At 42.7% G+C, this 60,948-nt stretch overlaps 3 protein-coding genes across 4 annotated transcripts; 1 reads left to right on the plus strand and 2 right to left on the minus strand.

Annotated features, from left to right (window-relative positions):
* Positions 1-43,612: 43,612 nt before the first annotated feature.
* cmpk (cytidylate kinase) lies at positions 43,613-47,808 on the minus strand. Of its 2 annotated transcripts, XM_080838069.1 has the most exons (6): positions 47,604-47,808; positions 46,911-47,057; positions 46,362-46,514; positions 45,890-45,966; positions 45,037-45,133; positions 43,613-44,804 (listed from the first exon to the last, which is right to left on the minus strand). In XM_080838069.1, exons 1-6 carry the CDS (start codon positions 47,745-47,747, stop codon positions 44,763-44,765), a joined length of 660 nt encoding a protein of 219 aa, XP_080694195.1. In that variant the 5' UTR covers positions 47,748-47,808; the 3' UTR covers positions 43,613-44,762. The 2 variants fall into 2 exon arrangements, with proteins under 2 accessions (XP_080694195.1, XP_080694196.1); XM_080838070.1 differs by lacking the exon at positions 45,037-45,133.
* Positions 47,809-48,972: 1,164 nt separating this feature from the next.
* Positions 48,973-50,281, plus strand: fam78ba (family with sequence similarity 78 member Ba; the record flags this gene model as incomplete). Its single annotated transcript, XM_080837741.1, has 2 exons — positions 48,973-49,307; positions 49,759-50,281. 2 exons carry the CDS (start codon positions 48,973-48,975, stop codon positions 50,279-50,281), a joined length of 858 nt encoding a protein of 285 aa, XP_080693867.1.
* A 4,238-nt stretch (positions 50,282-54,519) lies between these two features.
* slc35a3b (solute carrier family 35 member A3b) lies at positions 54,520-58,262 on the minus strand (the record flags this gene model as incomplete). Its single annotated transcript, XM_080836487.1, has 7 exons — positions 54,520-54,616; positions 54,789-54,922; positions 55,010-55,128; positions 55,699-55,873; positions 56,599-56,721; positions 57,295-57,449; positions 58,052-58,262. 7 exons carry the CDS (start codon positions 58,260-58,262, stop codon positions 54,520-54,522), a joined length of 1,014 nt encoding a protein of 337 aa, XP_080692613.1.
* Between the last annotated feature and the right edge of the window lie 2,686 nt (positions 58,263-60,948).

The raw sequence follows: 60,948 nt of genomic DNA on the forward strand, positions 1-60,948 counted from the left end.
ACAGAGGTCCAGGAGAGTCAAAGTGCTGTTCAGGAGGCAACAGAAGACAGGGAAGACACTGGCGTTGTCTCCAGTGCACAACAGGAGAAGACAGAGAGGGGAGAAGAGACAAACGGCAGGGTAAGTAGATGGCTCCTAAACTGCCACTCTTGTAACCTCTCTGTCGTTCTCAGACCCGGATGGCGCTGTGGAGACCCAGATGTCCTGTCCTGCCGTGAATCCTTTTTGGCCTCATCTATCCTGCTGTGGACATCAGGTTGCGGGCGAGTGATATGTGGCATTCCCCTGGGGGCTTGGCTGCCACAACACAAAATGGCCGCCATGCTTCAACCTGATGCACAGAGACTGAATCCTCGAATGGATAAAGAGAGGAAGAGCGTTCACGACCGGAAGGGGGAAGGGTAGACCCGAAAGCCAGACCAAAATGGACAGACCAACGGAGACCCGACGCGGAAAAGTTTGAGACTGGCTAAGAGGGAAGAAGACCCTGTGGTCAGGGAGACACGGACATTTAATGTTAAAATTGTGGTATTTTGAAAGAACCTGTGTTTTCCTGAATGTGTTTTTGACTGACACTTGTATTTAGGTTTAAAGAATATAATTAAAACCTTTTTAGCTCTGGGAAGGGCCTGAAGTTAAGGGGGAGGGTGTGTGGTAGCCCAAGCTGCTCTTAGGCTCCCACTTAGGTTAAAATGGGTGACTAGGACTATACAGGGCAGGCTCTAGGACCCTGGGGAGGTGTTCTGGGGACTAGGCAGGTCGCGCTTTCCCTAATTGGAAGCTCACCTGTAGATCGTTTGACTAGTGGCTGATTAGTGCCAATCTAGTCAAACAAAAGACTTTAAAGAGTCAGTAAGAGCCGACGAGAGAGAGGTAGAGAGTGAGCGAGACAGAGGGGAAGGCGCTGGTTGCACTGGGTGCAAGGCGTAGGGCTTCCCCTATTTTCTGTTAGTTTTGACTACCTTTTGTTGTAACGTTTGAGTGCCCAAGTTCATCATTTAAAGAGTTAATAAAAGAATAATGGTTTGGAATTCCCTGGTCGTGTCGTGCTGAGAGCTTGGCTGCGACCACACACACACACACACACACACATACGCTTTACAGAGCCCAGGACCTGAACCCCCTTAAATCGAACACACACACAAACACACACACACACCCTCACACACTTACGGGGCAAAGGTCACGCTATAAGAGCAAGAACATTTTGTTTGAAGATAGATCAATTTGATAAACAGATAAGGAGATACATTTAGGTAAGCAATAAACAGTAGGTATTTTTTTATTATTATTATTTATTTGCATTCACTTATATGGTCTGTTCTTGTTATGTTTTTTGTTTGGGTTTTTGCCCCCCTCAGTTGTGTCCTCGTAAGCTGCGATTAAAGGATGAAATAGAAAAAAGAAAAAAGAAAAAAGTAATAATAATAAAAAAAATATATAATAATAGTAATAATAATAATTATATTAAGTTGCAGAAATCTGTATAGTACTGGGTTTTCTGTGTTCAGTACAACGTTGAATGCAGGTTGTAGGATGAATCTGCCAGCCTTCCAGTGTAACCGTCTGCAGTGACACTGAATACACCTTTTTGTGTTCAACCAATATATTTTAGCAAGCAACCAAGCTCAACCATTATATTTTGGCTCCACTGACGTTTAGACATATGAGGGTATCTTTATTGTTCTGTTTTTGTTTGTTTGTTTGCTTGTTTATTGTGAAAGGGTCTAGTGTGTTACATTTAGCTTGGAGAAGTCTTAAAATAGGCTCCAAGTGACATTTTCTCTTATGGGGTGTAATTATTCCTCCAAAGGTCGTGTTAATCAATGAGTGCACCTGAATTGTGCGGTATTTGTTGAGGGAGACTTGGGCTTGTTTTGATTTTGTATTGGTTGCGGATGCAATAAATCTTGTCTGTGCTTCAAATGTAAATATATTTATTGTCTCTCTGTATTATGAAACTTGCATATTTACTAAGCACAAACATTTCAGGTGTCATGGTCATAATAGTTCCAGAGTTTCATTATACTGACTTACTGAGCTAAGTGAATTGTTGAAATTGTTATCTTGGTAAAAGGAAACATCTCTGCAACAATATTGGAATGAATGCGGTTACATAGCCAGCTTTACTTAAAGTTTATTGTAAGATATAGCTTGTTAGACTTAATGCACTTAGAGTTAGACTGTAGGTCTAGTATCTAACGTAAGCAACACTTTTACTGTATAGATAGAGAGCACGTGTATCACATTGGTTTATAGTCTGTCAAATTAGTTCTAGTTATTGGTGTTCGTTGGCATAAAAAGTTAGTCTTCTCTTATAAGCCTAGGTAGTACATCTGATTAGAGCTAGCAACCATGAATTGCAGATTAAGGGGTCCCCTATCTCAGTGTTCATTTTGGCAGCTATTTTTAGATTCAGTCTTAAGACAAAAATGCATATTAGTTTTAGTCACATTTAGTCATAGTTATCCTTCTTAGTTTCAGTCTAGTTTTCGAAAACTCATTACAATTTAGTCTAGTTTTAGGCACATTTAAAATTCCATATTATAGCCACATTAAACTCCTTCCCTTCCCTTCTCAGGCCCAGGGACCTCCTGTGTTGTGTCAACTGCATAGTAGTCTAGCTTGCAGTACTTAAATTGTGGATGCAATTAGTCTCCAAGATACAGATCTCATGCCTACAGCTGAATTCGAATTTGTTTGTAATAAATAATCGAATGTGATGATGAAGTACGGTACGCAGCGTCTTAACTGAAGCTCAACTCAACTATTACAGCAGCTAGCTTGCCGCTAACACTAACTGAAAACACATTGGAACACATAGTGGCTAGGTAGCTAGCTGCTAATAAGTAACATATATAAGTAACACATCAGCAGTAATGAATCAAGTGTACTGATATTAAATGTACTACTAAATGTACTACTAACATGCCATTCTTAAATTAAAGCCAGTGACATGATGGTTAACGATTAACGAGTTAACGATGGATACCGACAGTTAGCATACCTAGCTAGGTAGCATTACCATTGGATTTCAATGGCAGTTATGCTAGCTCTGGCTATCCAGACAAAGGAGCCTTGTTTCTGGACACGTATCACTTGACGAGCGGGGGCAATACAGTCATCTAGAAAGTTTAAAATGATACTAAACGAAGGGGAATCTACTGTATGGAGATATTTCTGCTCAGTAGACAATGCAGATTCTAATTAGGCTGGTGGATATGTCCAATGTAAGAAGTGTGAAGTTTTAATGAAATATGATTGATGCAACTCTCGTTCTCCACAACAACATGGATAAACCTGGATTATTGGATGTAGTTTCAGAATGATAGTTGGCGTGCAAAAAGATCTTCAATGGTAAGACTTGTCTGTGCCTCTGTTGGTGTCTCATAAAACGTGAGTTTTATTAAAGCATAGCGTGTGTATTGTGTGTAGCTATTTCATTCCAAGATGGCAGGGGAGTAAAATGCTCCGCTGCCAAAATAGATAACATGTTTTTAACTTCGTGGTTAATTCCCTTTCCTTTACGTCTGTGGAAGAGGAGGTTGAAACTCTCTGCCCAGCGAGTCATTTATTACAGTGCATGAAATGCCCTGTATTGTTATTCCTAGGCTTCTTCTTCTTATTACAGTGCATGAAATGCCCTGTATTGTTATTCCTAGGCTTCTTCTTCTTCTTATTACAGTGCATGAAATGCCCTGTATTGTTATTCCTAGGCTTCTTCTTCTTCTTCTTATTCTTGTTACCTTTTTCTGCGATTAATTCAGCCCGAACCGCTTAACGTAGAAACTTCATTCAAACTTTGTCGCATTGGTCTTGTAAAGGACACTTATGCTATGTATTTTTCACTTTTCTAAACTTTATACTTTTTAAGATATTAAATAAAAACGAATCGAAATTTTCCCATTGACTTACATTGGGCCATTATGACATCATAATAGGGTCTTTAAACTGGCTTGCACCTGTGCTTCACTGACAGCTGCGCCAAATCAAAGGAACCTCTTCTCTGTCCCTCTCAATTTAACTGTAACTAGGAACATTAAGACACCTTCCATTCTCTACTTTTTTTCTCTCCATCTCTCCATCTTTCTCTCTATCCCTCTCAGTCTACTTTCTCTCACACTCAATCTCTCTTCTTCACTCCATTTTTATCTCCTTTTTTCAATATTTTCACTCTCTTTTTCTCTTTCACTCTTCTTTCCTTCTTCCACTCATCTTTCCTTCTTCCACTCTTCTTTCCTTCTTTCACTTTTCTTTCCTTTCTTCACTCTCCTTTCTTCTTTCCTTCTTTCACTCTTCTTTCCTCACTCTTCTTTCCTTCTTTCACTCTTCTTTCCTTCTTCCTCTCTTCTCTCCTTTCTTCACTCTTCTTTCCTTCTTCCACTCTTCTTTCCTTTCTTCTTTCCTTCTTTCACTCTTCTTTCTTTTCTTCTTCCTTTCCTAACTTTTGCATTTCATGCACTGGTATTTCCTTCAGGAAATGCATTTTCTAGTTTATTTTGCTGCCACCTCCGTGTTACAGAAATATAGTTCACGAAATAATGTACAAAACGATTTACGAATTCGGGCAAGCACACTAAAAATAAAAAAAACAGTAGGTAATATGACCACTTCATCAGTATCAATATTAGCATGATACTATAAAATACAAGAAGGAGAGGGAGAGAGAGAGGCTACCTGTCAAGGTGTATGGGAATTATTTAAGAGTTATGTTCAGTTATGGGTGGCTGACATGGTGCATCGATATTTTAGTTAGGAAAGCAATGGTAACAGGGTACACAGCAGTGCCTAACAGGGTAATGACAGCCGCATCATACGTTGCATGCTGTACCTTGGATCCGTACAGGCCCTCCTACACTACAAAATGCACTGTGTCTGTAGCCCAGTTTATTGATACTGGGAATTTGATATGTGAGCTAGGTTTAGTTATATTGGTTGGCTTGGTGCATTGGGAATTTTAGTTATACAAGTGTAGCAAGTGTGGCAGGGTACAATAGCAGCATAGAGGACCTAGGGCCAGGGTCATATAACGACTCTCAGTGCTATGACAGTGTCTTCCATTTCCTGTTGTTTTTCTACCTTTACCGCATTGCCTCAAAAGGTTGCCGTTGGTCAGCCCAGTGGCTGGCCCTATCGGATTCCCGTGGCATGAGTCCATCGATGAGGTGATCAGTAGCAGAGATGTGGAGGGAGAGGTGTCCTCTGGATGAATCAGGGGGTTCAACAGTAGAGAAAATAAGGGCCCTGCAAACTCATAATGCTGTTGCCTGCCTCTAGGCCAGTGAGGATCCCACATTAGACAGAAGAGACACATGACATGGGTCATGAGATCAGTTTATATTCAGTTCATGATACACTACACTCACCAAACAAGCTTGGGTCAATTTGGAGGTGTTCCTGTTAAATTCCTTCCTAATATCGATACGACGTGCAAGGACAAACAGGTTACCTTTAATACAGATCATAGCAGGCAGCTTTTGAGGAAGGATACTGTGACATTTACGAGGGCTTCTATGGTGAAACTTCTTTAACATCCTCTTTTCTTACATGGGCTATCCTCAATAAATGTGTACAAAGAATACCCAGGATTTGGAGCATTTCAATCAATCTTTAAAATCAGTTTAAAATCAAATAGGTGGTAAAGCACTGGTATGTGAGTGACAGCGCAGTGTGTTTTCTTACAAAACCCAAAGGTTTTCAGTTGACTTTGCTTGTTATTTATTTTGGAATGTGGTCATTCAAGCACATGGGTATTAAGATTTTTACATCCTGTTGCTCAAGCGTGCCATTCGAAAACTTGATGAACTAGTACGAATCTCTGTGTTCAACTGTGTCAACACTCAAGTACAAAAAGGAAAATACATTCAATTGAGTTCTACTCCCTTTAATCATCATTATTACTAAAGAAGGGATAATTGTGTTGGGTCTGTGGTTCCTGATGGCAATCATTAAGCCTGACCTGTTCCTGAATGCAAACTACACATAGGTTTGGGTGTGTGAAAATTACACCCAACTAGACTGACAAAAGAAGGTCTTTCATCAGGCTGAATAACTATACTGTATATGACTCAGCTGTTCCTGGCTTGCATTGATTTGGTTTGGTTTCATCGTTGATGATTTGAACATCTGATCTGATGTTTATAGGTTTGGAGGCTGGACACAATTTTGGCTCTGAAAAAAATCCAGATATGGACATTTGGGATTTTTGGGACTCATTCAGTAGCTTACTAGGGCCCATGTGGTCTTGCAAAAAGAAAAACTCTGGATATCTGCCACTCACTGCCATTTTTGAATCTTCAGGCATATCAATTGCCAACCAGAAAAAAAGGTAAGTGAAATAATTAAACACCTGAAGCGGGTGAACTTGGGCTGAACTCAACACCAGTAAAAAAAAAAATGTATACAATGCCTACTCCATGATAGCCATGCTAAAAAAAACAAGGACAAGGTCAACAGAAGTTTACATTAAAACGAAGAATCCAAAGAGACTTGCTTCCCTTCCCCTGCCATTAGATGGAAGCAGTGAATTGTCATCTATTCTTGTGATCCCACGCCTTTCTACCGCAGCCTCTCTGGACCCTCGCTGGATGAGCCACATGCCACACGTAACTATGAACGTGCTCACTAGTTCATCAATAATTTGCAAATTACTGTGTTTCTCTTGTTATCTTTTATCTGTTATTATTTGTTTAGATGTATGTGGGGTAAGTGTCTGATGACCATTATTCTGTTATAAGTTTGATAATGATTACATTAGTACATGTGTGGGTGTGTGTTTGTTCACACTTCACACTTTCAAAACCACATTTATGGTTGTTTCCTGTTTGTCTATTGACAAGCTCACCATACCATACCGCGGGACCCATGTTGATTTTGGTTAGCGCTTTGTTGGGGAACCAAGATGGAGCTAGAAATCCAGACTGTTAATTGGTCAGACAAAGTTATGTGCCCACCACATTCTTGTATCTGTTCTGGCCACAGTTAAAGGATGTCTAGGCTAAACATATAGCCTACAGCTAATAAGTTTAACAGTAGCAATACCTGAGAAATGTTAAGCAGCTATGTGCATAACTAAGACTTTCTTACTTAATGTATTAGGAGGCAACCCTTTGCTCCGTTTAAAAATACTGTTAATCCTGTCTGACTCCACTTAAGTGTGGGCCTTTTACAGTTGGTCAGTGTAAAAGGTTTTATTTTGTTGTAACTTAGAAGGAGTTTGCATTTACGTTCTGGCTGCTACAGTTATTTCCTACACTGTCGTCTGTGTTTTAAGAATTTTATCGATTTCAAGATCTTAAAAATAGGCTTTGGTGGTTTTGAACTGTGCTGGCATTGTTCTCTCCAAACATGCAGTAGAAATAGCATGTTTTCAAAGCTAGCAAGTCTCCAAAGAAAGGCCTACACACACACACACACACACACACACACACACACTCAGAGAGAGAACAGAAGGTCAGCCCAGCACATGGTGCACTGCGCTTCTTTTATTTTCTTTTCACGCACACATGTGTGGTGATATTTGTCCTCCATCTTTTTAACCTGCTGTACATATGCATGTCATGCTGTGCTCTGATTAATGGCATGTCATTGCTACATAGTGGACTATCCATATGGGTTTAGCAATTAGCTATTTTCTTACAAAGAAAGATCCCTAATTGCTTGTTTCTCTATATTCTTCTCCTTCACAAACACAATAGGATTTCGCTCTGCCACGCCAATCACACCAAAGAGATGAAGGCTGAAAATGACTATGACTATTTCTTCTTCTGCATGGCCTGCTTTCAAGGCCCTAACCTCTACCAGGAGTGAAATTTGATTAGTCAAGTCTGTCACTGAGACAGACTTTAATTCACATGGATGCTACTTTTCCAAATGAGCAATATTTAGCTGCACAGGTATTATAACTTGTTGCTGTGGAATTTCTCATCTTGGGTTAATGTCAACTTCCATCAGGAGACAAAGAAACGAGTGTGCATAGCTGATGTGTTTTTCCAGGCCTGGCTGCAAGAAGGATGCCTCCCTCAGAAGCAGCACTAAGCAGGACACAAGCAGTTTTAGTGGCCATATTTGCTGATTAGTCAAAAAACTTCTTCAGGAGATACTATGGCCATAAATAACTAGGATTCAAATAGTCTGGTGGGCAGGTTTTATGATGACAAGACACTTTCCCCACAGAAATCTAAAATAACATAGGGCAGGAACGATCAATTAGAGAATATATATGTGTCATAAATGCTGTAGTTGCAAAAGATAGGATTTTTATAATTTAACTGAATTTTATCAACTTAATTAAAGGTTAACTGCTTGCGTTTTGACTAAACCAGTTTTGGCCAGTCTGTTTCCATGGTAGTACAGCATAACATCCACTCTTTCGGTGATGTATTGTGCATGTTCTGTCTCATGTCTGCCTAGATATGATTAACAGATCAGACAGGTCTGTATTCTGTTCATACACAGGAAAAGATGATTGTAGTCTGCTAGTCATCATCACAATCACAGTCCTCTAGCTGTCTGTTCAGTGTTTGTGATCAATTCCAGCCAATCAACATGTTGCTTCAGGAGCACTGAAGGGAAGGTGTCATTTGATTGGCTGTTGAGCTATCAACAACCTTTCGCCAGCTTAACAGACTGTATGTTCTGGGATGAGAACCCTGGTCATCTTGAGACACCCAAAGGAAACAATGTGCTACAATACCACACCATGTAACACCGCATAAACTGCGAGATACACCACAACCATCACTGAGAGACTTTCCAACAACAATCCGAGAGATTAATACTGTACCAAAAGTTACAAAACCCACTTCTACCTCACCAGCCGTGACACAACATCCTTCCTGAGCACTTCATAGATTTTGTCAATAGGGCACCTTGTCTGATCAGTACTTGAATTGGGCTCATGATCCCTCCAGCAGGCTCAACAATCAGACAGCTCCTTCGGAATACTTCAATATCTTCTGTTCAGTAACTTCATCATTCGCATTCTTGAAGGGAATAGTTAACTTAAAAAAGTAAACTATTCGTTCGCCCTCAAAGTATCACCATGTCTGGTTACCACAATGCACTGTGTGACGTGAAGTTGTCTACCAATTTCAGATCAGCAATTTCCAATCCTGTGTACACTATTTGCCAACACTGTTCTTGTGTGACTGGCCTCTACTTATCTGCCCCTCACACACAAAGGAAACCATGTTATTGGTGTCATTATTAAAGAGTTAACATTGCCCCATTGCCCCAAAGAACATTACAATAATTCTAGAACCTGGTTACGTCTTCAAGTGTAGCGACCCTGCGTAAAACTGATTTTACAACTTGAATTTACAACACCTCTTATTGTGGCGATACTGGCACGTAACTTACACTTTCTGTCTTTGCCAACCCACTGACTAAGGTTCTGTGTTGGTGGCTCCAACAATACATTTAATTTGGTTAGCTTCCATAGCCCACAAGTCTTTGTACGCAATATTCTTTTTCTCAACTTTTTGCTATTTCGTCCACTGCCGGCACTTGCTTGAGAAGCTGCTGTTGCTTATCTAACTTCCTCTTCCTGCTTACAAATAAAGCTTGTTACCATCTGTCTCCTCTCTGACAATTTAGCCTTACTCCATGCTTTCCAAATATCACCAGAGCCAAAACACTGCCTTGTCTGTCTGTACCTGCCCAAGAATGTCCACATGCTTTAGGGCTCCCTGTACAAGTTGACCTGACTCGCAACTGGTGCTGTGTTTTTAACCACTGGATTCTTAAAGTCTGACAAAGACTGGCCTTTTTTTAAATCAATGGTCAGGTGTAAATAAAATAAACTCTTACTTTAAAATGTATCAACAGTGTAGTACCACTGTTGGTTTTGTTGGTTATTTGTGTCTCAAAGCTGTCAACACAATCCAGTGACGCACATCTTTACAACATGGATAGAGATTAAAATCTATGTCTGATTTGACTGGTGTATTGTATTTATGCAAATAAACTTACGTTGTGGTCAAAAATAAGAGCTCAAAAGAGCCACCCTTTCACATCAGCCAGATGAGACTGTGTTAATGTTTCAAGTTTCAAGTCTTTTATTGTCAGATGCACAGAACAACACAGAGTCAGACTGGGCACTGAAATTCTTAGGACAAGATACTGCACAGCAACCTTACATAACATAACATAACATATAAGTACTCTGAACGTAAGTTACGGTAAGTTATGTAAAGTTATGATAAACATACAGTAAACCTACTAAATATACAAAATATGACCATATAGTTAACATATAATACTCATATAATAACCTATTCTAACCTGTTAGTAAGGCCTATCTCAAAGAAGTGTTGTTTAGTATAAATTCACAACATCCACTGGCTTTTCATGGTTCAACATTCATCACCAGTGCACCTCACATTATCAGTTAGTGAGATTTCAGTTCTGTAGGATTCAGCTTAGACAATGAAAGAGGAGGAAGTATAGGAAAGGTGTATTCATCTGTTTACATAGCTTTCTCACAATACAATTTTCATTACTGGTCAAGTCTGTCGATATCTGCGTAAACGTAGCCTAGCCTACAAGGAATGTATGTAATCATTTAGCTTACTTACAATATCCCAATCTGACTGGGGCAGTGAGCCTAATAAGGTTTCAACATCAACATACAACATCAACATACAACTTACGACATGAAGCCAACGATTTCTTTAAATTATCGAACCCAAGAAATGAAACCAAATCAAAAAGTACGAAAAAGGATCAGCGTAACAAATGACAGGGTTATTATTAGAGAGTGTCTTTGACTGTTTGCCTCACAGAAGGCAAACATTGAACAAGTTAAAGATATATACATACAAATGAATGTGCAATTCGTAACGGACCTGCATTCAACCACACGTCGATAACTTTCAATATTCTAATGATTTAAAAATAAGTTTCGCAATTTCTCATTGTTCTCTCCATGGTTCTCTCCCCTGATTTATCGCTTTACTTTCCAGTAATTCTCAAGAAACGCTTCTGACCTTGTGGTTGCAACTGGAGTTTACGCGTCACCTCTGGTCGTACCATGAATAGGGTTTATAAAATAGACTCTTACAGACTGAAACTGTTTTTAAAGTGATGAGGCACGTTTAAATATCTAAGGTTACTTGAAAAAAGCTTTTAAAAAAAGCTTTTAAAGCAAGTCATTCAATTAGGGAAATTTAGTAAAGAATGAAGCCAATTTCAAATGCAGTACGACTTATGGTCTTCCCTTACCATGAGACATGGTACTGTCTTTCTGCCAATTCCGAGAACTGTGCTGTCGGGATTCTCAGAGTTCAGGTAAGGCCAAGTCTGCGAATTGGTACATTTCGCATGTGCGAGAGTCGCCATTCGCTTCAGAATTGGTACAATTCGCATGTACAATTCGCATGTGCGAGAGTCGCCATTCGCTTCACGCGAATCAGGCACAATTCGAGTGGGCGAGAGTCGACACTTTGGGCGCATATGAGACATACAGTATGGCGCATATGAGACATACAGTATAGGCTACGTTGTTGACAATTCTCACAAAGACACGCGATCTGAATTGCACAGAGACGGGCGCATATGAGACATATACGTTGTTGACTCACAAAGACAAAACAAATAGCTACACGTAGCCTATAAACGTTGTTGAGACTCTTATTAGAGATTTTACTCATTCTCGTGGTTGAAAGTCGGTACAGAATTGCACAGAGACGGGCGCATATGAGACATATACGTTGTTGACTCACAAAGACAAAACTAATAGCTACACGTAGCCTATAAACGTTGTTGAGACTCTTATTAAAGATTTTACTCATTCTCGTGGTTGAAAGTCGGTAACAAAACAGAGACAAATAGCTACACGTTCAAGCAATGTCATTTCTGTCATTTATTTCAAAAACAAACAATCAGAGTGTAAGAGCTCTGGTTCCAAGACACAAAAAAGCCAGGAACCAGGTCTGATGGCCCATCAACCTAAACAATAGGCCAGGAGCCGCCTTGATGGTTGTAACCCGGTGCTGTGTAAACTAGCTTGTGGGTGTTGAATTGGTATTTTTTTTGTTCAGCCACTTAACATTTTATAGTGTATTCATATCTATTTATGTCATATCATGCCTCATGACTCTTACCTCATATTCATTGTACTTAGGCCTGTATATCTTATCATGTCTTACCTCATTCATAACCTCTATTGCTACCTTCACCTGTACCTGTATCATATCTGCACTAATGACCAACTATTGCTGCCAATGTTACTACTGCTCATACCCCATATATCTTGTACTGTCATATCATACTGTATACATCCCATCTATTTATTTTTATATTACCACTATGCAGAATACTCTGCACTCTTCTGCTATGGTTCCTTTGGTTAGATTCCGTTGCATTGTACTTATATCATATCAACATCAGCAATGATCTCACCTGGTCTGCCCACACTGACAAGGTGGTCAAAGCTGCCCGAAAACGCCTCTTCTTCCTGAGGAGACTCAGGAAGTTTGGCATGAATCCAGACATCCTCACCAACTTCTATAGATGCACTATAGAAAGCATCTTGACTATTAGCATCTCAGTGTGGTTTGGAAGCTGCACAGCCATGGACCGTAAGGCCCTACGCAGTGTGGTCAGATCCGTTGAGTTCATCATCGGCAGGAAACTCCCATCCCTTCAGGACATCTACCTTAAAAGATGCCTCCGAAGAGCTGGCAGGATCCTAAAAGACTGTCATCACCCATCCTTCAGACTGTTCACCCTGCTGCCTTCTGGTAGGCGGTTCCGAAGTGTCCGGTCTCGCACCCGCAGACTGGAGAACAGTTTCTACCCTAAGGCCATCAGACTCCTAAATGAACAATAATGCACTCCTCACTTTACACTTGCCACTTTACTCTTCACTGGCTCACTTTTACTGCTGTTTGCACTACTTTCTCAGTCCAGCTCATGTTCAGTTTAGCTCATGTAGATTGTTTATCTGTTTAGTATCTGTTTAATATGTGTATTTATGTTTAGTATCTATGGTAGTGTGGTATGGTGTCCTGTCTTAAGCATTCCAGTGCCCAGTCCAACTCTGTTGTTCTGTGTATCTGACAATAAAAGAGTTGACTTGACTTGACTTGACTTGTACCTGTATCATATCTGCGCTAATGACCAACTATTGCTGCCAATGTTACAACTACTCATACCCCATATATCTTGCGCTGTCATATCATACTGAATACAAATGCTATACAATACATTATCTGTAAGGTTGTGAGTGTGCAGTGGTAATGTAAGTTGATATTGATTATGTTTTTATTCAGTCACACACAGTAACAACAAACAAGTTCAACACAAATAATAATACATTCAAAGTGACTGAAAAGGCACAAGCTGAAGCATAATGCTTGTATTTAAGCCTGTCCTGTTTGACCAATTTAAGCTACCCATCAACATATGCATTTTTATTTTATTTTTTACAAGTAATACATGTAATGGAAATAAAAAACAAACAAAAGAATTGCCTCCAAAAAGTTAGTCACAAGAAGAGCAATGAAGCAAGATCCCAAATAAACAGCACAAAATCCTGCATACATTATGGACACTTGTAGCCCTCAAAAATTGCTTTAGCTACCATCCCTTTGAAAACAAAGAATGTCTTACACTTTCTTAAGATTATGTTAGCATCATTCCATAATGAAATTCCAACAACAGATATACATCTCCTTTTAATTAATTTTTTGGCATTTGGTACACTAAATTTACAGACATCTCTGAGATTATATTTTGTCTCTTGAAATGAGAAAAACCTTTGTATGCTGACTGGGAGTTGGTTTGATTTAGCTCGATACATTATTTGCATTATTTTATAATATACCAGATCATTACATTTCATAACAAATGATTTCATAAACAATGGGTTAGTGGGTGCATAATAATCAACCTTATTTATTATCCTTATGGCTCGTTTTTGTAAAATAATGATTTCATTGACAGTTGTTTTATATGTCAATCCCCAGACTTCCACACAATATGATATGTACTAGGGAAGTATAAGTGAACAGTAAATAATATGTAAGGCCTTATCGTTTAACATGCTTCTTGATTTGTACAAAATTGCTATCATCTAAGAGATCTTTCCTTTGATATAATAAACATGTGGTTTCCATGTTAATTTATGGTCAATGACCACTCCTAGAAATGTTATCTCGGTCACTCGTTCAGCATCACTTATTTTTAATTGAATGTCCTTACCTATTTCCTTTTTCGATTTCCAAAGACCATGAATTAGAATCTATTAACATCAAACCAGGTTTTGAGGATTTCAAAATCTCTTTCAATAGAAGTCAAGAGTTGCTGTAGATTAGCCTACTACCCGAACAGTAGGCTACATGTTTGTATCAGTTGGATTCGTAGAACGTAATAAATTACATTGCTTGACCGTGTGGCTATTTGTCTCTGTTTTGTTATTGTTATCTTTAATAAAAGTCTCAACAACGTTTATAGGTTACGTGTAGCTATTTGTTTGTAGTTCGCGTCCTAAGTGAAGCGCGCTTCATTCACAAAGTGGCGACTCTCGCGTGAAGCGAATTGTGCCAAGCGAATGGCGACTCTCGCACATGCGAAATGTACCAATTCGCAGACAAGACCTTAGCTCCAGAGTTAACTTTCCGAGAATTGCTGGAGGACACTTCGTGGAACTCAACAGGTGGAATTTTAAGAATTTTACTGTAGTGATAGACAATTAGGCTACCTACAAATGTAAGAGTTTAAATCAGTTGTATTATTAATTTCTAAATATAAAACCGAATTGTTTATTGAATTGAACATTGCAATTTGAATTAGGTCAAATGTATGTGTATGAGTGGGTTCTTCACACCTTGATCTTGGAATGCGACATTTTTTTTAGATTAACTCAATCCAATTGCCTACAGCGTTGACAACCTACTGTGTGCTTTTTGCTCTACTTTAATCGTAGTCTTAGAGGTCATAGTCACTGCTGTGTCATGATTACGGAAAGCTGGTTATTTGCTCGTCATTTTAACTTTCTACAAGAAAGCAGGCAAAGTGGTAGGCACTAGAAACATATAGGCTTATTTTTGCTGACTAGGAACGGCTTCGGTGTAAAACCAGATAGGGCTGACCCTCTTCAAAGACTGCAGGCCACCTAGTGTCAATGTGGTATACATTATATATAGTCGAATATGTTCAAATTTAGCTGATAGAGTTATCAAGAAGGCAAGGCCAACCTAGATTGTACGCCATTGTACGTATCTAATTGTTTCCACGAATGAGGTACATGTCTTTGTTTCAGAGCTTTTGATAACACTGAATATACATCAATGTTTACTATTTCTTGCGAAGTTCTTGAAATTGTACTGAGAACTGAATGATTACAAGTTAAAGAGGAACTTGTCTATCTCTGCAGAAAGCGTCTAGGTAATGAGCTTTGTAGTACTGCATATCAACAAATTCGTCTCTAATCTGTAGTGAGCCAGTAAATGATTCTTCACCCCAGTGGTCCGTATACAATTAATTGTAACGTCTTGATCTTGACAGGCAGAGTGATAATATGTGTTTTGTCTGTTTCTTTAATTAATAACTCAAGGAATGGGAGTGCATTAAGAAAGGACAGAGGCATTTGACTGTGTAGGCTGTGTATAGAAATCTGATGAGTCAGACAAGAATTTGAGTTGTCTATGTTTTCCATTATCCGTGGAAAGTGATATACAGTGGTCTTAGAATCAGAATGGTTGTAGTCAGGCGTATGCCCCAAGGGACCAAATTGTCAAACCGTTTGGAAGCTCATATAACAGTTCAGCTATAGTGCACCCTAAAATTGAAGAATTGAAACCACAGAAAATCATTTTGGAATAAACCCTGGAATGTACATGCTATGTCTGGGTGTGTGTGTAAGTGTATGGATTGTATAAAATGTTGAACTACATATGGGCATACCATCATTACTTGAATTATGAATCATATAAGATATGTATGAGATTAAATAGTTCTGGGATTTCAGTAGCACTGTACCATTAACTATGTATAGCACAAAAGGAGCAGCAACATTTAGCTTACTTCAATGAACATGAACTGAATCTGGTTTTTGTGTGGTTGCAGACCCCACGCTATGGCCAACACAGCGGATGGCTGCATCCAGTTCACACGCCATGCAGGAGATGTGCTTTTCAACTTCAACTGCTTACGCAGCCGAAATATCATGACCGATGTCACTGTAACAGTCAATGGCCAGCAGTTTCAGGCACACAAGACAGTTCTCATTGCTTGCAGGTAGGTGGTGTGTTTGAATAAGTGTTCCCCTAAAGGGACACTGAAAAGCATCAAATGTCATGAGAATTGGGCCAAGTCATAACCAGGCAGTGGGCTTTTTCAACTACGGTGAAACTAGGTAGAGAATGTTATGGGATTTCATGGCACATGTTCAGAGCATTATGTTCTCCTCTGATTGTGAGATTTCCAGATGACCGTTTTATTTTGGCACAGTGTGTCGTTTTTAGTGGCATCTATTTGTAGAAATGGAATGTAGTATTCATAATTATCAAGTTTTCATTAATGTACAATTGCCTGCAACTGCGAATTGTTGTGTTTTCGTTATCTTAGAGTGAGCCCTTCATATCTACATAGGGAGAAGGTCTTCTTCCACAGAGTCTGCCATGTTGTAGCCCAGAACACACAAACCAAAGCACACAATTTTGCGTTTTATGGCATTTGACGGCCACTGCAGATACTCGCACACGCTAGTGTGGGAAGGGTACTCAGCTGGTTGCAATTCACCAACCTCACCGCTAGATGCCAATAAAAAAATACACACTGTACCTTTAATTCTTTGATTAACCCCCAAGTATAAGAATTTGTGTATTCACATATATGTTTCGCCTACATTTTATCATTTATAACTTGTGGTATTGTTTTTGCAGAATACGTGTTTATTTCTTTTTCTTCTAATTATACATAAATACTGTCAATACTTTCAGTTGAAATGGGATCCTAGGTGGTTGTCTTTTTTTCCTTTATGAAGTTGGATTCAATCCAAATCACGGAATGAGTATTTGTTCTCTTCTATGCATACTAACTCTATAAGCATACCAAATCTCTAAAATCCATTCTTTCCTCTCTTGTCTTTTCTCTCTAAGTGGGCTCTTCTACACCATACTCACAAGCTCGGACAAAAACATGAGCACCATCTGCCTGGACCCCACCGTGGACTCTGTGGGCTTCTCAGCACTTCTGGACTTTATGTACACTTCCTGTTTGGCCCTCAATGACAGCTGCATCCTCTCCATCCTGACCACAGCCATATACCTCCAGATGGATCATGTGGTGGACACATGTCAAAGAGTTGTCAAGACTAGGTGAGCAGGCAGTTTGATTACTGCTGTCCCTATCAGCACAGCCGGCCACCACCGTCTTCATGATAAGATCCAAGAGAACGTTGATGTAGGGGAAAGTTTGCCTTACGCGTGAGGTGAGGTAATCTTGTTATATAAAGTAATCTCCCTCTCTTTTTCTCCCTTTCTCTTTCTATCTCTCATTCTCTAAATTAAAGAAGCTTACATCAACGACAGCCAGTAGAGCAGGACTTGACACCTATCTTTTGGCGGACTCAGGACCCATCTACACGCCGTGACGGAAGTGATGCCGCTTTCACACACAGCGTTCCTCGTAGTCACATCTATGGACCTGTCCCCATTCCCCAGGGGCAAGCAGCTCCTTACTGGCATATCACCGATCGCAGGGATGCACCTCTGCGAATTGTGAATGTATCTAAGATCAGGCCCCTCCACTCCACAATCGACAGCAACCTTGTTATGCATCCCATCTCATCTCTGTCCTACGTGGACAACCAGATGCAACTACCTTGGTCTGTGGCCCACCCCAAGCAGGGGCATAACCAGACGCGGGCCGACGACACAGACTGCCGCAAACTCAGAGAAGTGAAGAGGTTCGAGGAAGAGGAGCAGGACGACCTCCCGCGGAGTCCTCACAGGTCGGACTGCCAGCCCAGCTCCCCAATGGAGTCCAGCAGCTGCAGCAAGGAGGTGGCATCCACCTTCTCCCCCCTCAGGACATCCACCTCCTCCCCCCTCAGGGCTTCTACCTCCTCCACCCTCAGTCCTCACAAAGGACAACCAAAGGTCCACAACTGGAAGAAGCACAAATTCATTGTGCTGAATGCCTCTCAAGAGGAGCAGCATAGCGAAGAATCTAACTCACAGAGTAGCGAGGGGAAGAAGGAACAGGAGGATCGGCTTCCACAGGTCATACGGCTTAATAGCATCAGCAGGTGAGGATGGGTCATTTACTGTCTCAAGCTGAGCTGATTAGTGTCTGTGTGTGTGTGTGTGTGTGTGTGTGTGTGTGTGTGTTAGTGTGTGTGTGTGTGTGTGTGTGTGTGTGTGTGTGTGTGTGTGATAGAGAGAGAAAGAGGGGATAATATTTGTATTTCTGCTTCTAGGATATCTGAAGAGGGCCATCAGGGATTGGAATCCACAAAACTACAGGCTGAATGTTCAGAATCAAATTGCATTGTGGCAGGTAGGTCTTCAGACAAATAAGATTGCTTTCTGCCAGAAGAGTTCTTAGACGGAATGGACACACTGTAAGGTATTAATGACAACATCAGGGTTACTTTTTCAACTAAGTCTTTAACCAAAGTTGCTTTGTTTTTTGTTTCTCAGAAAATGTAGGCAACTTTTGCAAGGAATGTGATTTGCCGATCACAGAGGGAGTTTGTCACCAACACTCTCTTCAGGGCCGCTGTGACAAACCATACCAATGTGACAACTGCTCCGCGACCTTCAGCTGCAAAGGTCATCTTGCCAGCCACAAGTCTCTTCACATGGGTAAAATACCTCATCTTGAAATTGTTTGTAAACTCCTTTGTCTTCATGTTGGCAGACCTTTACAAATGAATCTATAGGACTAGTGTATTCTGCTTATAACTTGTAAAAATACTCTGGCCTGTCAGGCCTTTTTTCAACAACTTTTGGTCTTCATTATTGGTCTATTCCTAAGTCTAGTCACTCAAAATACCATGTGATTCCAACTCAAATGCCTCCTGCTGTTCTAGAGCTGGAAGCCCAAAAACACACATTTGCTCACTATTGATTCTGACATAGTATCAGAGATTGTTTGTAAATATCCTTGTTCAATGTTGTGTTTTCCAGGAGAGAAACCTTACCGCTGTTCTGTTTGTGGAGCTCAGTTTAACAGACCAGCAAACCTGAAGACCCACAGTCGGATCCACTCGGGCGAAAAGCCATACAAATGCGAAACATGTGGCGCTCGCTTTGTACAGGTTAGCCTTAAAACTACAAATGGATAATGAATAAGCAATTTTATATCAATGGAGTTGGTTGTAGTTCACATATCTACACATTGTTGCAATAGGATAATACCAAGAAGGCCATTGGCAACAGATAAACTGTCTCTGCTTTGCACCGCTGTGAAAGTTGTAGATTAGTGTGCTGTGTCAGACTAGGATCACACCCCTCCACCTCAGCCCTCTCCTAACTCCTGCTTCTCTCTCCAGGTGGCACACCTCAGGGCCCACGTGCTCATTCACACTGGAGAGAAGCCATACCCCTGCGACGTGTGCGGCTCGCGTTTCCGTCACCTGCAGACCCTGAAGAGTCACAAGCGCATACACACAGGAGAGAAGCCCTATCAGGTGAGCCATCGCTATTCGAGTAAAAAGATTTCAGTCAGATTCTCTGATTTCTCACATACAAATGCAGAACTGTAACGACTTGCAGCTGAGTTCCGAGAGGCAGCTCTGCCACATTCCAGAAAAGTACAAACACGGGACAAAACAAAATGAATATCACAACAACTGTGTTGTTTAGCAGATCCTCATTGTCAACACACAGAGGAGTACACCATGTTATCTAACCTGTTTTTCTCAGTGACATTTTCTCAACTAAGGCTTTTCAAACCTGGCTTTTCACATAACCAGCTCAGTTCCATTAGTTACAGACGTTTAAGTATGTCACCCTTGACTTTTCATATAACCCTTCTTCTGTGTGCTGTGTTATTACAAATGAGTGGGGCACCTGGATTGGGAACTGCAGTGTTAAGTACCAGGTGTCAGTCTAACATGATAAACCATCCCTTTCCTTTCTCCAGTGTGACCACTGCAAGTTACCCTTTCGCCACAAGAGCCAGCTGAGGCTTCACCTCCGTCAGAAGCATGGCGCTGTGACCAGTGGTAGAACTCCGCACCTCAGACCTGGCAGTGCCCTTCACCATCTTGCAGTCAGCCCCCACTGAGCAGAGTGAACCTGGCTGATGCTTATACTCAGGGTTCAAGTTTATATTTTTATAGTCCATCAGTGGCGCAGAGACAACCCAAATATCTTTCCGTTATTACAGGGCTAAATGCGGTTGTAGAAAATGACTACTTCATGTTTCACTTTTTAATGTGCAGTGCCACTGATTAGCGATGGATTGCCTACTGTAATAGATGATTGTTTTTTTTACATTGTTATTATGGTACTTGCTACCTTGTTTTTCATTTGTGTGTGTAAAAGTGTAGATATGTGTAAATATTTAACAGTCTAAAATGTTGTATTTAAAACAATCCAAAATTAAGAAATGTGAACTATTTTTTTTACTAGAATTATGCCTAATATTACTTTTATCTGTAACATCAGTTAATGGCACTGTATTGGTGTGGTACATCTGATTGTACTCAGCCAGCCATGAGCATGCAACTCGCCCTGTGTCCAAACCCATTGAGATATTGGTCCCGCGTCCAATGATGCCATGTGCTTCCATGCAGTCTGACACATGTAGGAGATGTCAGTGGTTGCAACATGGCACCCACTGCTTTGGGTCACGAGCACCACTGGGCGGGAGTATGATGCAACACAATGCAATAGCCATGCATCGAGTGCTTGTACTGCTGTGCTGCATTTCTTGCGTGTATGCAAGGCCGTGTCACATTCACAACAGTGTACTCTAGCTGTATTTCCTCTTTAGCTGGTCTTGGTTACTAAATCAGCATCACCTGACTTTTATATGACATAAATATTACAAAATACGATATGAGTGCTGTTCTGATTTGGGAGGATGGGTTCTTGGGGGGCATATTCAATGGACTACACATACAGGCATGTCTGGAGAGATTTCCACTCATTGAATGTTTCCCAAATGGACAGTCACACACAGACAAGGGAGTCGTGTGCCTCCTCTCCTTCAGCCCCGGCACTGCTTACACGGTTCTCAGAAGTGCAGATCATTAAAATGTAATGGAGCCTTACTCCACCCACGGCATCATTTTGAAAAAAAATTATATATATACAGTGGTGGCCAAAATTGTTAGAACACTAGGCATATTTAAGAAGTGTCAGTTGTTTTTGTTGAATTGGCCATTAAAATACCCTTAAAACTAATGAAATACTACAAAGTCATCATTATGCTCTATAAACCATAGAATAGAGCCATCATAAGTAGATTTAGGTCAATTTACGTACAAAAACAAGCTAGGCCTATTTCACTGTCAATGTCACATAATCATGTTCCTTCACAGAAGAAGCCAAATGACTTGTGTAATCATTGTCAGGTGTGATCGTGGTTAAATTGATGGTGATGCAAGAGTCTTAGGACACAGCTCGGTGATTCTTTTGAATGTACAAGGCCTATCTTCCGCATTTAGTGATTGGTAGCATCAGTGTTTTGTCACTGAGGCCACACCACCAATTGATATAGATTCAAAGCCTCTGGCAGTCTTGAAGCATATGTTGCTCTTTGAACATGGCTAAGGTGAAGAATGAGCTAATTTGTGAGCAACAGGTTCGAATAAAGGCCCTTTTTGATGCTGGCTGTAGTTACCAATGCATAGCCAAGGACTTGACATGCAGTCCAAGCACTGTAAAGTACACTTTAGACCGCCATGCCACCAGAACCGAGAGGGGAGAGGCTGAAAAAATTAACTTTTCAGACAGACAAGTGAAGCATCTCAGAATTCTCAGTCTTAAGGACCGAAGAAAGACTTTACGAGAACTGTGTGACGAGATTAACACCACAATAACTAATGGTTCAATAGTGTCCTCAAGAACTGTGCGTCGGAAGCTGTGAGAAAAAGGACTTTTTGGCAGAATAGCAGCACAGAAACATTACTGAAAGAGAAAAATAGAGTGAAACGCCTGATATTTGCAAAAGAACACAAGAAATGGACAAAGAAAGATTGGTATAAGTGTTGTGGACTGATGAGTCCAGGCAGGGGCGATTCTAGGGAGTGTGGGGGCCCTAGGCAGAAATTCTTAGGGGGCCCTACCGACCAGTGTTCATCACCCTTATGTTAGGCAAAAAAATCTGACGCCGACGCGAAATGTATGAAATAAAAGCTTTTTTTTATTCAAAATATTAGAATATGTTCCAAACATGAAAAACACTTATTTTTCACTGGAAGTGGATGATGCTAGACCTGATCTGCAAAAAAAAAACAGGGTAGCCTATATCTTAAAGAATCTTTTCAGAGCATGTGTCACATGTTATCAATTGAGGTAAAATATATTGAACTCCAGAGGTGTAAAAAGTACTGAAATGTTTTACTCAAGTAAAAGTACAATTACTTTGATAAAATTGTACTTAAGTTCAAGTAATATTACCCATCTAAAAATCTACTCAAGTAAAAGTAAAAAGTAAACATAGCAATGGTCAATTATCTAAAAATAGTTGACCACATAACGTTGGGAAGCCCCATTCAAATGAATGGAGCATTCTACAGTATTGTGGTGAAAATGTAACGATGAACTGTGACAGGACACACAACACTGATTGCACTCGGCAGTCGTTGATTGACAGCAATGGCTGCACACACCTGAAGGTGATGAGACTGAGGGTTTTAATAGCGGTGGAGGGAAATGGTCAGAGAGACGAGAGAGGGCACGCTGTAGGTAGTCGCTGGTGTTTCACACGGACGGGGAAAATGATTTGAGGCGTTCGTGGTTGGCTAGCACCACCGGCGCTGAAGAGACCGGGGAACCACTTACTGGCCCGGAGGTAGACAGTGGGGGAATCATAGATAGCCAGGAGAGCATGGGTGGACGCCAGTGGAATTACCTTAACGAGCGTGCAACCAGAGACTTGTGGCCTGCTTTTCAGCGAGACGGGGGAGTCTCGCTGCACACGGACAGGGAAGTCCGCTTTTAACTAACTCTACTGTTTGTGTGTGTGTGCGTCCTTCGGTGAGCGTTGTTGACGGTCGCTGCGCAACTGTGATATGTAATTGAAGTCTGATCCTTGTCACGTGTTTTATAGTAATAGTATTGCATGTTTTTCTACGGTGTATTTATTACTGGATAAGTTTGTCTTTTAAGTCATATTTATTGACTCTTGGAGTGTGTCTTAAGTCAGATTTATTGACTCCTGCTGTGGTAGAACCTATGAATTGCTGTGTCCTGCTCTAACTTATTCACGTGTGCTGTGCCATTTATTCAGACGTTATTGTGTACTCAAAGTTGTGTGTTGCGAGTGGGTCAACGTGAGCCTTTATATGAATTTAAATAAAGATAATTGTTACTCCTATAGATCCCCTGATTGTTCAAAGTGCTTTCACCGGACCAGACCGGGAATTAATTAAAGGTGGTGGCAGCTTATATCGCTGGTCACTTTTGCGTAACCTTCCTAGTAACGCCATCTAGTGGCACTTTAGGAAAATATTACATTGGTGGCAGCGGTGGGATTATCTTGAACTGACAAAGTATTTAACTTGTATTATCATGGAGCACGCTGAGAATCGGGCATCTAACGTCGTAGTAGCTGGGGCTGATGGTGGCTTAACGGATAGGGTTGGTCGCCCAGTTTTCATGCCTGAAACATTTACTGGCCAGAGTCGTGACTGGTCTGATTGGTCTCAACAATTTGAGTTGGCAGCAGGTGTTAATAATTGGAATAATGATCTGAAATTGAGATTTATGTCCCTTTTGTTATCTGGTAAGGCCAGGGAAGTGTATGGTGGGCTGACTGTAGATGACCGAAGTAGTTACCTAAAGTTAAAGGCAGCACTAAATAAATGCTTTGACCCTTGTGAGAGTGAGGACTGGAATCGTGCCAGTTTCTCTTCTAGGAGGAGGCTATCGTCGGAGTCGCCGAGAGAGTTTGGCAATGCTTTGAGGCGGCTTATTTCTAAAGCATATCCTACAGCTAATGGTGCCACTCAGGATCTGTTGGCACGTGAACATTTTATAGCTCATGTTGGGGCAGGTGAATTGCGAATTCAGCTCCGTAGTGCCAAACCAGCCACATTAGAAGTTGCCATCACTTTGGCGTCAGAATTGGAGCTTATCCGAGAATTAGAACACAGCCAAATGGGAGCAGCAGATGCCAAAATTCGTGGGGTGTCTAGCACTACTCAAGACTCCCAAATTACTATTTTGTTACAGACTGTAGAGAGTCTGCGCCAAGAGGTCAAAACATTAAAAGTTACTGTCGATAAGCTCTCTGCCCCTCGAACCAACAATACAGCTATGCCTAGAGCACCTAGAACAGGAACACCGATGCCTAGCTGGGCGCCTGCAAATTGCACAGATGCATGTTGGGAATGCGGGGGTAATCGGCATGTGAGGAAAGATTGCCCCTACTTACAGGGAAACTAGAGGGGGTGAGTAAAGATGGCCAAATGCTCACTCCCCTCCCCGGTTTTTCATCTGGCCTGCGAATTAGTGCTTCTTTTGGGTTCCAGGGTATTGGGGTGTTCTTACCGGCTAAAGTCGGGGGTGTAGACTGTAACCTGCTGGTAGATACTGGGGCCCAAGTTTCCGTAGTGGCCAAAGAGTTTTGGTTGCAGGCCACTAATGGTGGTTCAGACCTGTTGCCCTATTCAGGGACCGTGTCTGTTGCTAATGGGGATCAAATGAAAATCCTTGGGAAGTGGTCGACTGTGTGCCAATTGAACTGTCTTACACTGGTTGCTGAATTCTTAGTAGCTGATATTCCTCTGCATGAGATACTACTTGGTACTGACTTCTTATTTAAGTTTGGGGCTGTGATAAATCTTGGTGAGAAAAGCTGCCTGATTATGGGCCAACGGCTGCCATTGTGTTTGAGTAACTCTGCTGACCAGGCCCGAATGATCGTTATTGAGCAAGACGAGACAGTCCCTCCAAGAAGCGAGTTCATTATCCCAGGTAGCGTAAAGGGGTTACATGGGGAACACCTTGAAGGTATGGTGGAGCCCTCAACTAATTTGGCGGCAGATGTCTTGATAGCGAGGGCTGTGTGTAGAGTTGATCAAGGTGTGCTACCACTCAGGGTGCTTAATGTAACAGAAGATGAACTGGTGTTAAGGAAGGGAATGGTCATTGGGACTCTGCATACAGATGTTGTAGTGGGAGAGCACGCAATATCAGTAAATGGTGCTGTGGAAGTGTCACCACAGACGGCAGATTCATTGTTCAAACAGTTTGGACTCAACGACCGAGGTTTTAGCCCCACCCAGTTACGAGCCATTAGAGAACTGCTGAGTGAGTATCTGTCTATTTTTAGTCAAAACGATTCCGACTTGGGAAGGACCCATCTGACTTCCCACGAAATAGACACTGGTCAAGCCAAGCCTATAAAAATGGCCTCCCGTAGGGTGCCACTTCATCTGCAAGAAGATCATGTCAAGCAGATGCAAGAGAGGGGCATCATCCAACCATCTTGCAGTCCCTGGGCAGCTCCGGTAGTGCCGGTGAGAAAAAAGGATGGGGGGTTGCGGTTTTGCGTTGATTACAGGAAACTGAATGAGGTCACTCGAAAAGATGCATACCCCCTTCCACGTATAGACGATGCCTTGGATAGCTTGCATAGTGCTAAGTGGTTCTCTACCCTCGACCTCGCCAGTGGTTACTGGCAGGTTGAGGTTGACCCTCAAGATCGCCCCAAAACTGCCTTTACAACCAGACAAGGTCTATTTGAATTTAATGTTCTTCCATTTGGATTGTCTAATAGCCCTAGCACTTTTCAAAGACTAATGGATCTGGTGCTGGCAGATTTGCAATGGACCACCTGCTTGGTGTACTTAGATGACATCATCGTGTTTGGGCAGGACTTCGCACAACATCTTCAGCGGTTAGGCCAGGTATTGGCCAAGTTAAAAATGGCTAACCTTAAGGTAAAACCTTCCAAATGTCACCTCTTTGCTACAAAAGTCCAATACTTGGGACATGTCATTTCAGCTACAGGAGTAATGGCGGATCCTAGCAAGGTAGAAGCTGTGCGTGCCTGGCCTACCCCTAAAAATCAGACTGAGGTACGAAGCTTTTTGGGGTTAGCGTCGTATTACAGACGGTTTGTGAAGGGATTTGCAGAGTCGGCTAGTCCATTACATAGGTTGACAGAGAAGGGCAGACGATTCTATTGGGATGAAAGCTGCCAGAAGGCTTTTGACAAGTTAAAAGCCTGCCTTACTTCTGCACCTATTCTTGCGTACCCTGATCCACAGCGAAACTTTATTTTGGACACAGATGCGAGCGATGCGGGTATCGGGGCGGTCCTTTCACAAGAGGTGGATGGCTTGGAGAGGGTGATAGCTTTCGCAAGTAGGGCCCTGACTAAACAAGAGCGGAAATATGCCACAACTAAGAAAGAACTCTTGAGTGTAGTTGCTTTTACAAAGTATTTCAAGCACTTCTTGCTTGGTAAACAGTTTCTCCTAAGAACAGATCACAACTCCCTACGATGGCTGCATAACTTTCGAGGCCTCGAGGGACAGCTTGCACGGTGGCTTGAACAGCTGGCTGTTTTTCAATACAAGATCATCCACCGGCCTGGTAAAGACCATACTAATGCCGATGCGCTGTCGAGGCTTCCAGCATACAGTGCCACTTTAAAGTAAGTGAACCCCTTGACCACTTAGGAGTTTTCTGTTGTTTTACCATGATTTTTCATTTTTTTCATCACCAATTTTCCATAGAAGGAATGTCAGGTTTATGTTTATCATTTGCACATACTTTTTTTAGAGGGAATTGTTTGAGTAGCCAAAAGACTACATGAAACATGGAATTAGTCCATTTCAAAAGTAAGTGAACCCCCAGCTAAGTTGGTAAAGTCAAGCAGGTAACAGATTCAGTGAAACTTATTTGGGTGCTTAATTAGTCAATTAAGCAAATCGATCATCTGAGACATCCTTAGGGAAAGGTTTGGGCAACACAGATTAAAAGAGAGAGGAAACCAACCAAACTACTGTAATGCCAAGGTGTACCCACACAGATCAACAATGCCGAAAGGAAACGAGATATCCGAGAACATCAGGAAGAAGGTTCTGACAGCCCATCAGTCTTGGGAAAGCTATAAGACCATCTCTAAAAGATTCCAGCTCCATCCATCCATCCAAGACAAATAATTTAGAAATGGAGGGCATTCAACATGACCGCATCTCTGCCTAGAAGTGGATGCCCATCAAGACTATCACCAAGAAGCACCAGAAGAAGAATAAATCAGGTAAAAGTCAACCCACACATCACCTCTAAAGAGTTTCAGACCTCTCTGGCAGCATCTGGGGTAAATGTACATGGGTCTACAATCAGACGAAAATTGAATAGACATGACATTCATGATCGGGTTGCTAGAAGGAAGCCTCTGCTCTCAAGAAAGAACATAACTGCCCGTTTCAACTTTGCCCAAGCGCACGTGGATAAACTAAAGGCCTTCTGGAAGTCCCTTCTTTAAACAGATGAGTCCGAGATAGAATTATTTTGTCACGATCAAAACCAACTATTTTCGTCTGATTGTAGACCCATGTACATTTAACCCAGATGCTGCCAGAGAGGTCCAAAACTCTTTAGAGGTGATGTGTGGGTTGACTTTTACCTGATTTATTCTTCTTCTGGTGCGTCTTGGTGATGGTCTTGATGGGCGTCCACTTCTAGGCAGAGATGCGGTCATGTTGAATGCCCTCCATTTCAAAATTATTTGTCTTGGATGGATGGATGGAGCTGGAATCTTTTGGAGATGGTCTTATAGCTTTCCCAAGACTGATGGGCTGACAGTACCTACTTCCTGATGTTCTCGGATATCTCGTTTCCTCTCGGCATTGTTGATCTGTGTGGGTACACCTTGGCACTACAGTAGTTTGGTTGGTTTCCTCTCTCTTTTAATCTGTGTTGCCCAAACCTTTCCCTAAGTATGTCTCAGATGATCGGTTTGCTCAATTGACTAATTAATCACCCAAATAAGTTTCACTGAATCTGTTACCTGCTTGACTTTATCAATTCAGCTGGGGGTTCACTTACTTTTGAAATGGACTAATTCCATGTTTCATGTAGTTTTTCGGCTACTCAAACAATTTCCTCTAAACAAGTACTTGCAAATGATAAACATAAACCTGACATTTCATCTATGGAAAATTGGTGATAAAAAAATGAATAATCATGGTAAAACAACAGAAAACGCCTAAGTGCTCAAGGGGTTCACATACTTTCAAGTGGCACTGTATATGGGAGACCAAGTAGAGGTCTTGGATGACTCCTTGGGTGTAACCACATCGCAGGTCTGTGTACTGAAACCAAGTCATACAGAAGAGAGAGAGCAGATAGGGGGAGCCTTAGCAGAGCCAGCTGAATCGGTAGGGCTTGCCTTGCTAGAGGATGACATGATAACAAGAGCGCAGCATACTGACCCAGAGTTGAAAGTCCTGATTAAATTGAAAAGTCAACTGAGGGACAAACGGGGTGTGTCGGACACCTATCCTTCCCTGAAAAAGTTTGGTCGTGTTTGGGACCAGTTACAGGTACAGGGACAGAGACTGGTCCGGGTGTTGCCTCCAAAACCGTTTTTTTTTGTTAAAGACCCAAATAGTCTTGCCCCAGTCCATGGTGTCTGTGGTGCTTGGTCAGTTGCATAATGCCGTGACTGCAGCTCATTTGGGTGTGCAAAAGCTCCAAGGGAAAGTCAAAGAGCGCTTCTATTGGCCAGGATGGTTTACAGAAGTAAAAAAATGGTGCCAGGAGTGTGCTGAGTGTGGAGCTCACAAACAGGCGGGACCAACCCCTCGGGCACCCCTTGTCCCCTCTGTTACCTCTCGCCCTTATGAAAGGATTGCAATTGACATCTTGGGCCCTCTGCCTGAAACATCACGGGAGAATAAGTACATCATGGTGGTGGGAGATTATTTCTCAAAGTGGACCGAGGCTTATGCACTCCCGAACCAAGAAGCAGGGACATTAGCCAAGGTACTGGTAGATCAGTGGGTTTGTCGCTATGGAACTCCCAGAAGCTTGCACTCCGATCAGGGGCGGAATTTTGAGTCCAACTTGTTCCAGCAACTTTGTCAGCTGTTGAACATAAACAAGACTAGGACAACACCCTACCATCCACAATCGGATGGCATGGTGGAAAGATTTAACCGTACCCTCCTGACTATGCTGGTCTTCTATGTGGATGAGAATCAACAGAACTGGGATGCTCTTCTTCCATTTGTGATGATGGCTTATAGAAGTAGTGTGCATGCGAGTACTGGCTTCACGCCCTATCGAGTCATGTTTGGCCAAGAAATGGTACTGCCTGTTGATGTGATGTTAAATATAGATGGCAATGAGAAGTTCCCCTCGGTTAACGCTTATGTGGAGAAAATCACCGAAAGCTTATCCACAGTAGTTGAAGCTGTAAAGAAGCATCAGGCTAAGGCTTCAGAAAATCAGAAGTTTCATTTTGATTTTAAAGCACAAAATCAGTTTTATTCAGCAGGGGAACTGGTATGGTTAAAGAATAAGGCCCGAAAGAAGGGGGTGAGCCCAAAATTACAGAAGCGGTTTAAAGGGCCGTACACAATTGTTGAAAGGGTATCAGATGTGCTCTATCAGATACAACCTCAGGGGGGAGTCACAAGTAGTGTGGTACATTTTAATCAACTGAAACCATGCATGTCTCCTCCAATTGCAGAGGCAGTAGTCCAACCAACTGGCGGGGTGAGTGAGCAACAGGCTACAGCTGGTCCGGTGCGGCCCAGAAGAAGGGTGAAAGACCACAGCAGCTGGGTGTTCCGACGGTCTTACAGGCCGGTAGCTCAGGGCGTCGATTTACCATCTTCATCTGCCGATCCTCGCTGGGCTGCTGTGCCTGCTGCCGGGACACCTCGCCTGCCTACGGCCAGGATTCCACTCCTGCCTGCTGCGCGTGCTGCTGCGGAGCCGCTCCTGCTTCCTGCTGGGGCACCTCGCCTGCCTGCTGCCGGGGTTCCACTCCTGCCTGCTGCACCTGCTGCCGGGGCGCCGCTCTTGCCTGCTGCACCTGCTGCCGGGGCATCACTCTTGCTGGCTGCACCTGCTGCTGGGACCCCTCCTCTGTCTAATGCACCTGCAGCTAGGGAGCCTTCCTCACCTGCTGCAGCCACGGCTGGGGAGCTGTCTGCTGGGGGAGCGTCTCCAGTGTCATCAGAGCCAGCGTCTCCAGTGTCATCAGAGCCAGCTGCTGTTGGGCTGGATGGGCCTGCTACTAGAGGCCTGGGTCGGCCGGAGCGAGTTCGAAGACCCCCTGTTTGGTCACGGGACTATGTTCTGTCTTCACCGGGACTCGGGGACGAGTCCATTTCTCAGAAGGGGGAGTAGTGTGGTGAAAATGTAACGATGAACTGTGACAGGACACACAACACTGATTGCACTCGGCAGTCGTTGATTGACAGCAATGGCTGCACACACCTGAAGGTGATGAGACTGAGGGTTTTAATAGCGGTGGAGGGAAATGGTCAGAGAGACGAGAGAGGGCACGCTGTAGGTAGTCGCTGGTGTTTCACACGGACGGGGAAAATGATTTGAGGCGTTCGTGGTTGGCTAGCACCACCGGCGCTGAAGAGACCGGGGAACCACTTACTGGCCCGGAGGTAGACAGTGGGGGAATCATAGATAGCCAGGAGAGCATGGGTGGACGCCAGTGGAATTACCTTAACGAGCGTGCAACCAGAGACTTGTGGCCTGCTTTTCAGCGAGACGGGGGAGTCTCGCTGCACACGGACAGGGAAGTCCGCTTTTAACTAACTCTACTGTTTGTGTGTGTGTGCGTCCTTCGGTGAGCGTTGTTGACGGTCGCTGCGCAACTGTGATATGTAATTGAAGTCTGATCCTTGTCACGTGTTTTATAGTAATAGTATTGCATGTTTTTCTACGGTGTATTTATTACTGGATAAGTTTGTCTTTTAAGTCATATTTATTGACTCTTGGAGTGTGTCTTAAGTCAGATTTATTGACTCCTGCTGTGGTAGAACCTATGAATTGCTGTGTCCTGCTCTAACTTATTCACGTGTGCTGTGCCATTTATTCAGACGTTATTGTGTACTCAAAGTTGTGTGTTGCGAGTGGGTCAACGTGAGCCTTTATATGAATTTAAATAAAGATAATTGTTACTCCTATAGATCCCCTGATTGTTCAAAGTGCTTTCACCGGACCAGACCGGGAATTAATTAAAGGTGGTGGCAGCTTATATCGCTGGTCACTTTTGCGTAACCTTCCTAGTAACGCCATCTAGTGGCACTTTAGGAAAATATTACATTGGTGGCAGCGGTGGGATTATCTTGAACTGACAAAGTATTTAACTTGTATTATCATGGAGCACGCTGAGAATCGGGCATCTAACGTCGTAGTAGCTGGGGCTGATGGTGGCTTAACGGATAGGGTTGGTCGCCCAGTTTTCATGCCTGAAACATTTACTGGCCAGAGTCGTGACTGGTCTGATTGGTCTCAACAATTTGAGTTGGCAGCAGGTGTTAATAATTGGAATAATGACCTGAAATTGAGATTTATGTCCCTTTTGTTATCTGGTAAGGCCAGGGAAGTGTATGGTGGGCTGACTGTAGATGACCGAAGTAGTTACCTAAAGTTAAAGGCAGCACTAAATAAATGCTTTGACCCTTGTGAGAGTGAGGACTGGAATCGTGCCAGTTTCTCTTCTAGGAGGAGGCTATCGTCGGAGTCGGCGAGAGAGTTTGGCAATGCTTTGAGGCGGCTTATTTCTAAAGCATATCCTACAGCTAATGGTGCCACTCAGGATCTGTTGGCACGTGAACATTTTATAGCTCATGTTGGGGCAGGTGAATTGCGAATTCAGCTCCGTAGTGCCAAACCAGCCACATTAGAAGTTGCCATCACTTTGGCGTCAGAATTGGAGCTTATCCGAGAATTAGAACACAGCCAAATGGGAGCAGCAGATGCCAAAATTCGTGGGGTGTCTAGCACTACTCAAGACTCCCAAATTACTATTTTGTTACAGACTGTAGAGAGTCTGCGCCAAGAGGTCAAAACATTAAAAGTTACTGTCGATAAGCTCTCTGCCCCTCGAACCAACAATACAGCTATGCCTAGAGCACCTAGAACAGGAACACCGATGCCTAGCTGGGCGCCTGCAAATTGCACAGATGCATGTTGGGAATGCGGGTGTAATCGGCATGTGAGGAAAGATTGCCCCTACTTACAGGGAAACTAGAGGGGGTGAGTAAAGATGGCCAAATGCTCACTCCCCTCCCCGGTTTTTCATCTGGCCTGCGAATTAGTGCTTCTTTTGGGTTCCAGGGTATTGGGGTGTTCTTACCGGCTAAAGTCGGGGGTGTAGACTGTAACCTGCTGGTAGATACTGGGGCCCAAGTTTCCGTAGTGGCCAAAGAGTTTTGGTTGCAGGCCACTAATGGTGGTTCAGACCTGTTGCCCTATTCAGGGACCGTGTCTGTTGCTAATGGGGATCAAATGAAAATCCTTGGGAAGTGGTCGACTGTGTGCCAATTGAACTGTCTTACACTGGTTGCTGAATTCTTAGTAGCTGATATTCCTCTGCATGAGATACTACTTGGTACTGACTTCTTATTTAAGTTTGGGGCTGTGATAAATCTTGGTGAGAAAAGCTGCCTGATTATGGGCCAACGGCTGCCATTGTGTTTGAGTAACTCTGCTGACCAGGCCCGAATGATCGTTATTGAGCAAGACGTGACAGTCCCTCCAAGAAGCGAGTTCATTATCCCAGGTAGCGTAAAGGGGTTACATGGGGAACACCTTGAAGGTATGGTGGAGCCCTCAACTAATTTGGCGGCAGATGTCTTGATAGCGAGGGCTGTGTGTAGAGTTGATCAAGGTGTGCTACCACTCAGGGTGCTTAATGTAACAGAAGATGAACTGGTGTTAAGGAAGGGAATGGTCATTGGGACTCTGCATACAGATGTTGTAGTGGGAGAGCACGCAATATCAGTAAATGGTGCTGTGGAAGTGTCACCACAGACGGCAGATTCATTGTTCAAACAGTTTGGACTCAACGACCGAGGTTTTAGCCCCACCCAGTTACGAGCCATTAGAGAACTGCTGAGTGAGTATCTGTCTATTTTTAGTCAAAACGATTCCGACTTGGGAAGGACCCATCTGACTTCCCACGAAATAGACACTGGTCAAGCCAAGCCTATAAAAATGGCCTCCCGTAGGGTGCCACTTCATCTGCAAGAAGATCATGTCAAGCAGATGCAAGAGAGGGGCATCATCCAACCATCTTGCAGTCCCTGGGCAGCTCCGGTAGTGCCGGTGAGAAAAAAGGATGGGGGGTTGCGGTTTTGCGTTGATTACAGGAAACTGAATGAGGTCACTCGAAAAGATGCATACCCCCTTCCACGTATAGACGATGCCTTGGATAGCTTGCATAGTGCTAAGTGGTTCTCTACCCTCGACCTCGCCAGTGGTTACTGGCAGGTTGAGGTTGACCCTCAAGATCGCCCCAAAACTGCCTTTACAACCAGACAAGGTCTATTTGAATTTAATGTTCTTCCATTTGGATTGTCTAATAGCCCTAGCACTTTTCAAAGACTAATGGATCTGGTGCTGGCAGATTTGCAATGGACCACCTGCTTGGTGTACTTAGATGACATCATCGTGTTTGGGCAGGACTTCGCACAACATCTTCAGCGGTTAGGCCAGGTATTGGCCAAGTTAAAAATGGCTAACCTTAAGGTAAAACCTTCCAAATGTCACCTCTTTGCTACAAAAGTCCAATACTTGGGACATGTAATTTCAGCTACAGGAGTAATGGCGGATCCTAGCAAGGTAGAAGCTGTGCGTGCCTGGCCTACCCCTAAAAATCAGACTGAGGTACGAAGCTTTTTGGGGTTAGCGTCGTATTACAGACGGTTTGTGAAGGGATTTGCAGAGTCGGCTAGTCCATTACATAGGTTGACAGAGAAGGGCAGACGATTCTATTGGGATGAAAGCTGCCAGAAGGCTTTTGACAAGTTAAAAGCCTGCCTTACTTCTGCACCTATTCTTGCGTACCCTGATCCACAGCGAAGCTTTATTTTGGACACAGATGCGAGCGATGCGGGTATCGGGGCGGTCCTTTCACAAGAGGTGGATGGCTTGGAGAGGGTGATAGCTTTCGCAAGTAGGGCCCTGACTAAACAAGAGCGGAAATATGCCACAACTAAGAAAGAACTCTTGAGTGTAGTTGCTTTTACAAAGTATTTCAAGCACTTCTTGCTTGGTAAACAGTTTCTCCTAAGAACAGATCACAACTCCCTACGATGGCTGCATAACTTTCGAGGCCTCGAGGGACAGCTTGCACGGTGGCTTGAACAGCTGGCTGTTTTTCAATACAAGATCATCCACCGGCCTGGTAAAGACCATACTAATGCCGATGCGCTGTCGAGGCTTCCAGCATATATGGGAGACCAAGTAGAGGTCTTGGATGACTCCTTGGGTGTAACCACATCGCAGGTCTGTGTACTGAAACCAAGTCATACAGAAGAGAGAGAGCAGATAGGGGGAGCCTTAGCAGAGCCAGCTGAATCGGTAGGGCTTGCCTTGCTAGAGGATGACATGATAACAAGAGCGCAGCATACTGACCCAGAGTTGAAAGTCCTGATTAAATTGAAAAGTCAACTGAGGGACAAACGGGGTGTGTCGGACACCTATCCTTCCCTGAAAAAGTTTGGTCGTGTTTGGGACCAGTTACAGGTACAGGGACAGAGACTGGTCCGGGTGTTGCCTCCAAAACCGTTTTTTTTGTTAAAGACCCAAATAGTCTTGCCCCAGTCCATGGTGTCTGTGGTGCTTGGTCAGTTGCATAATGCCGTGACTGCAGCTCATTTGGGTGTGCAAAAGCTCCAAGGGAAAGTCAAAGAGCGCTTCTATTGGCCAGGATGGTTTACAGAAGTAAAAAAATGGTGCCAGGAGTGTGCTGAGTGTGGAGCTCACAAACAGGCGGGACCAACCCCTCGGGCACCCCTTGTCCCCTCTGTTACCTCTCGCCCTTATGAAAGGATTGCAATTGACATCTTGGGCCCTCTGCCTGAAACATCACGGGAGAATAAGTACATCATGGTGATGGGAGATTATTTCTCAAAGTGGACCGAGGCTTATGCACTCCCGAACCAAGAAGCAGGGACATTAGCCAAGGTACTGGTAGATCAGTGGGTTTGTCGCTATGGAACTCCCAGAAGCTTGCACTCCGATCAGGGGCGGAATTTTGAGTCCAACTTGTTCCAGCAACTTTGTCAGCTGTTGAACATAAACAAGACTAGGACAACACCCTACCATCCACAATCGGATGGCATGGTGGAAAGATTTAACCGTACCCTCCTGACTATGCTGGTCTTCTATGTGGATGAGAATCAACAGAACTGGGATGCTCTTCTTCCATTTGTGATGATGGCTTATAGAAGTAGTGTGCATGCGAGTACTGGCTTCACGCCCTATCGAGTCATGTTTGGCCAAGAAATGGTACTGCCTGTTGATGTGATGTTAAATATAGATGGCAATGAGAAGTTCCCCTCGGTTAACGCTTATGTGGAGAAAATCACCGAAAGCTTATCCACAGTAGTTGAAGCTGTAAAGAAGCATCAGGCTAAGGCTTCAGAAAATCAGAAGTTTCATTTTGATTTTAAAGCACAAAATCAGTTTTATTCAGCAGGGGAACTGGTATGGTTAAAGAATAAGGCCCGAAAGAAGGGGGTGAGCCCAAAATTACAGAAGCGGTTTAAAGGGCCGTACACAATTGTTGAAAGGGTATCAGATGTGCTCTATCAGATACAACCTCAGGGGGGAGTCACAAGTAGTGTGGTACATTTTAATCAACTGAAACCATGCATGTCTCCTCCAATTGCAGAGGCAGTAGTCCAACCAACTGGCGGGGTGAGTGAGCAACAGGCTACAGCTGGTCCGGTGCGGCCCAGAAGAAGGGTGAAAGACCACAGCAGCTGGGTGTTCCGACGGTCTTACAGGCCGGGAGCTCAGGGCGTCGATTTACCATCTTCATCTGCCGATCCTCGCTGGGCTGCTGTGCCTGCTGCCGGGACACCTCGCCTGCCTACGGCCAGGATTCCACTCCTGCCTGCTGCGCGTGCTGCTGCGGAGCCGCTCCTGCTTCCTGCTGGGGCACCTCGCCTGCCTGCTGCCGGGGTTCCACTCCTGCCTGCTGCACCTGCTGCCGGGGCGCCGCTCTTGCCTGCTGCACCTGCTGCCGGGGCATCACTCTTGCTGGCTGCACCTGCTGCTGGGACCCCTCCTCTGTCTAATGCACCTGCAGCTAGGGAGCCTTCCTCACCTGCTGCAGCCACGGCTGGGGAGCTGTCTGCTGGGGGAGCGTCTCCAGTGTCATCAGAGCCAGCGTCTCCAGTGTCATCAGAGCCAGCTGCTGTTGGGCTGGATGGGCCTGCTACTAGAGGCCTGGGTCGGCCGGAGCGAGTTCGAAGACCCCCTGTTTGGTCACGGGACTATGTTCTGTCTTCACCGGGACTCGGGGACGAGTCCATTTCTCAGAAGGGGGAGTAGTGTGGTGAAAATGTAACGATGAACTGTGACAGGACACACAACACTGATTGCACTCGGCAGTCGTTGATTGACAGCAATGGCTGCACACACCTGAAGGTGATGAGACTGAGGGTTTTAATAGCGGTGGAGGGAAATGGTCAGAGAGACGAGAGAGGGCACGCTGTAGGTAGTCGCTGGTGTTTCACACGGACGGGGAAAATGATTTGAGGCGTTCGTGGTTGGCTAGCACCACCGGCGCTGAAGAGACCGGGGAACCACTTACTGGCCCGGAGGTAGACAGTGGGGGAATCATAGATAGCCAGGAGAGCATGGGTGGACGCCAGTGGAATTACCTTAACGAGCGTGCAACCAGAGACTTGTGGCCTGCTTTTTAGCGAGACGGGGGAGTCTCGCTGCACACGGACAGGGAAGTCCGCTTTTAACTAACTCTACTGTTTGTGTGTGTGTGCGTCCTTCGGTGAGCGTTGTTGACGGTCGCTGCGCAACTGTGATATGTAATTGAAGTCTGATCCTTGTCACGTGTTTTATAGTAATAGTATTGCATGTTTTTCTACGGTGTATTTATTACTGGATAAGTTTGTCTTTTAAGTCATATTTATTGACTCTTGGAGTGTGACTTAAGTCAGATTTATTGACTCCTGCTGTGGTAGAACCTATGAATTGCTGTGTCCTGCTCTAACTTATTCACGTGTGCTGTGCCATTTATTCAGACGTTATTGTGTACTCAAAGTTGTGTGTTGCGAGTGGGTCAACGTGAGCCTTTATATGAATTTAAATAAAGATAATTGTTACTCCTATAGATCCCCTCAGTGATTCTTGAGATAAGGGACAAAACAGGTTTTGATTTTCCCAAAAAATATTTGGATAACTTCCAAAATATATGATTACATTTCTGTCAAATGAAGTTTTGTCTATCCAAACATGTTTTGGTTCAACCTCCCAGTTGTATATTTTTTATGTTAATTGAATGTTTGCTGGGTCAGCACTTGATTTTTGTCAACACCATCATAAACATAAATAGACTTATGGAAATGATTTTAAATGATCTTATCAGAAATGTTTGTACTCATTAGTTTTCCCAGTTCCCCTTATAATGTACACAGGTCTTTAAATCATTAAAAACAAAAGTGTAGAGCCAAAGAAGTCAATGTTAAATGAGTAGAATTGAAATCATACCACGAATTACATTTGTCTTTAACCTTCAGATTTAACAGAGACATTTTTAAGCATTAAAAATACACACCTACATTGGAAATGTGTTAGTCTTTGAACAAATATCCTTCAAGGAATGAAACAGATACCATTTTTTTTTTAAACTATAAAATACTATATCTGAAGGAGTTGACACTCTATATCTAAACTAGATTTAATTCGACACATGAAACTGAAATAGCAATAAAAATCCATAGGAAGTGATATTTTTGGCATAAACAGCATTAAAATGATTAAAATGGACACTAAAATGGCCTTAGTCAACACCATCAGAGAAAGTCAACTCCATCAGACACAAATGTTGATGGTGTTTGATGGTGTTTTGATGGTGTTGACGTCTGATGGTGTTGACAAAAAAAGTACATTTCTCCTTATATCACACAAGATTCTCACAGGAGCCATCTTGTTTATCATCTGTTGATCATGGTCCAGCCAATCTATATAAATAAACACTAGATTGCAGAACATTTTACTCTAATGTTGACTCTTTAGCCATTTTGGAGTTGATACGCTATGGTTGTGACGTGTGCATATTAGTAAATAGATATGAAAAACAAAGTATTATTAAAAACTTACCAGAGCTCAAATTTTCTCATGTCACCAGGAAGACCAAGGAGGAAGGAAAGGGGTCCTTTGAGTTAATGCTGTCCTAAATTATTCCAGATTTTTTCCCCAATTTAAAAAAGTCTGATGGTGTTGACGAAAACTCTGGACACATGTTCAACTGACCAGAAAGTATATTAAAAATGTTTAAAAATTATTTGTTTTAATGTCTGTGAAATAAATACTATGTTATTTACATATGATATAGATAAAGTTAAATTTTATGTCACTTTTCAGACTTTTTAAAGCATTGGAGTGTGATGTGACCTGCTTTCGGACATGGGTTTTTGGAGGCACTGGTCACATATCACATCATTTAGAATAAAAACTAAATGTTAGACAACAACAAAACACACTTTGTTGTGCTACCCTTTTCCTGTTGATGAGATTGGTGAGGCTTTTTAAAACATATTATGTACATTTTAAGATGAAAAACTGTGATTTATGTCCCGGACATGTTTTGTCCCAGGTCTCAAGAATCACTGCCCTGATTGTTCAAAGTGCTTTCACCGGACCAGACCGGGAATTAATTAAAGGTGGTGGCAGCTTATATCGCTGGTCACTTTTGCGTAACCTTCCTAGTAACGCCATCTAGTGGCACTTTAGGAAAATATTACAGTATTAAGAAGAGCCGTGTACGTTCATAAAGAATCTTTACAATTAATAAGCAATCAAACAGGTAGCAGCTACAGTTAACAATTCAAGTGGAACACTGGACTTAAGGTTTTCATCATCAGGGTTTGGTAGGGGCACTTTATCTGTCCGTTTCGTCATAAATTTAAGTTATGATCCTGAGGAGGGAATAGAGATAGGGAAGAGATGTTTCATTTTTCTCCTTGAGCATGGCTTTCATTGCTATCACAGCATTAACAAGATAAAAGCAACATTATGCAACTATTTTACCCTTCAGAATGGGTTAAGTGTGTTGTTGTGTTGCACTTGTTTAATGTTTGACTGATTTATGAAAGTTGTTCACTAACTAGTTCGTTAGCATCCCTAGCGATTAGCTATTTTTGCATAGGTTTGCTTTAACGCTAGCTGCTATTCAAGTTATTAGTTGGACAAATTAGCCTAGCCACATTTTTCAATAACAGCAGTCGTCTGTTAATGTTATGCTCTAAGCCTAAATCATCCACTCCACTCCACTTACCGCGGCCTTTCTTTTTCTTTTCTTCATCTTCTTTTTTCTTCTTCCTCTTCTCACTACCAGATGGGTAGTTGTTCCTCTTCATTTTCCCTCAGCTTCGTTCTGTTCCGAACATCTCACATTCCCTAACGTTGTATCCACCTGTTCTATCCTGGGCTGGATTTTGACTTGGCAAAGCCAATGTCAATCAATCGGAATTTTGATACGCACTCGTCTTTACCCACACTGCCCTGCGCTTGGCCCTCTACCCATCCGAGTAAGAGAATGAATTTGTTCATTGAGAGTAAAATAAGGTGTTATAACAAATACATTATTTTACTATACACATGCATAATATATGCATGTATAATTCATGCTAACCTATATCGTGCGTAATCGATGGCATGGATATTTTCACAGGGATCACAACGGTCACCGTGAGACTTTCTCATTCACTCCTTGAGAGAGAATCTTCCTCTTCTATAGCTTATTCTCATCGTTGCGTTCATTCCACACCATAGATACAATTTTGGATACATGTAATTCTATGAGTGTGATGTTCGTGCCGCAACCGACAATGTGAAATTCGCATTATATATATATATTTTTTTTTATCAGACCCGCTTTTGAGGGCCCCCTAGTGGCGCGGGGCCCCAGGCAATTGCCTGGTATGCCTAATGGGATGCAGCGCCTCTGAGTCCAGGTTTGAATAGTTTGGCAACAAGCAAAGAGTGTATGTTCAACAAAGTGAGGGGGAGAGGTATAAAATTGAGTGTCTCTTGCCAACAGTTAGACAAGGAGGGGGTAGTATTAGGTGTAGGGTGCCATTTAATCCTCAGGAACAGGTGAATTTGGCAAAATTGATGGAATCATGGATAAGAAAGTATACCATAACATTCTGGTGAGGCACAGGGTACCTTCTGCGAGTCGTGTTAATGGGCCTGGATTTATTTTCCAAGAGGACAATGACCCTAAACATTCTTCTAACTATTGCCGGTACGACCTGTGACATAAAGGAATCTGCTGGAACATTGAAAATGATGGACCGGCCCTCTCAAAGTCTGGACCTCAAACCCATCAAGCAAATTTGGGGCGAGTTTAAAATAAACTGGACAGATCTATTGTACATTCAAAGGAAAGCCTTTGGCTTGAGTTGCAGAAGGCATGGGATAACATTAGTGTTGAAGTTCTCAAGAAATATATTGACTCTATGCCAGAGAGATGTGCTGCTGTAATTGCTGCAAAAGGTGGGCGTACCAAATATTAAAGTTAAAAGTGGTTAAAAACACTAGGACTCACTTCATCTGTTATTTGTTGTGCTCAGAACAACCATCTGCATGTTTCATTTACATTATGAAATTAAATCATGTTTTGGAGACAAAAAAAAGGTCAATATTCCCAGATCTGTCAGGTGTTCTAATAATTTTGGCCACCACTGTATATATATATACAGCCGCGGAAAAAATTAAGAGACCACTTCAAAATTATCAGTTTCTCTGGTTTTACTATTTATTGGTATGGGTAAAATGTACATTTTTGTTTTATTCTATAACCTACTGGCAACATTCCTACCAAATTTCAAATAAAAATATTGTCATTTAGATCATTTATTTGCAGAAAAATGACAATTGGTCAAAATAGCAAAAAAGATGCAGTGTCTTCAGATCTCGAATAATGCAAAGAAAACAAGCTCATATTCATTTTTAAACTACACAATACTAATGCTTTAACTTAGGAAGAGTTCAGAAATCAAGCAAAAGGAAGCAAGTTTTTCTTCCGGGACAACGTTGTACTTTGCCTGGCTGAGGTTTGTAAAAGACCATAAGAATTGAACCAAAGCGGACTGGAGGTTCTTCTAAGTTCGTCTTCTCTGATGAGTCCAATTTCACAGTAGGTGCAAGACTCTGTGGCTTGTAGGCCTCTCCAGGTCTCCGTCTAACCATCAGACGACCATGTGTTGGGCAAAGCTGAAAATTGGACTCATCAGAGAAGACGAACTTAGAAGAACCTCCAGTCCGCTTTGGTTCAATTCTTATGGTCTTTTACAAACCTCAGCCAGGCAAAGTACAACGTTGTCCCGGAAGAAAAACTTGCTTCCTTTTGCTCTGACAATGTTCCCCAACTCTGAGAAGTGTTTTTTCCAGCAGGACAATGCTCCATGCCACACAGCCAGGGCAGTAAAGGTGTGGATGGAGTACCACCAGATCAGGACCCTGTCATGGCCAGCCCAATTTCGAGACCTGAATCCCATAAAAAAACCTCTGAAATGTGATCAAGAGGAAGATGGATGGTCACAAGCCATGAAAAGAAGCCGAGCTGCTTGAATTCTTGCGCCAGGAGTAGCATAAAGTCACCCAACGGCAATGTGAAAGACTGGTGGAGAGGCATGCCAAGACACATGAAAGTTGTGATTTTAAATCAAGGTTATTCCACCAAATATTGATTTCTGAACTCTTCCTAAGTTAAAGCATTAGTATTGTGTAGTTTAAAAATGAATATGAGCTTGTTTTCTTTGCATTATTCGAGATCTGAAGACACTGCATCTTTTTTGCTATTTTGACCAATTGTCATTTTTCTGCAAATAAATGATCTAAATGACAATATTTTTATTTGAAATTTGGTAGGAATGTTGCCAGTAGGTTATAGAATAAAACAAAAATGTACATTTTACTTTAACCCATACCAATAAATAGTAAAACCAGAGAAAATTATAATTTTGAAGTGGTCTCTTAATTTTTTCCGCGGCTGTATATACAGTCGTGGCCAAAAGTTTTGAGAATGGCACAACTATGCATTTTCACAAAGTTTGCTGCTTCAGTATTGTAAGAAATGAAAGAGGTTTCTTTGTTTCTGATGCAGCAATCTTTATTCCAATAATGTGCAGTGACGAAGCAGCCTTACTCCGGATTCAGCAGTGTAGGACTGAATAACCAGCATTCACAATTCTAGGCATATATACTGTTTTAAGACCACTCCTAGGCCTCTAATGTAAATGAGCTAGGCTTGTAATGCAAACAGGTCTGGCAACCTTTTGTTGTGGTGTATGATAATCTGGTTTCTCTGTCTGAGATGGTTCTCAATGGCCTCCCCCATTCCCATACTATGATTAATTGCAGTCACTCACACCTCAGTTTGCTTCCTGACCCCAGGTGTCTGAGGAAATCCAGTGTGGGACTTTCTCTTTGTGACCATGATAAGATAACCATTTTGGGTATTCTGCTGGTGGTCACAGCAGCTGCTTGATCATGAATCTTACAGTGTCTTTACATATTTTTGTCAGATGTTACTATGGAAGACTGAAGTATAATTACAAACATTTAATAAGTGTCACTGGCTTTCATTGGCAATTACATGAAATTAATGCAAAAAATATTGACACTTTATTATATTGAACTTGCTAAAATGTTTTAATTATACTTCAGTCTTCCATAGTAACATCTGACAAAAATATCTAAAGACACTGAAGCAGCAAACTTTGTGAAAATGCATATTTGTGTCATTCTCAAAACATTTGGCCACGACTGTATATTTCATGACGCAGATAAGTACCAAATGGTTGACTATATCAGCATTGGCCTTGCAAGGTTCAGGGTGATTTTAAACAGAAGATTTTTTTAGACAGAATTTGTTTTTATAACAATGGTAATTTTGTCCATTTTAACACCAGCAACAATGTTTCACAGTACAGTGTTATCTGTCACAGTAGAGTCATGAAATTTAGCTTACCACTAAAAAAAACACACATTTAAGAGTCCACTACCCGTGCACGTGCACAGAATTCAGTTTGGTATACAATCATACATATATGCATTGTGTATGTGTGTACGATTGTGTATGTGTGTGTCAGAGGGTTCAAATCCTAAAAAAAACACTTGAGCTGTAGTGATAACCTCTATGAAAATTACTTTTTGACCAAGAACACTGGACAAAAAAAAACGTCAGACAAATATTCATCTTTCCAATACTTTTTTCTTTACTAATTGTCAACAACAGCCATTCTTATAGCACAAACAAAAACAAATACATAAAGTTTTTTTGTGCATTTGTGGCACAAGAAGACTTGGCGGTGCAGTAAACTGATGTCCAGCTAATTGCAATGACTGGCCCCAAAGAACTGTTATTGTAACTTTAGCAGACAAAAAATGCCAGCAGTGACACTAATGTGTTTTATTGCTCCTTAACCAGCTGTTTCTCTGCCTCTCTAGTCATCCCCTCTGTCAGTTCTCTACCGTGAGACAGGTACACTTGTCAAAATAAGCAGATGTTTTATTTGCTGATGGGTTAGCTATCCAATGTTTTACTCTCAGTATTCTTCAACAACACAAGACTGATCTTTACAATGTGAAGATGACAATGATTGAGTGTAAAGAAATGTCTTCGAAACGAATACTCTTCTACTATTATTGAAAAATATGTAAGCTCAGTCCAAATCTTCATGATGGGTAAAGTAAAAAATCTCTAGTCTGACTGACTGTAGCCTAGCAACTGAGTCATAGGGACTGCAATGTAAAATGTCACTCTATCAGTCAGTATGTCAAAGTCACAAAAGACAGCTGGTTTAGTGTCAACCTTAGGCAAATTCAGTCAATACAGGAATCTTCATGGTTGGAATTGAACTTTGGACATTTCTGCTTATCAGACAAGACACAATGTTTGACGTGGAGACATCCCTGAAACGAAGGTTCGCAGATATCACTACATATCTTCCCAAACTGCCCTAGAAAGTCTGTTCCCCACCCACCCTCATTCAGGAGCAAACGCTAAATGTAACCGGTTGGTATCTATGCATCTATGGACAAATGTAACTACAACTCATTGTTTCAGTCACAACTCTGCTCTGCAGCCCTTCTCAGAATGGAACTTATGCTTAGATCTAGAGTCCATTCACACTCATGCACACTCTCGCACATTTATATACACTCACACAATTTATGCTTAACTAGACTAACCTTCCATATATATATTTACACACATACATATACATGTATATATATATATATATAAAATATTACATGAGTAAAAAGTCAAAACATTTGGACATGTGAACGAAGCAAGAGTATTTGCTGACACTGATAAAAAGAAAACGTTGAGTCACTGTGGCGGGCACACTCCTTGGCAGCTTAGATGCGAGACAATCCTCAGCCCTCCTTGCCGAAGATGCTCTTCACATCCTCAAACACCTGCAGCAAAAGGAGACGGGAGAAATGATCAGATGTAATCGGCCCAGAACAGGTAGCTACAGAACACACAATGGGCACGAGGGCCGGAAGATCCATTCAGAGACACCAAGACGGCATTTTCCTTTGAGCCCACCACACACTATTAAGTCACGTCATCTGTGTGTGTGTGTGCGTGCGTGCGTGCGTGCGTGCGTGCGTGCGTGTGTGCGAATCACAGAAATGTCAGCCTCACCTCCTCCACATTGCGCGAGGCGTCAATGGTGTGCACTTTCCCCTGTTTCTCGAAAAGGTCAATGATGGGGCGTGTGGACTGCAGGTATGTCTGGATCCTATTCAAAAACAGGTTACACTCCTCTGATTAATCAATCATCCAACCACACTGTGGTCCCCCGCAGGCACATTGGTACTGTTGGCAGTGTCAATTACACCAATTATTTTTTTTAAATAATAATAATAATTAAAAAAAAAAAAACATTTAAGACACCAACGCCACTTCTCGTCACAGTGCACGCCATTTCAGAGAAGTCAGAGAATACATTTATATTAACTTGAGATAATTGCTTGTGGTGCTCCACATCAGTTTTTAAACTAGTCTTCTCCATAGCTTGGAAAGCTGATCAGAGAGCTGAGTATAAGTCCTCATGTGTGAAGCCAAAAAGCATCTTAACAACCACCACCACCACACACCGACATACAAACATAGGCCCACTTCAGGTATCGTCATGTCTTGATACAGCTTGACCAAGGCTTTTTTTTAATGCTATTCCTAGGGCTCAACCCTTCACTGCAAGTCTACCAGCTGACTGTTCAGCATATGTGACTTCATTAGGGGGAGCACAGCTGAGAACACTTTGGCTGCGTAAGAACACATTTTCGGGCGTTCATGAATCAGGCGGAGGTCTTTTCTTACGTTGGTCTTCCAAGGTCCGTAAGAAAACATTTCAGAAGAAACTTCAGAAAATGTTTGAGAATGATGCCCAATGACATTCCACCTCACCTGAATTTGCATTCTCAGACAGAATGTTTGTGGAGCAAAACCACAGTGCACTGTGAGGTCAGCTGTAGGCTTTGACAGCGGTCCTTACCTCTTCTCCATGCTCTCTCTGTTGTCATCAGTACGACCGCTATTCTTCCCCCTCTCTAGACAGCGGTCAATACACACCTATTGGCAGGGATACAACACATCAACCCAGAGAAGAACCATGTGTTTCATTCCTCATGCTAATGACATTTGTTTTTTCGTTGACACTGTTAGCTTGTAACAGACCACTTATGATAAAACCACTATTTTAGGCAGAGGACACAGAGGACACAAATATAGGTGAGACAAGATTACTTCAGCATTTCCAGAGTTTGTGTAGATTATGTGTACAGGCAGCTGAATACTCCTGATTGGGTCCTCATGCATGACATGACATAGTGGTCAAGTTCAACCAGATCACAGATATGATGTTACTTGAGAAAACACTTCTTCTAGTGTTCTGTTTCTAAAAGATTGACCTTTATATTTGATATATTATGACTTTACATTTAACCTTTTTTCTGATTATAGCCCACCTCGTTGCTACAGTCAAAAAAGAGGACGAATTTGACATCAGCTTTGCCATCCATAACTTTGTTCCAGCCCTGCAGGTTGTCTTGGTTACGAGGAAATCCATCGATTAAGAACCTAAACTTCTGCTCATCTGCCTGCGTGGTGGATTCCATAGCCTGGAGAAGACATGAAAGGGTGAGAATCAAGGCATATGTCCCTGACATAGAAATGGCAACAATTTAGCCGTGAAAGAAATGAGTCTATAAGATTACTACGACTAATCCAATTTTTTTTCCAAATAACCTCTGGAGTTTCTACACAGTCCTGGCTCTGTAATGGACTGTAGAAAGCCATATAAATCAGCCAGTCAGCCAATTAGTGCATTGCTTCAGATACATGAAGGGGGGGGGGGGGGGGGGGGGTAATCTGATTGGCTGTTGAGCGCAAATATCAACAATGTTTTCCCATAATCGTGGACTGCATCTTTAATCAAGAAGAAGCTTTTTCAGTCCCTGTCATTACTGCCACCATAAGATAATCGTTTACATCAGCAGACAGTCATATGTCCCAACCTTTTTAAGCAAGTTGATGGTGATCTCAACAGGTACAATTTTGCCATCTTTGATATAGTTATCGATGAGCTGGCCAAACTCTGACCCAGTTCGGCTGCGTTCCTCCCTGAGCAAGTCTCCTGCAGATAGATGGCTGTAGTTGTATTTCTATACGAAGAGGACAAAGGTTAGCCAGAGAGTCATAACTAAAGTCCACGTTTCTGTTAAAATGACATTTAAAATGAGGTTACATACACATTCATGCCCGAAGAGCTGTAACATAAGATCGCAGATTTGACATTTGGCCAGTAGCTCAAAACGCATCCTGTTCCATTGATGAAATCTGGAGTCATTAGTAGGATATGACACGTCATACTGGGTCCAGAGAACCCAGCTAATTAGCTAAAGAACTTATACATTCTGAATAATCCAGCCAAGGCATACCTTGCCACAACAAAACAGTTCTGAGGATAAATACCACTAAAAGTAATTTTGTAACTCTTCACCTTATTTTTAGAGGACACCCGGAAGTTACGCTAGCTAATGATTTGCCTGTGCTAGCAACTAGGATAAAAGCCGAAGGCCAATGACAACGCAAGGGATGACTGAAAATGCTATGGATATGCTAATTTAAAAGAAGAACATAAAATAGTTACAGTGTCAAGTACATTAACGCATATCATCCAATTATCGCCCTCCATTCACGTTTCTTACCTCAACGATTTTAGCGCATTGTGTCCCTTTCCCCGCGCCAGGCCCACCCAACACAAATACAACTTGAGGCTTCATGGATGAAACGACTCGGTGCACTGCACTTGGAACTTTTTCTGCCAGCCTACCTAGTACTCTGAAAATCATAAACTGGTGCTAATGGTGATGTCTTCAAATATATGAATGACAACCAACCCCAAAGATTCGGATAGCTTGCTGAATGAACGGCGGAGTTGTGTCACTAGGGAAGTTAGCAGCAATGATACCATATCCGCCATCCACTTGTTCATCCAATAAGAAGAGAGAGGGAGTGTTCATGTGGTACAAACCGCGCCCCTCATTGACAGTGACTCTTTCAATGCAGAGGGCTATGCAACTGTAGCTCCCCACCCCCGCCTCTCTCCCCCATGCGCTTGTGTTCTCTAGCATCAGCACCTAACCCCCGCTGAACAGCGACCGTCCTCGAAGATACGATGTTATCGAGAGCGCTGTACTGTATACAAGCGACAACAGTAATGACGACGAGACCTGCCGATTACCAAGCCAATCATGGAACATTTCCGACCACGGGAAATTTCAAATGAGAAACTTAAGACCACGTTTGCGTGTTTGTGGAGCCTCCATCAGCGCTTTTGTCTCTTCCCCAGTTGTGCAGGGTCTCTCTGATGTGGATATGGAGAATGGCAGCGCACAAAGGAGAGCAATAAAATAAGACCAAGCCTTGGGCAGTGGGCCTTCTGTTGTGCACAGATGAAATGATTCCTTGCCTACCTTTCAAAATTTTGGTCTTGCTTCGTTGAGCTTATGGTTAGTTTCACCTATACGGTGTCTGCCGTATACCTCCCAGATCTCCCCAAAAAAATTGAGGGCGCCGCATCCTGATGATGCTGGGAATGTCAGTCACCTCGGAAAGAGGAACCCAAACACCCTCGCTGCTTCTCCAGCTGCCTACACGCCACTGACATGACAACGCGTGGCAGGAAAACTAAAATCAAAGGGCTCAGACCTATAGCCGGACGTGTGAGCTGGAAAAGAAAGCGTCTCTCGCCGGGTTGCCACACTGGAGGAGGCCGAAGCGCGTCTGTTGGGGACAAGCACCAAGGGCAGTGCGGAACTCCGACGCGCCGGAGAGAGACTGGGAGAGGTATCGGTGTGCCGTACCCTCCTTACCCAGATAAGGTCGCATTTTTTTCTGTAACTGTATGCCCCCAATGGTTGAGGATACAAGCATGATTTTGATGTAACAAAATGTGGATATTTCTATCATCCGTGTTTTTTCACATTTGTACAATTTGATAGTTCGCACAGGCAGTGTCAAGTAGGCTAAAGATTATCATGATTCGAGGCTGATTATGGAACAGCAAAGGCACCGATGAATAAACTGGTTAAAACAGAACTCACTCTACCGTCGCTGGTCGTTCTGGCACTGCTTCTAACCAGTACCATGGGTTGCATTCAGAGCATCGCCTGCAAGCCACGAATCAGACGGGAGAATATTGTGGTGTATGAGGTTTCAGCATCCATTGACCAGTGCCCGACAGTGATTGAGGAGAACTCACCGATTGTACTGCGCTACAAGACGCCCTATTTTAGGGCTTCTGCGGGTATTGTGATGCCCCCTGTGCCAAGAAATGAGACGTGGACTGTAGGCTGGATTCAGGCTTGCACTCAAATGGAATTCTATAACACATATGGGGATATTGGAATGTAAGTATATTTCTCTAACCTTTATTTCTCTAACCTGTCTTAATATCACGAACCCAAACGCCACCAGATTATGCAGCGAGACCAAACTAACTTTTATGTAATTGCATACTCACAGAAACCAAAACCCCACACTTTTGAACATCTGTGAGGCATTACTTTTCCCTTTTTTCAGCTGATTTAGATTTATTTTGTTTTGAAAACATCCATAGATGTCAAGCATTCCTTCTCTATTTCCCAGTCCCTCCATCTATTAAAGTAAATTATATATATGTTAGATGAAGTCCTAACCTCCTCTTCCTCACCTCTTTCTGCCTCAGCAAAAAGCTATTAACTGATCCTTACCCCGTCTTCTTAACTGTGCTCTTCCCCTCTCTCTCTCTCTCTCTCTCTCTCTCTCTCTCTCTCTCTCCTTCTCCCTCTCTCTCCTCTCTCTCTTCCGTTGCCCTCTCAGGTCCAGCTGGGAGCTGCCGGAGCTGCGTGAGGGCCGTGTCAAGGCCATCAGCGACTCTGATGGCGTCAGCTACCCCTGGTACGGCAACACCACGGAGACAGTCACGCTGGTGGGCCCCACGTACAAACCATCGCGCTTGACCGTCAGTATGAATGACAACTTTTACCCCAGTGTGACCTGGGCGGTGCCCATCAGCAACAGCAACACGCCAATGCTGACGCACATCACGCGCGACCAGAGCTTCATCACCTGGTTGGTGGCGCTCAACGCTGTCACCAAAGAGCGCATAGTGCTGCAGACCATCCGCTGGCGAATGCGCGTGGACATCGCCGTAGATCCCGGCATGCCCCTTGGCTCACGGGCCTCGCTGGTGGGCCGGCCACACCAGGAGCAGCCTCACATCCTCAACAATCCGGAGCCCATCCCACCCAACGCGTTGGGTCGGCCCAATGCCAACGATGCACAGGTGCTGATGTGGAGACCCAGGAGAGGGGCGCCGCTGGTGGTGATACCACCTAAGTAACTGCCGGTGTACCTGAGAACTCACGAGTGGGAGTGTCGGGATTAGAAAAGTTTTCCCCCTAACCTTAACAGAGGAAAGATACTACTGGATATCCAGACATGCGGAGAGCAGGGTGGAGAACATGGAGGGAACATGGAGAAATGAATCTGTGGTGCAAATTGCCTGCTTTTGGAGAGGCTCGGTTCAGCTGAAAGTTGATGGCTCTGCACAGCGCTCGTTTGCAACCAATACACCGTATACACTGCATGGGAGGAAAAGAGAAAGAGAAAACTGCTGCTGCTGAACATGTCCTGAAGGCGAAATGGGCTATTGGTGTCAGGCGACACACGCAAGCTTATGAGAATATCATGGATATGAAACTCTGTGGGTCTCTGGAACAGAGCACCTTAAGATCCTGCACTAAGACAGTAAAAAAAACTAATGAAACAGTGCTTGTAGCCAACAAAATTGGTTCGAGATGAAACTTAAGAGCCAACAAAATTTAGAGCCACATTTTCATTTACTAAATTAAATTTGTTTCTATTTGTGTCTAATTCAATGAATTTATAGATAGCAAAACTGATTTTTCTCAATTGACTGATTTAGATTCGGAAACAGCTCAGATTTCTTCAGGAGGAAAGAGCATGTGTCACCACCACCACTGATGACCATTTAAAACACCACCCTCACCTGAACACAGCTTCCTATGCCTCGCATGAGAAAGGAAGTTAATATTATGGTTGAAACTGGAGGTGCTGCACTATAGGGCCAATCCCAGTGAGTCATGTGACACACACACAGACACACACACACACTCCATCTGTGACGCTCCCTTGCTTCCATTATCCCCTCCCATCTGTCTTTTTCCACCCGCCCCCCCCCCCCCCCCCCCCCCTGATTTTTCCATCTCTCTCCCACCCTCCGTCTCCTCTCCATAGGTGCGTACTACATCGTGGGGACCAGGATGCCATCGTCAGGACATGCCTGGTGTGAATATTCAGTGTTTTGTGATTGAAGCTGATAGGTGTTGACATTAGCACTGTCTGAAAGCTCAACTCTTCGGGCTCAGTGCACTGATAGGTCAGTGGGAGCTCAGAGGGTGTGACTGTAGCAGCTCCCTCAAGAAATAAACGGAAGAGTAGTCCACTACAGCGAGGTGCATGCTCTTTTTATGTCTGTTTATTGTTTGTTTGTATTACACTATTGTTCAAATAGATTTTTTGGGGGGGAGATTTTTAGTTATGCGCGTATCATGTTTTTTTCTTGATTCAGCTAAACCTATCTGACGTAAATTCCACCAGGATTGCAAAAAAAAGAATTTGGAAGTAAAAGCAGAGTCAATTTAACAAGTACAGGTGCATACAGTATGTTTTCAAAATTTTAACACTGGTTCCTGTCGCCTTTGATAATGAATGTCAGACCTGAGCCTGTTTAGCAGGTTGTCAAAGGTCTAGTCCAGGCGCTTATGAAACACTTAATGCACACTCAGGGTAACCACTCCTTCAAATGGTCACCACCGTCACTTAAGGACATTCTGCAGTCTCTTTGATGTAATAAATCCATACCTCTGTTTCTTTTTCTTCACTTCACTTCTGTCTCCTCAGTTTCAAAGTAGTCTGTCTATCACTGGCTGACTTCAAGCAGCGTGTGGTTGCGCCTCCAATGCTCTTCCTTCAAACACACCAAATGATGACACTCGTAGTGAGTGAGTGAGCCACTGGAGGGCCCATAGTAACACAGCATCTAAAAATCAAGGTTTGAAAACACCAGCAGCATATTTGTGGTTTAACCTTTAACACAAGAAAAAGACTGAGCTATTTGATACCAGTGTTTTTTTTCACCATAACTGTATTCTGAGCAGCAAGAATGACTTTCTCTAATGTCCAGAAGACATTCAGCTGTCACTACTGTAATACTTTAAAACATGAACTGAACTTCAGGAAAATCCATGTAGGGGTCATACAACAAATGATTGCATGATGAAAGTCGTTTACTCTTTTATGTAAAAATTATTTACAGATAAAGGACCACTATGGCAATGTAAGTTTAATGAAGACAGCGAAGATAAATTCAATCTTTAGTTTTTCAAGGACATTCTCTAAGACAACATAAGGCTTATTTTATTCTATAGGTGCCAGAACTCTTTTTTCTCCTGAGGGAGTTTTTGTACTACTCATGACACATTTCTTAAAAAGGTATTCACCGTGGCAGAGCATCAGGGCTGTAGCTTACACACTTACAGTGTAACACATAGCAAACAATAAATTGAGCGAGACAGATCTTGGTTGCCTGGTTTCAAGAATGTCTCGAACAACAAACGTGCACAAAAGCTTTGTCACCTCTTTCATACATAGTGAAAGACGGTTCCAAACTTTAACTCCAGTATTTGTTCATATGTAACAGATTAATGAATTCCCCAACATGTTCACTTATTTTATAGGATTTTTTCTGTGGTCAAGCAGAAACATACCCTGATCCTGTCACGTCCACTACAACAACAATTCAGTTCACTCCGTGCTGTCTTACCTCATCTTGTTTCTTCTTAGGGTACTCTCATGACTTACCGTATCAGTTTAGGGATTATTTTGCTTTCTAAATCAATGTTGCCTCAATCCAGAATCAAGATGCATATGTAACAATTATCTGAACTGGTACACCAGAAAGACATGATTGTATTTTCTGTATGATTTGGTTACAGCAGCACCAGGTAGGGATGGATGTAATATGCTTAGGTGATCATCTCAATGAAAAATTATATCTTAACACCAGAGTTAAATGCATGGCCTTCTTTTCTGTTCTCTTTACATCAATATGAATAGACAGAGAGAAAACATTGGTATTTACTTCCACCCAATGAACACAAGACTATGCAAGGTAAGAATGATAATGGTGCTGAACCCTTAGGGCATGACTGAAGAGCTGACTTGAAACAAAAAGGTAAATAAACTATTGTTTAAATTGGTTTCTGTGTTTGCATGCATGCTCTTTTGCATAACATACCTGTGACTGTCTCAGTATGCTTTGTGCTGAATGCACAAGCCAGGAGCAATGAGGTTAAAATGCTTTACCTGAAAACTTCTATTAAACAGTATCAACCTGTCAAATTCATACCGCCTCCAGCAGCTGTATCTGTGGTCAGTTTCAATGAATCCATTTCATCGTATAAACAATAACATGATAAACATTATTACCGTCCTTTATTACTAAGGTTATAGGCTCTTCATGTAAGATGAGCACCATATCACAAGACTTACTTTATTCATGCACCTCATAATCAGGTGGTTCAGTTACACTGCCCCTATTCTCGTATAGTTGGTGCTGCAGTAATGCTAAGGAGCTTCAGTCAGGTTCTGTGTGTTGTTTTGTCAATGATGGAATTTTTATCTTAGGAAGATTTGTGTTTTTGTTTTTGAGGGTAGTTCCACCAGAGTGGTCCGATTAATTTGGTTTAATGTAGCTATTTCCTTGTTCAATGGTGTGTTTCATTTATCTTTGGGTCATGAAACAAAATACAACATAAGTACAAAGTCTTTGGCCTTTACAAAGAAATCTTCGTGAACAGTTAGGCTGGCCTACAATTCATTTAGCACATGGATTGATTGGGAATTCTATTGTCAGTGTAAGAATATCATCGTTTGTGCCCCACCAGGCCCTATGCCTGCAGGGTTCAGGGCAGCTAGATTTTAGCTTTGAACGTTATTCACTTGGTGGCGCCATTCAACAATTAATATTTTTTTGTTTTGGCAAACGTTTTTGAGCTATTGCCAAAAAGTGCTTTGACCCTAATTCACTTCAGGGGGTGTTAGCACAAAAGGGAAATGAACACATACGGACACAGCCCTACCAGGTTTCACACCATAACCATTACCAAAAATTCCAAAACACCAAAATGGTGTCCCCTGATCCAAGTGAATATGTCAGAGCTCTTCAAAGCTCAGTTCTCTGACCTTATTTTATATGCAGTTCAAGGTCCATCAGAAGCTTCTTAAGCATGATGGCATTTCATGTAAGGCATTTCATGTCTCCAGCAGTATCCTCTCCGAAATGCAAGGAGCTCAATGTAGAGGAGAAATGTCTCCTGTTTTTCCTGTGCCTTCCATCGTCTCTTTGTTCAAGCGGTCTGTCCTGCTGATCTGCAACCCAATGCCTTTTCAAGTCATTTCATCTCCTCTTCTCCGCCCTGTGCTGGAGCCCATTCTCTCCTCCCTACGGAGGACTCTTGCTGTGCTCCACTTCCTCCTGTGTCGCGCCTGGCTTCTCTACACCCTTTGGAGGCTGCCAGCTGCCTTCGCCTGTCCCTCGTACCCGTACAGGAACGTGGCGGCAATCACCAGTGCAGTGCCGAGGAAGAACACACTGTAACGGAAGAACGGACTTATTTAGTTTGGACAAGCATGTGGACGGAGTGAAGTACAATTACATCGCTGTCTGTCTGTTAAACAGTCCTAGAGCGCTTTTGGTAGGTGGTAGTTTGAAGTGACAGGATGTGGAAAGCTTTTTTTGAGACTCTTACGAAGTATGCATTTACCTGGTAGGATCAAAGTCCTCTAGCCAGAGGTACGATATGATACAGGACAAAATGATTGAGAGCGATGTAGCGAAGCCCTTCAAAATGTTGTCTGCATATTTGATAACAGTTGCGACGACCAAACCCCCCAAAGCCTGTCAAAAAAGAGAACATAATCAAACACTGCAGTAACACACTATGATGAATTCTCTTTAAATGTTTGAAACACCAAAATATCACACCTGTAACAGAACAACTGTCAAAGTGAGGCTGTTGTATCCCCGGAACATACCGGACTCTCTAATGGCCTCTCCGTCATTAACAAATGCAATCATGAGACCAAAGATGAGCCCAAATATACCTGAATACAAGACACAGAGACATGAATGTGTGGTGATGACATATGCTCTCTTAGTGTGAGTGTGTGTGTACATGTGTGTGTGTATGTGTGTGTGTATGTGTGTGTGTGTCTGTATATGTGTGTGTGTGTGTGTGTGTGTGTGTGTGTGTGTGTGTGTCTGTATATGTGTGTGTGTGTGTGTGTGTGTGTGTGTGTGTGTGTGTGTGTGTGTGTGTGTGTCTGTATGTGTGTGTGTGTGTGTGTGTATGTGTGTGTGTGTGTATGTGTGTGTGTGTGTGTGTGTGTGTGTGTGTGTTTGTGTGTGTGTATGTGTGTGTGTGTGTGTGTGTGTATATGTGTTTGTGTGTGTGTTTCTGTATATGTGTGTGTGTGTGTATGTGCGTGTGTGTATGTGGTGGGAAAATAAGCCAAACCACAAACTTCTAATGCTAATACAAACTGTGAAAAAAAGGGAATTATTCAAAGCAACATTTGTATGCATACTGTGCGGGATGTGGCTGTGATTTGTACAAAGTATAACTAATTTGCTTTAGACCAGGCAGTTAACTAAAGGCAATGTCAATGACTAACCTAGCTGGATGTTCCGCACCCATACACTCTGTATGGTCTCCTTGAGGATCTTCTCAAAGTAAACACCAGCAAAACCACTAGAGCAACACGCAGCCAGGACAGCCAGCACTCCCACCAGCTGGGAGCCGGCTGATGGCTCTGTTTGCTCCGGAGGATGTGCTGCCTCTACTGGCCACTAGGTGAGAAACAGGATGTGTACGTGCACGCACAAACACACACAATTTTAATTATATAGCATATTAGATAAGGAAATGTGAAACTCTGACTTCAATCAAGTATGTATGTGTTTTAGTCATATGCCTTTGAGAGTTTAAACATGATGTTTCTGCCTCTGTTCTTAAATGCTGACGTCTCTAACTCTGTGTATGTGCTTAAAAGTGTACCTTCTGTGTGTGTGTGTAGGCAAGGGCTGATAAAAATAACTAGAAGTTCTTCTTTTCTGCCTTGCTGATGCATAACGTTGCAAAAAACATAATAAGATGACCTCGGACGTCAGAGACCCACTACGTGATTATCCCTGCTGACAAAGTGTTTTGGCATTAAAGAACGCTACCTTCTTTCTATATAAACCTTGAGTGATGTGTTTAATTTTGCTTGTCTGCCATCTGCTACAGTCTGAGAGTGAGCCCGTGCCTCTCTCTGGCCTGCCAGGACATGGGTGAGCCCGACAAGCTTGTTGTTGTTGGATAAATATACTTATATGCAACTCCGGAGTCCTGAGGTAACTTGAGTGAATTTTCACCTAACAACCTTCACAATTCATCTAGAAAACCTTGGGGAAAAAACTTGCCAGAGTGTATTTTCAAAGTTTATGTGGCCACTATAAACGCTTATCTTCAAAGAATATTCCTGTTGATCTCAGAATTCAGGTTAAACAGTTGCAGTGACATTGCTTTTTACCTGGACAAGAGCTATCCCAGCCATTAGAACGAGCAGAGAAAGCCACTGGTAGGTGCCCAGTCTCCTCCCCAGCATTGACACGGAGAACAGCGCTGTTGTCAGGATCTTCAGCTGATATGTCACCTGGTGCACCAAACATATGCGTATGTGTTTGAGGGTGAGTGAATGTGTGTGCCCACGTCAAATATGAGATCCATGCCCTCATGCGAGGCTACACACAAGCACTGAGACACTGTTTACTAGATGCTTTACTGGTCACTAGCTCAACTGTATGGTATTTTGGTTATGTTAAGAGTACTTGATTTAAACTGCAATGTAAAGTGACCTCCTGAAAACGAGTGTACTAAAGACCAGAAAGAAGGATAGAGCATGTTGAACTATTACAAACAATGCATACAAAGTCAATATTCAGAGTAAGGTAAATGTCACCACCAGGATCTTACAGAAAGGCCCACAAGAATAGTCATGAAGACAAACACCAGACAAACAGTAGAGCTTGCTTACCTTACCTCTTAACTAGGTTTCTAACTAGTTTTCTAACTATGTTTTTAACTATGTTTTAAACTATGTTTTAAACTATGTTTTATTATAGGTTGTTCTTAACTATGTTTTTTAACTATGATTTTAACTATGTTCTCACTGTGGCACTTTGAGATTCATGTGAGTGTAGAGTGGATTATAAATTATTATTATTACCTGGTAAGTAGCAGCATCAAGGTTGGAGAGGGCCACATACAGCAAGTTGTTCTGGAATGTGTAGATGGCAGAGGGGATTGCGAGCTTCAGGGCTTCTGTTGGCTTTTTCACAATCTCTTCCCTCAACACATGATTTAAAGCCCTCAAGCTGAATGCTGGAGAACAAAAGCAAAAAGAGAGAGTCTGGAGTACAACCAGCAGAACCTGTTTGAATTGTGAATACCTGAACACAAAAAAGGCATTACCACTATTATAGTGAGACATTGTCAGAAAAGCCAACATCAACCCTATGGAATGAGGAACAATCAATAACTCCATCTAATGAATAACTCCCTCTAATCAATATCTCCATCTAGTCACCCGCACTTTAAGTCTCCCTTAAAGTAAACTAGTCACCCTCTTCCCACCACCCTTAACCACATAGCTTTTTGTATGTTGGTTGACACCACAGCACAGATCAAAGATGTTGGTGATGGATTCAAGAGGCCAGAAAAAAATATGATGGAATACAGTTTTTCAAATTCCACGAGCAGAACACTCCCTGGAGACCCACAGAACTGCACCAGGACCGTGTAAGTGTCCCTTAAGATTAGATCTTAGAACTCATTATCACTAAAATGATGGAGAGAAGAGCAATCTGAAGCTGACAGGGGAGAGCTCAGAGACATGATGTGCCTGAATCACTGCTGCAGACCAGCATCCGAGGCTCAAAGCAAATGGATGTCCGCTAGGGCTGGAGACGGAGGGTAGTACTTACTGTTGTCCCTGAAGACTAGAAAAATGCAGGCGACAATCTTGAGTATCTCAGCTGACACTACTGCTGATGAGGGCAGGTAGCGTGGGCCGTCCTCCTTCAGCGTGCGCGAGTAGCGCATGGTCAGCACCAGAGACGTGGTCTGCAGTACCAGAACGCCCAGGGAGATGTACTTCAGCCTCGTCGAGTCGGTCGCCATGGGGGAGGGAGACATCTTTTTGTTTCCAGACGATGAAGAGAGGGACGCCGCTGGGTTGGACTGCACGAGACACAAAAGGCAAGTGGGTCTGTGCACGTGCCAGCAGACATCATGTATCACATTACACGGAAAAGACAGGGAAACCCACAGAAGACAATGAACAATGTGTCGGGCGGGGAACATCCAGAAGTGCGCAAAGATTGAAGGGACAAATATTTAGCCAGTGTGCCACATCAACTCATGTGCCGCAGGTCTTTTATTTCTGTTTTGGTACTACCACAATCTTCACTCACACACACACACACACACACACACACACACACACACACACACACACACACACACACACACACACACACACACACACACACACACACACACTTGCAGATGCACACACACACACACACAATCTGAGCTCCAACAGCACAGGACTGTAAGCGTTGAACAACCTGTATCTTTGGGGAATACTGAGCGTCTGTGAATTTATTTCCTTATGGGCACCCAATCAGATCAACTCAGTTGGCCTAAACCCTCAGCAGAACAGTTTGTTTAAGTGGACCTTTAATGACTGCAATCTAAAACATTTTTTTAGATGACACACAATTTTATTAAAAAACTGCACCTGAGAATTTTAAATAAAATTGTCATATTTATTGTACTTTTTAGCTAACATAATTTATCATTTCTAACCCCAGTGGGAACATCATAATTAATACTTAGAACCAGACATCATTAATAGAACCAGACCTTGAGAATAAGATCATGTTGAAATGATCTGAATGCAGCCCCTGCTTTTCTATCTAAACTACAACGACTTTCCCCCTCATTTCTCTTCCAACTTGGACCTCAGTTAAATTTCAGCAGTAACACCTGTGCATGTGTGCATGTGTGTGTGTGTTTAAGCATGCATTTGTGTGTAGCTCAAGAGGCCGGGCTGTGTTTGCTGCCACTGTAAGAATCACACCTTTGTATGACAAGCCGGATAGTCAGAAGGATATTGTAAGATTTCGAAATGGCACTTAGGGGAATAGATGTTTGCACAGTTCAGGATGTTGTAATTAAAACAGCTCACAAGAATCAAAGAGTACTGTGACTATGTCTGTGGCTGTGGCTGGGTATGGGTATGGCCCAAAGAGGTGCAATATATGAGACTTCTAACACACCAGACCATATTTCTGTGTCCAGCAGGCTGGCATAGATTTCATTCTCGATGGCTCAAGTCCTTAGGGGTGGAAAGGAGAGTTTTGTGGATGACTTCTGTATAGCATTGAGATGAATATAGCCCGCTGAAGTCATGTCAAGTAGAGGGAGCATAGAGTGCTCCTTATGTGGCCCAGCCCCAGCCACGTCTTCTGGGAGAGCCACTTGCACAATCCCCCCTCTGTGTTCTTGAAGCCACTCTCAGCCTGTCTGTTGAACAGGCAGGCAGCTCTCCCCACCCTGCTTCCAGGGCACACAGACCTGATCTTTTACAGGTTGCACACTAAACAGGGAACGTATGACACTGCTGACTGGGTGCTCTACTGATGCAAGCACTGAGTACTTATTGAAGGTGTTAATGAATCTCACCATATCGTTCAGAAAGTATCTGTCAGCCATTATCCTAGCTACTAGAAGTGGGGATTCTATTCAGCAGACGAGGAGATAGATTCTTAGTCACAAACACAACAATACATGAGCGCACATGCACACAAACATACACAGAGACATATACAACGTTACAGATGTGCATTCAAAGACATTTGCCAGTTGCCAGTTGCCAGTTAGTTAGTAGAAAGCCCATGGTAGTAGCGACTAATCTACAATTGCATTATGCATTACCATGACATTGAATAAGACACATTTTATAACAGATGTATAACAGATTTATTCAATACAGTGTTATACGTACCCTGGTACGTGTTTATTTATCTATCTATATATTTTTTTACAATCAAAAGACTACCAAAAGACAGACTTAGCAGTCTGAGGATCTGAGTGATGTATTATTATATGCTATTTATTTTAATTCAATGATTTTACCAAAATGACATCAAATCTGGGAAGAGCCACATCCAAGCATTAATGTAATTCAACAAGCATCAGTAGCTCATCATACAAATACCCAAAGTCTGACGACACACATCTATCATGGGCTACAGTGCGCCGTGATAAATCCCGTAAAAAGCACACACACTGTGTGTGTTTGATTTAAATGGACTATACAAAGAAGTATTACGTCTATGACAATTTCAACTGATATATTTGAGGTTCAAATAGTGAATTCAGCCTAACGTTAACTTCCTCAGTCATGCCAATATTAAGTAGACTCATCGTAAAACACATCCACAAGTTTTGACGGCGACAAGTCAGGCACTTTTTCAGAGATGCTCAAATCCGGAGTTCCGCTGTGGTCTTTCCGAGAGTCAGCAAGTAATTCTACTTTAACATGCCTTTAGACTTACATTGAAAGTAGACTAAACATAATACACTAGTAGCCTAGACTATGCGATTATAATGCTTACCCGAAAACGAAGAGAATGAACCAGTGATGCACCTCTTCACTGAAATCACCCCACCGGCGCTGGGTATCCTACAGGAATACCCGGTCACACGTGTCCATACTAGAACGCTAATTACGTTTTCGTGAAGGCGTGGATGTCCACTTCCTCGTCACACACAAGTTTAAAGACTGGGACTAGAAGGTAAAATCGTCAGTACA

Source organism: Sprattus sprattus (assembly GCF_963457725.1).
Source record: "Sprattus sprattus genome assembly, chromosome: 4".
Lineage (NCBI taxonomy): Eukaryota > Metazoa > Chordata > Actinopteri > Clupeiformes > Clupeidae > Sprattus > Sprattus sprattus.

Coding starts and splice junctions, on each gene's coding strand:
- cmpk (XM_080838069.1), bottom strand. CDS start 47,747: ATGATTTTCAGAGTACTAGGTAGGCTGGCAGAAAAAGTTCCAAGTGCA. Junction 46,515..46,910: donor CCATCAACTTGCTTAAAAAG/GTTGGGACATAT, acceptor TGTCTTCTCCAG/GCTATGGAATCCACCACGCA. Junction 45,134..45,889: donor AGAGAGAGCATGGAGAAGAG/GTAAGGACCGCT, acceptor GTTTTTGAATAG/GATCCAGACATACCTGCAGT.